Raw genomic sequence first — 72,089 nt, forward strand, 5'->3', positions numbered from 1 at the left:
TTATCAGAGTTAGGAGGGATCTTAGAACACAGGATGTGAGAGCTAGGAGATGCCTTAGAACGTAGACTACCAGTGCTGGAAGGGGCCTTAGAACTAGGGAAGTCAGAACTGGGAGGGGCCTTAGGGCACAAAATGTTAGAGCAAGGTGGGGCCTCAGAATAGGAATATGCGTGCATGGGGGAGCGGGTGAGGGGAGCAGGTTTGGAATTTAGAACGTAGAAAACCAGTCCTGGGAGGACTTCAGAATATAGATGATAAGAGGTGGACAAAATATCACATCTGGAAGGCTCTTTTGGAATCTCATTTTGAATGTGGGGGAAAATGAGGCCACAGAGAATTCTCGTCAAGGAAAGAGTAGATCTGAAGTCAAAGGTTTGGGCTTGAGGCCCAGCTCTGCCACTTAGTACTTGGATAAACTCGGTCAAATTCACTTCTCCTGGGGTCTCAGTTTCCTCATCTGTAAAGTGATCTCAGCTCCCCGGGAGCGCTCTTGATACAGTCAGAACAGACTGCCGCTGAAATTCTACGGCCCGAGGTTTGTCCAGAGTAGACGGGTCATCGCCTCTTAACTCATCCCGTCTAGTGGAACATGCCACTTCACCCATCCCTATTTGGCTTTCGGCCCAAATCTAACAGGGACACCTAAACTTCGCAGGTATTACCTGCGTTCTCCAAACGGGGGACAAGGACTGGCTTGTTATGGGAAAAGTGAAAAAGTGAAGCTCCCCGGTTGGGGGTTGGGGGGTGGGGGAAGCATTAACGAAATTCCTTCTGGAGCCTGAAACCTCCACTTGAAAGATGTTTGAAGAATTTTCTTCCCGGGAGGGAGCAATAGGAGCAGCCCGGAGCAGAGCTGTGCTAGCACAGTCCGGGCACGTCCTTTCCAGGGGACTGCTCCACGCTTCCACCGTTTTCAACAGTCACATTTCCTAAACCTGAGCCTCACCTTTGGCGTCTCCCTCCGCCTTCCCCTCTCCGTGGAATTTTCCCCAGCGGCCCTTTCTTCTGGTTCCTGTCCCTCCCCCTTTCAAGGGAGGAAGGGCACCTGGAGAATTAAAATCCAGTTACCCAGTTAATTCGGGGTCACGTGAAACTTCGACCCGAAATACCCAAGAACTGAGGACAAAATTATATATTTTTTAAAATTTTAAATGGCAGGAGAAGAAATGAATAATTCAGATAATTACCTCAATTTCCTGCCTGGCATAGGTGGAGGGTCCTTAAAGGAGTGTAGCTGGAGGGGCTGGGGCCTTGACAGAGCTCCCCAGGAAGCAGGGCAGATGAACTCCTGGGCCAGGCCCTGCCCGCAGCTAGAGAAGAAGGCAGATGCATCAATTTAGGCATGTTTCCTTCGAAAGCCCTTAAGGGAATGATGATACAGGGAACCCAAGGGTTTCATCCTAGGTTGGCTAGAGTGACCATAGCCCACCCAAACCTTTCACCTTCCCTGTGCCTCAGTTTCTTCATCTGTAAAATGATGGGAGTAGTTTAGTCTCTCTTTAAAATTTTAATTTTTTTTTGTATCATCATCTCCCTTTCCCAGTCTATCCCTCCCCACTTTGATCTTCTCCATTCTATGAAATTCCTAGCGATCTGAGGGAGGTTTTTGTAAGGTTGGGGAGTAGAGTCATAAGGTGGATATGTCCTCACGTCACTCACTGTCATCTTTTCTGAGAGTTAGAGCGGGCCATCTTCACACACTTGTTTCTACTGCAAACAGTCACCAATGAAAGCTTTTAAATTCAGACTTTCAGAAAACAATCACAAACGGGTTTTTCCCCCCAACACTTTAGGTCCTCTCCAGAAGGAAAATGCACACGGGAACCAATGACTCTCTGTTTGGTGCGTGGCTAAAGGCCCTCAGACAGGCAGATTTGGGAAGGGGTAGAAAGAAAGCAAGGAAAGTGGGGGGGGTGGGGTAGGAAGAAATCCAGAAAGAGAGGAGAAAGGAGGAAATTGGGGAGCAGGGAGAGATAAGAGGAAGATAGGTACAGAGAAAATAGGGAGATTCAAGGCAAGGAGAAAAGGGATGTTGTCTGGATAGAGGAGAGATGAGAGCTGGGAAGTGAGGATGGGCAGGCTGAGAGAGAGCGGAGAGAGAAGCAGAGAGAGGGAAGAAAGAGATTGGGAGAGGCAGATAGGGAGGGAGAGAATGTAGGGAGGCCAGAGAAAGTAGGAGACAAGTAGGGAGCAAAGAGAGAAGGGAGATCGGTAGAAAATGACAGGAAAGATGGGGTGGCAGAGCAAGGGCAGGCAGAAAGGTAGAGAGATCCTTAGGGACAGAGGCAGACAGAGATATGGGGGGAGATGGGGAGAGAGGAAGGAGAAAGAGGCAGCAGTGAGGGGTGGGGGGTGGGGGAGGGATCTAGAGGGGGGAGAGGCCTAGAGAGAGGGGAAGGGAAAAGGGGGAGATGGGGGAAGAGGCCTGGAAAGGGGGGAGGAGGCGCGTCTGTCTCTATGAAGTGTTGGGAAGGCAAAACCAGGATCCATAACTTGGAAATTATAAAAGGAAAGTAAATCCATCAAAGTGAATTCATTTGGGAATACAATTAGGAGAGGGGGCTGAGCAAACAAAAGGAGCCCACATTGGACCGGGCTTTGCCGCTGAGTGACAATGTGCAGGCTAGGAAGGGACGGAGGCCAGGGAAGGAGGGGGGAAGAGGGGGGAGAGACGGGGAAGGAAGGGGGAGATTAAAAAAAAAAAGCCAGCAAATGGGATTTGTTGGAGATTCTGGACAGGAAACCAAATGGATGTACATTCATTCTGGCTCCCGGGAATTTGGAAGGTTTTTCATTTTATTTTCAGCAAAGGAGCTTTTGTCATTAAACATGTGAGCCTCAGGAGCAAATATTTGTGCTCCCGTGCCTGAGAGGGTGTGTGTACATGGGTATATATTTTTGTGAATCTCTGTGTATATTCTACGAGAGTAGGTTGTTAGAGGTGGAACTTTAGAGGCCTTTTGGTTTACTGCCTACATTTTACAGAGAAGGAAACTGAGGTGCTGAGGTCTTCAGACTCTCTCCTAATTGCATTTCCACATGGATTCACTTTGGTGATTTTACTTCCTTTTATAATTTCTAAGTTATGGCTCTTGGTTTTATCTTCCCTACATTTCATGGGGACAGATGCAGCTTCCCTCCCTGCCCCCTTTCCATAGAACTGGGAAGGGGTCATCTGGTCTATCACCTTCATTTTACAGAAAAGGAGACTGAGGTCCTTAGAGGTGAAGTGACTTCTGCAAAGGCACATAATTAGGCCACTACATTCAGGTATGGAATCCATGTTCTCTGGCCCCTGATCCAGGAAAGTATCCAGGAAAAAAAAATGTCTTCTTCCTTTCTTCCCCCACATTCATTTCATTTCGATTTAGCCAAGGGGAAATGAGTCCTCATTCAAGGCATAGTGCTAGACCCCTTGGGTTACAATAATATAAACAAAAATGTCCCTGACCTCAAGGAGGATGCATTCTATAAAGATTACATATACAGATATGCATGTGAGCATACCTGTGATTGCATTGACATAGAGGGAATTCCCAGTGAGCAAATTCCTTCTACCAATGCAGATCAGCACTCAAATTTCTACTTTTAGAGAGTTATCTGGGTCAGTAAGAGATGAAATGACTTTCCCAAGGACACGAAGCCAGTATGTCTCCAAGGCAGGACTTGAACCCAGGTTTTCTTGAGTCCCAAGTCACCTTGATATTTATTGTGCCTGTACCATCTAAGTAGACCCAGCTCCAGAAGTTAGCACAGTGCTTGGCACTCAGTAGGGATGAAAATGCTTATTGGCTAATTCATGCATTGATAAGTATGTCTGAAAGGTATGCCAATTGATTTGGAAGAGGAAAAACACACTAACAGCCACTGGGGAAGGGTAGAAAGAGCAAGAAAGGTCTAGTGTATCGGGTCTCTCCCAAGAGGGCTTTGAAGGAAGCAATTTCATTCTTTAAAGGGGAAAGAAAGGCTGAAGTCTACCTCCTGGATCCCTAGGGAGGCTGCAGGCCCCCAGTACCAAATCCTGAAGAATCATCTCCATTGGTGGGTTCTGTGTGGGAAAGCTGAGGCCTCAGCAGCTGGGATCTCATCTTTTGTCTGAAGTGTCCCAGCCTGTGATCCTGGTCGGGTCACTGAAGCCCTGACTGCCCCAGATGACACTTTAAAGCCTCCAAGTCACAGAGCTGATGCCTGTCAATCTTTGCTGTCAGAGTTTGCTCTGAGGCTCATCCCTACACTTATGAACTCAGGTCCAGATGAAAAACAAACAAAAAAGTTGAAGACTCAGGGTTTGTAGGGGAATGTAGGCAACCTGAAGGCAGGACCAAGTGCATTCTTGTCTCCCCCCTTCCATATTAGGCCCTTAATAAATGATTGTTGAATTGATTTGAATACCACACCCAAATCCCAATGCACAGAAATACATACGCAGACATTTACATACATATGCAGATGCATGTGCACACAGTCTAAACACACAGAAACCTAGAGGGCCCCCCCCACACACTGGTTGACACACTGAGGCTCTGCCCAACTCCAAGCCCTTGGGGTACCAGTTGTACTGAGTCTCCCAGTGTGAGTCTGTTATGGGCCAACCCCATAGGCTGATTGACTGTCACTAGGAGCTCAGGGGAGGGACCATCTTTCAGGTTTTGATTGGGGCTGAAATGGTAATCTGAGTGCCAGCCTCACCCCAGCTCCAGATTCCCCGACCCTCTCCACCGAGAACAATCGTGCTTCTGCTTCTGCTTCTGCTTCTGCCTGTGACCACCCCCTATTCCACAGGACATGGCTAAGGGCTCTTTGGGGTGATTGGAACATCTGTCCAATGAGTGTGCCAGCCCACTCAATATCACCCCACCTGGCAGCTTCGACAGTGGGTGGCTAGCCCATCAAAATTCAGGTTCTAGTTCCTGCTGGACACGAAGCAACAGGTTGGGAGGGAAATGGAGAACTCCAAGGGGGGAGGGGGCTGGTTTTCTCAGCTCTCCTAGAGACCAGAGAGAAGTGGCAGGTGACCCCCAGGCTTCTTCCCAGAGCAGATGGTTTGGCTTAGTGAAAATCAGCTCCAACATCAGCACCCCCATCAGGGCCCCCATCAGCACTAACATCACTATCACCTTCACAAGGAAAGAGACAGAGACAGTCAAACTGGCAGAGACACACACAGAGACAGAGATAATATGCCATCTGTGAACCTGTTTCTTTGAAAAGAGTTTGATGACTATATTTCAATATTATTGATTTCCTTTGTAATCCTATGCATTTAAAAACACTGTTCTGGGAAGGGATCTCCAGGCCTCACCAGCCCACCCAAGGTATCCAGGGCACACCAAATTCTCTGCGAAAGAGGAATAATGTCAAGGAGAAGGAAAGTGAGAAAGAGGAGGAGGAGAAGGAAGAGGAGGAGAAGGAAGAGGAGGAGGAAAACAGAGAGAGATGTAGACAGACAAAAAGACAGAGAAACCAAGAGTAACACAGAAAAAGACAGAGACACACACAGAGGCAGAGACAGAGAGCTGAAAGGGAAGGGAATAAGCATTTATTAAGTGCCTTTGGTTTTGCTCAGTCATTTTCAGTCGTGTCCAGCTCTTTGTAACTCTATTTGGGGTTTCCTTGGCAGAGATGCTAGAGTGGTTGGCCATTTCCTTCTCCAGCTCTTTTTTACAGATGGAGAAACTGAGGCAAACAGGATGAAATGACTTGCCCAGGGTCACACAGCTGGTATGTGTTTGAGATTTGACCTTTGGAATTGGTCTTCTGGACTCCAGTCCTGACACTCATCCACTTCACCGTTGTGCTGCTCTTATTAAGTAAGTACTATACTCATATATTGTCTTCCCAATAGCCCTTTGGTGATTATTATCCCAACTTTACAGTTGATGAAAGTGAGACAAACAGAGGTGAAGTGAGTTGGCCAAGGGCACACTACTAACTATCTGAGGTCGGATATGAAGCACCAATCTGCCTGCCCCCTAGTCCTGCCCTGGATGCACTGGGCCATCTGGCTGCCTCAAAGAGACAGAGACAGTCGAGAGACTTGTAGGAAGGGGAAGCCACCCAGAACCAGAGACTGAAAGGTGAAAGAAAGGCGAAGGTACTAAGCAGTGTTTTGGAGCCCACTGTCTCCCCAGGGTTTCCAAAGCAGGCAGAGCTAGTTAGATTCCAAGGAGATGGAAGGTGAGGGGCAGATGTTATGAAGCCCTGCAAAGTGAGACTTTTGCTGAGGTGTGGGTGTTCAAGGCTTCAGGTACCTTTGTTCTCCCAAAGTTTTGCAAGGCTGCCAGGGCAACCTGAAATCTGCTGTGTGTAGTACAACAGTATAGTTTATATTAGACTGAGGGGTAGAAATAAAACTCCTGAAGGAAGCATTAGAACCAGATGCGGAGTGAAGTCAGAGGGGAGATGGTGGAGACCAGATGGCTTCCCCAGCCAAACCTTGAGCTGGTGGGCAGAAGTGTCTCTGGGCTTGGGGCAGACCATACTTAGGGGGGTGGAGTGAGGGGGACTTGGCTTTTCCCAGGGACACTTCTTGGCAATGTGGAAATGCCATCCCTTGGTCAGAGATGAGGGGAAAGGAAGAGACATGGACATAGTGTATAGGTGGGTGGAGGGCTAAGTGGCACAGTGGATAAAGAGCCAGGCCTGGAGTCAGAAAGACTCATCTTCATGAGTCAAATCTGGCCTCAGACACTTACTAGCTGCGTGACTCTGGGCAAGTCATTACACCCAGTCTGTCTCAGTTTCCTCATCTCTAAAATGAGCTAGAGAAGGAAATGGCAAACCACTACAGCATCTCTGTCAAGAAAACTCCGAATGGGGTCGCAAAGAGTTGGACATGACTGAAAAAAGACTTAAAAAAAAGAAGTGGAAGACACTTTCCCTTTCCCAAGCCCATCTGACACTGGTTGAGACAGTACAGGACAGGGGGCGTGGATAGGCTCTTCTGTTACTGAGGGATTGGGGAGGAGAGGGCAGGAAGAGGAATGGGAGAAGTGGGGAGTGTTATGAATATGTGGTGGAGAGAGAGGAGGCATATTGGAGGAAGAGAGGAAAAGAGAGAGAAGGGAAATTAGAGGGAAGTGAGAAAGAAAAAGGGAGAAGGAAAAGAGTCAGAAGGTGAGAGAAAGGGGAAGGAGGAGGAAAGGAAGAATGCCTTTGAAGGGTGCAGCATTTTACATTCTTCTAATTAGATCTTCAGAACAACCCTGTGAAGCAAAGGCTACAGTTATCCCCATTTTACAGATAAACAAACTGAGGCTGAGAAAGTTAAAGTCACTAGCTCAGGGTTACAGTTACATCCTAGTAAGTGTCTGAGACAGGATTGGAAGCAAGGTCTTCCTGATTTCAAGCCAAGCCTGCTGTTCCATACACCCCCTAGACAATGTAAAATTCACCTTTTCAATCATTCAATAAATTAATGTGCATTTTTTAAACACCTACTATAGGAATACAAGGCTGGACTCAGAGCTAGAAAGGCCCCGATTCAAGTTTCTCCTCTGACAAATAGTGGCTACATGAAGTCATTTAATTTCTTAGTGTTCATAGAGACAACCCTAAGATTCTAAGTTGCAGAGAAGGTGCTGACCTCATTAATTGGAGGAAGTTTCTTCTTCCAGGAGTTCCCCATGTGAATGAAATCTTAGATCCAGACTGCATCCCTATCCCTACTATGTGCCAGGAACTATGCTTCATGATGGGGATACAGATGCAAAGAATGAAACAATCCTTGTGCCCTGCAACTTAGCATTTGTCCTTTTCTAATTTCCATGGCCAGTGTTCTGTTTCTTCTTTTCCTTCCTTCCTTCCTTCCTTCCTTCCTTCCTTCCTTCCTTCCTTCCTTCCTTCCTTCCTTCCTTCCTTCCTTCCTTCCTTCCTTCCTTCCTTCCTTCCTTCCTTCCTTCTTTCTTTCTTTCATTCATTTTTCTTCTTTTCTTTCTATCTCTCTTGCAGTCTTTCTCTGGATGTCTCTGCATCTATCTATCAGTCTTCAGTTTTCTTCCATTTTTTCCTGTCAAGTTCCAGGAGAGACATGGCTGGCTGCAACTCTAAGAACTCTGGGATGGCCTGAGAGATTATTTTTACACCAAAAAAAAAAAAGCCACTGTGGGCTGGGAACGTGCTCAGGACCTAGCTAGTGTGCTTTAGGGCCTGGCCCAGCTATGCACAGGCCCCTCCTGGGGAGCATTCCTTACCTCCCCCCCTCCGCAGGCAGGCTTAATGGGCTGGTGGCCCCATGAGCACCTAAAGGTAGGGCCACGCCCTCCCAGCTGGCCCCTCAGGCTCCGTCCCCTCTGAAAGTGATCTGGGGATCAGAGATTTGATGTAATTCGTGTCTCTGTCCAACTAGCTTCTTTGGCCCGGGCTTGGAAATGTGGTGGTCACAGTTGACATCAATCATGTCTCCGTCTGGGGGGGTGGGGGATGAGGATAGGATATCAGAGAGGTGACCAAGCATACGCCACATGATTCAAATCATCTCAGCATTGATTAATTGGGTTCATTCTGAGTTTCTGAATCATCACAACTGTTGTTCCCCTCCACCTAACATCAACAGGCCTTTAAAGGGAAAGTATCCATTTACCCCCATGCATGTGATACATTAGAGACCATCAACTCCGATTAGACGTTAAATGCTGGATGAGTTTTAGGCAAACTCGATTTGCTCAAGATACTTTTCAAAGGTTCGGCAATGATTAGACAATTTCCCCCATCCCCTCCCTCCTCCACTTCTTTCCTTGTCCCCGGCAGCTTTTACCCAAACGTGTTTTGGCTCCAACCCCTGACATATGGGAAGAAGAAGTGTGTACCCTAATAGAGGGTGCCTCAAAGTGGAGAAGGGGCCCTATGGGCTACTTAAAAGAGAGTCAGTTTATTTTAAAAAAAAAAGCAAAAAGGCAGAAAATAACCCCAGATGCCAAACTTACCTTCCAGAAGTCAAATATCAGGGGCATCTTCTACCCCACATTGGAGAAAGTATCTGTCTTCTGCCCTAGAACAAACATACAAATCCTTTCCTGTCCTGTTCTCCTAAAGAAATAAAAAGTCCTATTCATGTTCTTGCCAGAGATTCCTAGGTTTAATGGAAAAATACACTTTCACAATTCTTGCCATGGATACATTGCTCAGGTCTTAATGCCTGGGACAAAGGGATGGAAGTATGGGAGGGGTTGAGGAGAAGAGAAGAAAGGAGAAAAGAACTATTTCCTGTATTTGGATTCTTGTGTAATAGAGAAGAATGTTAGAATGTGTTTGACTCTGATTTTCCATATTTCCTATATACAAATGTTAATGGGGATAGTGTGATGATGAGGGTTGTTCAACCACTTCTATTTTGTCCTTCACCCTTCTACTGACTTGTTACCCAGACATGTTTTTCCAACATAAATGCTCTTCCTCCACTTTGGGAAATACTTTCCAAAGACCTGTGAGTCTCTTTATCTTTTTGCTAACTTCAACTCCACATACAGAGAGAGGTCTTCTGGCAAAACACCTCAGGGTTGGGTCTATCTGTCCCTCTTCTCCAGGGATGTTGGCCCTTCACTTTCTTCCTCCCAACAATATTCCTCAGAAGCACAACTCAGTTGAGTAATTACAAGTGGCTACCACTGTTCAAAAAGGCAAAGGAAACATTTAAAACAAAGAATGGGAAACACTTTCTTCCCAACCCCAAGCAAAGAGAAAAAGGCTTGAGGTTCTTGGTGTGTGTGTATGTGTGTGTGTGTGTGTGTGTGTGTGTGTGTGTGTGTGTGTGTGTGTGTGAATTTCAACAACAGCTTCTATGCCATCATAGATTGACCCTGTTGACCCAAGTAGCCTCAATCCCAGAGTCTGAGCTTCATTCTTTTCTGGTGACTACCTCTGCCTTTGCTTTCTATATCCTGACTCCATTTGACTTTTTACAGCTTTCCATTTTCCAACTCCATGTGTCCCCTACTCCTTGTCAGCAGCTGGTTTCTCTTCCAACCTCTATGCTGGATTCAGTTAACCAGTAGGAGATATTTCACCCAGCAGAAAACAGAGAAAAACTCTAAAGACAGACCCAGAGATGATAACTTTGATGGAGAGCACAGCTCCAAGGAATGGGACCTTTAGCAGCAAAGAAGACAGTTGGTCAAGGGACTGGTTGAACCCTCAACCTACCCACCAGAGATGCTACACCCAGTGTAAATTGTGAGGGGTTGCTGTGAAGATAGAAGGGTATTCCATTCCTTGCCATACCTGGAATTGTGAGTTGCTTTTTGGCCATACTAATATCCTACATGAGTACCCCATTATCATTTTACTTTTAGTTTGATGCAAATCTTCTCGGATTTATTGGGAGAATCTTGTTTTGTTTTGTTTTTGGTGGGCAATCAGGGTTAAGTGACTTGCCCAAGGTCACATAGCTAGTAAGTGTCAAGTGTCTAAGGCTGAATTTGAACTCAGGTCCAAGGCTGGAGCTTTATCCACTGTGCTACCTAGCTGCCCTCTTGTTTTGTTTTTGTACCAATTATTTTCACAAAACAAAGCAACTCTGCTGAGAGCTAATAGAATCTGTTGGCTTATTGTTACTGGAAATGCACATACAGAAGTTCATAAGCTATAGGCATTATGAGCTTAGCCTCACAGGGCTATTACTCCTAGAACCCAAGGTAGCAGTCACTTCCTGGGGACCAAAACCTTAAGTGTCGGTGTGAGTTACAGAAGTAGCCCAGAAGGGGTGAAAGATAAAGTGAATAACCTCAATGCCTAGCACATAGTAGGCACTTTGTAAATACTTGTTAGGTTGTAACAGAGGTAGCTCTGATTTGGGTCCCGTGAGTCTGAGGTCCCCTGGGGCCCTGCTAAAGAGCTTGACAGAATAGATCAGACACTGAGAATTTCAAGGCAGTAACACATAGAGCCAGCCAGTCAGTCAGCCAGCTGGACAAAGAGACAAATGGCAACACCCACCCCCACACCCCTCCCCTCCATACACACAGAAGCAAACACCTAGGGACAGACAGATTGTGAGAAAGCTAACCCAAAGTGAGGAGAAAATGTAAGGCCTTGAAAACAATTTCCTGAATGGAAAGGGTCAGTTCTCAGGATATTGGCATTCTTTCCCTCCTCCCTACCCAGCTCTCCTCCATTGTCACGAGCCTCCAAGTCACCAGCCGGGGCCAGAGGCCGGGGCGCCTCAAAGACATTTCTGGGCTATCACAAATTAGGCATCATGACCGCTGTGCAGGATTAAATCAGAGAGGAGATGATGGACTGGGAAAGAGGATCAAAGGCAGCCAAGGCCCAGGATTAATTGGCAGAACTCCCAATGAAGCACACTCAGGCATGGATGCCTGGCAGGAGCAAAAAACAGTAAAGCATTCTGATCGGCAGATAGAGAAATATGGCCTGCAAGCTGCTTCCTCCTCCTCCTCCTCCTTCCTCTTTCTCCTCCTCCTTTTCTTCTCTTTCCCATCTCTGTCTCCCCATTCTTTCTCTCTCCCTTTTTGTTCACCAAAATACATGAATTTATTAATTACTTCTCACGACCTATTCATTCAGCATTTAAAAATACTAGGGTGGATGAAGGGTACAAACAAAAACAATCGTCATTAGGAAGGGGAATCAGTTGGTGATTTCATTGGCATAGGAAACTCCCAGGTGAGGAAACTCTCTCCACCAATGAAGGTTAGCCGTCTTTTTACAGCTTACCATCTCACAGAAATGCTCAGACCACTGCAAGCCTGGGTGACTTTCCCAGGGTTACACAGACACTGAAGCCACTGAAGGGGGATCTAAACCTGGTTCATTTTGGCTCAAAATAATAACAATCGTGAACAGCTGAGGTTTGCAGAGTGTTTCACATACCACTTAATTTCATCTTCTCCCAAGACCCCAAGTAGTAAGTTCTATTATTATCTCCATTTTACAGATGAGGAAACAGGATGAGAAAAGTTAGGAGACTTGCTCAGTGTGTCACGCAGCCACTCAGGGCCTGAGGTAGCTTTTGAACTCAGGTCTCTTGATTCCAAGTGTGGCTCCCTATCCATCCTTACCATCTTGTCTCTCAAAGAATAGCAGGAGTCCATATTTATCAGTCCATTGATAAGTATTTATTATATTATTATTATCATATGCTATCATGTTCAGTCATTTTTTTTCAGGTGTGTCTGACTCTTCCTGACCCCATTTGTTGTTTTCTTGGCAGCAATACTGGACTGGTTTGCCATTTCCTTCTCCAGATCATTTTACAGATGAAGAAACTGAGGCAAACAACTATTTTTACTATACCTTAAGTGTAACAAAGCAAAACAACTTGGCCAAGAGCTAATGGAATCTATTGGCTTGTTATTAATGGAAATACACATGCAGAGGTTCATAAGCTATAGTATCATGAATGTAGCCTCACAGGGTTACCTCTAGACCCCAAGGCGGCAGTCACCCTCTGGGTACTACAGTGATTTACACAGGGTCACCCAGGTAGTAAATGTCTGAGGTTGGATTTGAGGAATCTTCCTGACTCCAGACTAGGTGCTCTATCTGCTACGCCACCTAGCTGCTCATATATGTTATCATATACTATCGTATATCATATATTATGTCATATTTTATTATATTACATTATACTATATTACATCACCTTATTTAGATCTAATGCAGTTTTATTGTATTATATAATATTATAGCATACATATCAAACAATAGATTATATTACATTGTATCATATCATAATAATTACATTACATATTCTATCACTGCGTTGCAGGCATGTGTTAAGTACTAGGAAAACAAAGAAAAAAACAACAGTGAAGTATTTCTGTACCTTTTTTATGATCTGTATCTCTCCCCTTCTCCTCCACATTAGCTCCTTGACAGCAGGGATGGTTTTTATCTTTGTAACCCTGTACTTGGCATACATAGACATTCACATGTGTTAGGAGCTAAATAAATGCATGCTGGATTCCACTGAACTTTCAAAGCCCTTCAGCTACATTATCCAGTTTGATTCTCCCACGTATTATTATCCCCATTTTAAAAGTGAGAAAACTAAAGCTCAGAGAGGTCAAATTACTGTGCCAAGATCTCTTGAGGTAGCAAGAGTAAATGTGAGGGGCAGCTAGGTGGCACAGTAGTTAGGGCACTGGCCCTAGAGTCTGGAGGATGTGAGTTCAAATCCAGCCTTAGATACTCGACACTAGCTGTCTGACCCTAGGCAAGTCACTTAAACCCAATTACCTCATACACACACACACACACACACACACACACACACACACACAATTTCCTGTCACACAAAGTATGGCTTCCTATTCACACTACCATCTTATCTCTCAAAGAATAGCATCAGTCCACATTTATCAACCAATACATACTTATATTATTATTATACGATATCATATATAACTACATAATGAACACACTTCTGTTACGTTATATTTGTAGCCTCCATATTGCTGAGTCCAAAATAATTGCATTATGCAGTAGAGTGAAGCCTCCAGGATCATGAAGAAGGATTTGGAAGGAGACAAAGGAAGTCAGTGTATGAGAGGGAGAAAATGAAAAGAAAGTCTTCATATCCCACCAGAAGCCAGGGCTGCCTCCTCAGCCTCTGTCTGTGTCTGTCTGGCTCTTGGTTTCCTCATTTGTAAAAAGAAGGAGTTGGACCAGTGCAACACGGAGGACCCTCCCAGCTATTCATCTAAGATCCTGTGCCAGGGAGCCCTCAGGGAGCTTATGTTCTAAGAGAACTCGTTAGACTGGAAAGAACATGAGTCTAAGGCTTAGGAGACCTTAGTTCTGGCTTGGGTTACCCTCTTTACTACTTGTGTGACTGTGGGCATTTACCCTCCCTTGGCTTCATGTTTCCTCTACATAAAATTAGGGTATTTCCTTAGTCCACTTCCTCTCCAATGCTGTGATCTCATGACTGGATGGCCCTTTAAGCTTTAGGCCAAAGCAATTCGACAGACATTAAAAAAAAATCTCTCACTTGGCCCTGATGGATGATTGTTGACGCTGTAACACCTCCAGGAGGTATTTTTATGCAAGACAAAAAATGAATCAAACAGTCCCTGCCTTCAAAGAGTTTATTCTCTGTTGTTGGAGGGCTGTGGTACAACGCGTCCACACAGTTCCGACTTTTACTAAAGTAAATACAAGGCAACATGTAAAGAATACAAAGTAATTTCAAGAGGGAGAGTCAATGTCTGGAGGAAATCAGGAAAAGCTTTGTATGGGGGTTGGTTCCCAAGTTGTGCCTTGATGGAATGTAGAGATTCTGCTAAGTGGAGATTTAGGAAGGAGTGTTCCTAATCCTGGAGGACCTCGTAGGTAAAGGCCTGGAGGTGGGAGATGGACTGTTGTGTGTGGAGAACAGCTGAGCTGCATTGGTTTTCTCTTGGTTAAAAGTTTATTTTCTTCTGGCTTCCTCTCTCCCCATTCTCCTCCCTTAGCTCAGCAGGAACTTGGGAGTTTGGAGACATTCCTTCCCAGTCCCAAATGGCGGGGGGCTGAGCAGCCTTCGTGGGCTCTGTGCTCTCCAACATTCCTCCCTGTAATGACACCCATGGCTGGATGATCTGCTTAAATAGCGTTTGATCCCCTGAGCTTACCCTGCCACCTCTGACTTTCCAGCTCCCTGTTGGACTCCAAAAGCAGCTGAAGGCAGGGAGGAATGTGCTGAATTGGTCCTGGACTTGAACGATTAAGTCTCCACTTGGTAACTTCTCCCTCTGAATTGGACTGAGCCAGCCATCCTGGCCCAGAATCCGCTCCCATCGCCCCTCCCCACCTATCTCACCCACAGCCTTTCCCCTTTTCCTTTGTACAAACTGGAGGTAACTGGAGGCCAGTGAGGTGGGTGCTGGGGCCTCATATTCCTTTCCTATTCAGGGAGCTAACTATCCCAAGAATGTACAGAATCAGTTTGGAAATAGCTGAGGAGGCAGCCCTGGCTTCTGGGGGGATGTGAAGAGTTTCTTTTCATTTTCATCCTCTCATAGACTGACTTCCTTTGTCTCCTTCCAAATCCCTCTCCGTGATCCTGGAGGCTTCCTCATTAAAAAAAAAAAAAAAGAAAAGAAAAGAAAAGAAAAGAAAAGAAAAGAAAAGAAAAGAAAAGAAAAGAAAGAAAAGAAAAGAAAAAAAGGTTGTAACTTTGCCTAAGGTATGTGCAGTCCCTTAGAATGGATCAGGTGTAATTAATAACAGAAAATATTGTTTCCCCCCTCCTTCTCTCGACCTTTCACCCCCATATAAGTGTCTTAAGTTTTATGACAGCTAAACACAAATTTAGTGTGTGTGTGTGTGTGTGTGTGTGTGTGTGTGTGTATTCAGACTGTGAATCCATGTTCTGTGCGTCTGTCTGGTAAGTGCTCACCTAACCAAGACTGGAATTGGTTCAGGCTTTATTTATCTTCAGTTCTTTATATGTAGGCTGGCCTCCAGCTGAACTCAATCACTGCATGAAACTGATCTTACCCCTTGGAGTGAGGGGTCCCGTCTTTGAGATCTAAATGCACCTAGATCTATTTACACACACACAAACAGGCAGGCCAGAAGCAAGACAGACGGCAGTGAACAGCATTTCTCTCCGGCTCCCTAATGCATTTCAAAGGCCACTGGAGGCCTGGATGTATCAATATTTATTTGTTTCCCCAGTGGCGAACAGGAAACGAAGTGCATTTGAGCCCCCCGATACCGGGCGCCCATGAGGTTACGTTGCAGTAAATCCTTGGGCGTACAAGGGTCTCATTATGGAAAATGCTCTCTTAAGCAATTGCAGACCTTTTCGCTCCCCACCAGTGTGGCATTATCATTCCCATTCATCTAGGACAGAATGAAAGAAATGCATCAGGAAGGGGGGAGATTTAAGGGAAGGTGGAGGTGGGGAGGGGGAGACTCAGATTAGAAGCCTCATCAGAGTGCGTTGTCAGCAGCTTGAAATGAAGGGCCTTTAGCCAATACTGTTTATCTTAATGGTTCCACAAATATGTTCATTTTAAGTAATATTATCTTGCTGTAAAGGTCATTGGGTTGGACTGATGTATGGGACTTCACTCCTGATTCATTATGTTTGATCTACGGCCTTCTTGGAGTCAACAGCACCAACCTTTGGGTTAATGGAAGCCACACCATCCCCTAATCCAGTAGCTTTGAATTTTTCTGATTGTGTCGGATGGGGAGGTTGGGGCAGCGTAGACTTGTCTGTTCTCTTAGGGTCAGAGACGTTACTTTTGATCATCATCTGAGTGGGATATGAACCTCAGGTCACGTGTGTTCTCTGTCCACCCTCCAGACCCACCAGACAAGGAGCAACAGCACCCACAACTCTTCCCCACTCCTCAGGGGAAGCTTATAGTCTAATGGGGGAGACTACATACAAGGCTTTGTTAGCCACTTCCATCCCAACCTACCTCTTGATATAAAAATAGTCCAATGGCCACCCTTCCCTCCTCCATCTTATGGACGTGAGCATTCCTTCCAATGAGGCAGATTGCCTTTTCATGCCTAGCCGTCATGGGTACAAAAAGAATATTCCAAGGCACAACAGTCTGGCCCATTCTATTCTGAGTTTCCCTCAGGGATTGGGGAACCCTTGGGGAATATCACATACATCAAACCATTTGAGAATTAGATGTAAGAATTCCACCATGATGCAAGCTCCTTGAGAATGGGGGGACTCTCATTTTTGCCTCATTGCAGTTCCTGGGACATGGAAGGTCCTTGAACAAAATGCTTGTTGACTGACTGAAAAGAATCCCAAACTATAAGCCTCTTGAAGGCAGAGACTTTGTTAAATTTTCTTTGTGGAAGATTGTATTTTCCCAGGGAGTTAGGGGTAAAGATTAGGGGTGGGATTCACTCCTTTAATAAAAATTTATTTTGCTACTCATGTGTATTCCCCTTACCTTCCCTACACAAACACACACACACACACACACACACACACACACACACACACACACACACACATACACACACACTGTGGCAGCCAGGTGGTCCTGTGGCTAGAGCTCCAGCCTTGGAGTCAAGATGACTTGAGTTCAAATCCAGTCTCAGACACTTGACACTTACTAGCTGTGTGACCCTGGGCAAGTCACTTAACCCCAATTGCCTAAGCAAAAAAAAAAAAAAAGAGAGAGAGAGAGATAGAAATTAAGTTTTAAATTAAATTAAGACTACCTTGAGGTCACCCAAATAAGTGTGAGGGGTGGTATTTGAACTTAGATCAGTCAATCAGGTATCATTTATTAAGTTTCAACCATGTGCCAGGCACTGTGCAAAGTGCTGGGGATACAAAAAAAGGCAAAAAACCAAACCCAGTCCCTGCTCTCAAAAAGCTTACAGTCTAATGGGGGAGACAACATACAAACAATTGTGCAATAGAGAGGATGCATTTCAGACAATCACTGGGGGAAATAACTGTTATTGAGAGGGATTGGGAAAGGCTTCTTGCAGAAGATGAGACTTTAGCTGAGACCTGAAGGAAACCAGAGGGAGGGAGAACATTCCTGGCATGAGGTCGGTCAGTGATGCCCAAGCTGAGTGAGGGAGTGCCTGGTTTGAGACCAACGTCAGTGGATCACAGAGTATGTGGAAGGATGTAAGTAAGGTCTAAGAAGACTGGAAAGGTAGGAAGGGGTGAGGTTATGAAGCCCTTTAAAAGACAGAGAGAGGATTCTCATGTTTGATCCTGGAGGCAATAGGGAGTCACTGGAGTTGATGGAGTAGTGTGGTTACATGGTCAGCCTTGCATTTCAGAAAGATCAATTTGACAGCTGAATTTCAGAGGATAGATCAGAGTGGAGAGAGACTTGAAGCAGGGAGATTCACCAGAAGGTTACTGAGTCAGGAGGAATTCAGTTCAAATCTGGCTTCAGACACTAGGTGTGTGACCTTGGGCGAGTCACTTAACCTCTGCCTGCCTCAGTTTCCTCATCTATAAAATGAAGATAATAATAGTATCTACATCTTAAGGTTGTTGTGAGGATCAAATGAAATAATATTTGGAAAGCACTTTGTAAACCTTAATGTACTTTGTAATTAGCTAACTATAAATGCGAGTTCATTGTCCTGCTGGGGGCTAATGTGTGGACATTTCAGCTTTCTTGCTAGACAGATTTTAGATCTAAAGCAGGAAAGGTTGTTAAGGGTCTTTGAATCCAACCCCTTCATTTTACAAATGAGAAAACTAAGGTCCAGGTAGATGCAGTCATAACTTAGTCAAATTGTCACAGGCTTCTGTATCCTCCACCAGCTATTAGCACAAACAGGCAGATCCTCCATAAATAGCTGCTGATAGGTATTATCTGGTCTCTTCCCCATAGTTCCTCTGATGACACATAGAGAATTTTATTCCAGATAGGCTCCCTCCATCCACTTCCTCAGTAGAAATGGCTGTTGAGGTTTCAATATCGTGTTCTCTTTTGTTGCCCCCAAAGTCAGCATTCTACATAGGGACTTCCCAAGGATCTACCCAACTAACTACTTGGTTGGGAGTTAGCTTCCAGTCCCCACCCTTGTCCAGATTCTGAATGCCACATTGTAGGAAGGCTGTCAGTAACCTAGGGGAGGGCCATGAGGATGGGGAAGGGCCTCAAGAACATGCCACGTAAACAGTGCTTGAAGGAACTGAGGATTTTTATTTGGGAGAAAAGAAGATTCAGTGAGGATCTAACACCTGGTCACAAATATTCAAAGGACTGTCATGTATTGCTTATTAGAACCAGTGGGTGAAAGTCATAGATTCAGATTTGGGTTTGGTGAAAGGAAGAACTTACTAACAATGAAAGCTGTCCACAAGTACAGTGAGTTACCTTGGGAGGTTCCTTTTGTTGAAGGTCTTTAAGCAAATATTGGATGCCCACTTACACTGTAAAGAAGATTCTGAGTTCTGGGTGCACAACCTAAAACCAAGACATCTGGAGAGGGAGTGAGATGAGGTAGAAAGAATCCTTGTTTTGGACTCCTGAGTGTGAGTCCTGCCTCTGACACTTACTAGCTTGATGACTTTGGGCAAGCCACTGCCTTCTCTGGACCTCAGTTTCTCCATCTGTAAAATGGAAACTTATACCACCTAGTTCCCTAGTTTCCTTAAAGAAAGTGCTCTGTAAACCTTCAAGTGATCAATAATTGAGCACTGTCATTATTAATCACACTACCCCACTCTGGTCCACACTTAGAGAGACTGAATGTCACAAGTCACTCTGATCCAGGCTGTTAAAGCAATATTAGTAAATAGCTTCATGAATCCAACCCAGTCCTCAAAGACTCCTGAGGAGGTCAATGAAAGAGTCTTCTTCAGTGACAGATCCTCTCATAAGTACAGGCTTTCCCAGCTTGGAAGTGGCCTAGAGGAAGGCAGAGGGTTGAAGGAAAAGGGTGTGGGGAGTATCTGCTTATTTAGAAGGGTGATTGAATTACAATAATAATTTGGGTTCTTACTGAACATGGCATTCCCTGGGGCCTTTTCATGTAAAAGAAAGGCACATATTTGTTGCCATCCCCGTACTAGCCAAAGCATGCATTCATTTATTAGCTTCCAGCCCGTTGGCTAGTCAGTACCTTGAATTAAGATCTTGGAACACACTAATCCACTGGAGTTCAGGAGTTCTTCTTGGTTCCTGGCCAGGTCCTAGATGATATGGAACAGGGAAGCCAGGACTGAGATTCATGCTGGAGAAAACCAACCATTGAAATGACTTGAGAAATGTCACTAAACTTCCTAAGCTTTGATCCAGCTATTTCACTATAGGGAATACATAGTGTGGTGCGGTGGAGAGAAAAGAACAGGTTCTGGAGTCAGAGATCCTTATTCCAAATCCCAGCTCTGATGATTAATTCCTGTGTGACTTTGAATGAGTCATTTCACTTCTTTGGGCCTCAGTTTCCTCAAGTGTAAGATGAGGGGGGTTAGAATAGATGGCTTCTGAAGTCCTTTCCAGCTCTGGGTAGATGATACTTTGGTCCCAAAGAGGATAATGACAAAGAAAAAGGTTATATGCACATGTATTATGTACATACACACATAAGACATAATATATCTGTATCTACATATCTCTTTTGATTGCTTAGAAACCTTCCTGCCCTACTCCCCACTCCCACACTTCAAAGTAAATTCAAAAAGAATATTTATTTATGTCTTCTTGTGTTCTTTTTAAAAACATCATAGTCATCACGGGCACAAAATAAATATTCTCTGCTTGAGCTGGAAATCTCTGGTTATACTAAAAGAACAATTACTGATCCAGAGGCCTTTCTTCCTGCTGGCCTCAAAGTGTGAGCCTTTTCCCCTAACTCCAATGCCTGCCCCTACACCAGGTCATAGGTCTTAAGCGAATGGCCATGTAGACAAATCTATGTTTGGAATTATGTCATCTCCTGTTTGTCTTCTTTGCTTTGCTATAGAGCCTTATGAGATCTCAAAAGTCACCATAGTAGCAGGGTCTCAGCTACTAGAACAGTGGTGTCAGAAGCAGTGGCTGAGCCAGACCATTTGGAAGAGAAAAGGTTGCCTACACAGAGAGAAAAACCATTGAAAGAAGAGACCACTCGGTATTGTGGGGATGAGCTCAGGGGAGAAAAGATAAAATAGCAAAATGAGCAGCAAACATCCCAATGAAGACTAACTAGAAACCTCTCAACTGAGCGTAATCATTTTATCATTCTTTCTTGGCATTCCCTGTCCTGGGTGAGAATAAAACTGCCTCTTCCATACGTGATTCATGTTTGTACTCTGGGTGTCTTTTTACTTCTTCTATCCTGCTGGAGAGGACTCCATAGACAAGAGTTCAAAATGGAATTGTTCCTCAGGAATCTGAGGTGGGGGGACAATTGAAGTACTGGGAGCTTAATTCTGCTGTTAAAGAGACAGGCAATCTCAGGGCAAAAGGGGCAAGGTTAGCCACAGTGGCAGGTAAATGACAAGGATTGGTGAGGGCTGCCAGCTCTTCATCTGGTAGTGCTTGGTTCACCCTTTTTGCTCTCTAGAAAACAAAATATTCATATCAACAGTGTGTGTGTGTGTGTGTGTGTGTGTGTGTGTGTGTGTGTGTGTGTGTGAGAGAGAGAGAGAGAGAGAGAGAGAGAGAGAGAGAGAGAGAGAGAGAGAGAGAGAGAGAGAGAGAGATGTGAAAACAAAGAAAGTACATGAAAAATAAACCTCTTTTTGGATTGAATCAGGATATTTACCACTGGTGTGACCTTGGGTAAGTCAACCTCCCTATTCTTCAGTTTTTTTGTTTAAAGTAAGAGGGCATGGCCTCTAAAGTTCCTCCCTTCTCTAGATATATAGTCTTATGATTGAGGAATGACTAAATAAATTATGGCATCTGAAAGCAATGTAATATTATTGCACTGTAAGAAACAATTCAAATGAGGAATTCAGAAACACAGGAAGATGTGTATGAACTGATAGAGGGAAGGAAAGTAGAGATACATAGTAACATGGAAACACATGGAGATACATACATATACATAGAGATACATAGATGTATAGTTACATAGTTAAATAAATGAGAAAAAAACATTAAAAGTCAGTGAACTCAGAATATTTGCAACACACAGTTTTGGTTCAGGTGGCACATGTATGCCTCCTCTCTAAGGGAGGCAGGTATGGAATATTGTGTCTACTGTCAGGTGTTATTGCTTTATTGTTTACTTTTGTTTTACTACTTTTCTTTGTCATAGTGAAGGAGGACACATATGGAAATGACAATTTTTAAACTTCTAAAAAATTTTTTGGGTTAAGTGACATGCCCAGGGTCACACAGCTAGTAAGTATCTGAGGCTGGATTTGAACTTAGGTCCTTTTGACTCCAGGGCCACTGCTCAATCCACTGTGCCACCTAGCTGCCCCTAATGCTTAAAACACACACACACACACACACACACACACACACACACAAGCATGAAAAACCATAAGACATATGAAATTAAATTTGAGATAAAAAAGGAAGGAAGGAAGGAAGAGAAAAGAAGAGCAAAAAAGATTGAATTTAAGAAAAGATGGATAGCAAGTTGCATGAGGTTTTCTAACCTCATTTATAGGTCACCCCTCAGCCTGCTTCTCTAATTGTTCCCATATTCAATTATATTGTACTGAGCTCTAGAGTAGCCCATGGGTATATTTGTATATTCATTAATTAATATAATCTCAACAGATCTCTCAATCAAGCTCAGAGCCTGTAATAGTTCATCAAATATTATTTACTTAACAAATTGTATATATTTCCCTTCCTAATAGTAAAAACTCATCTCTCTCTCTACATATCAAATACCTTCATCTCCTAAGATTAAATAAATATTAAAAATTATATTGAATATCACATTTATTAATAATAAGCTAACTCAATAAGAAAACAAAGATAATTGCAATATTTTATCTATGAGAATAGTTACAGTTACCTCAAACCTTCACTGTACTGGAAGATGATGTTTCTTCACTTCTGAGACCAGAGTCGCATATCATTTAATTCATTCATAATAACAAATAAAATCTCTTCACAAGAATTATTTTTGTCTTCTTCTCAAGGTAAAGGTTAAAAAAGTTTTATCAACAAAGAAAGCCCCTCCATCCTCTTTCTGTCTTTTCCAACTTCTCTCCATCCATAAAATAAGGGAAATAGAATCTCAGCTTTAATCAAGCCATCACTCTTATCTCTCTCCAATCCGACAGTTAAAACTGACGTCTCAGCAGCATTCCATTTTGAATTCTAAAGATACAGCAATAGTATCTGCAGTCTCTTGGGAGATTCAAGGGAAATAGGTGTTACACAGACTAAGAAATATAGAAAAGAAAGAGGGAAGGAAGAAAGGAAGGAAAGAAGGACAAAAAAAAAAGAAAAATCAAGGACCCAAATGACTGAGAGCAGATAAGATGGCAGCAGTAAAAATCTACCACTCTGTCACCAGAGGCTGTCTGCTTTTAGACAGACAGAACCCTGTGCTAGAGATGCTCCAGGGGAAGTTACATCCAGGGGTGGGGAACCTGCGGACTGGAGGCCACATGTGGCCTTCTAGATCCTCGGGTTTGGCCTTTTGATTGAATCCAAGTTTTACAGAACAATTTTTTTTTAAGGCAGTTTGGGGTTAAGTGACTTGCCCAGGGTCACACAGCTAGTAAGTGTTATGTGTCTGAGGCTGGATTTGAACTCAGGTAGTCCTGACTTCAGGGCCGGTGCTCTATCCACTGCACCACTTAGCTGCCCCAAGAACAAATCCTATTAAGTTTCTATAGGCTCAGATCTCAGTTGCTTCTTCCTCACCTTGATAGAATAGAAGCTCTTTGAGGGCAGGAATGGTTTTGTTACACTATTTCTAGCTCTAGAATCTAGAAGGTGTCTGGAACAGAGTAAGTGCTTAATAAACGCTTCTTTATTGATTTATTGGTTACTTATTGATTGAATCTTCATCTAATTGATTGCTCCTCATCTGTAAAATGGGTGGAGTGGGTTAAATGACCTCTAAGGTTTCTTCCAGCTCTAATTTTAAGAATCTGTGATCCCAGGGTTCGAAGGCTATGATAGTGGAATAGAAGTCTTGGAAAATACTGCAGACCTAGGAAAGCTTTGAGAAAGGGACTAGTTGAATACTCTATATCTATCATTCAAGGATGGCTTTGGTGTCATGGCAAGAGCCTTGAACTTTGAAACAGGAAATATCTGGCTTTAAACCACCTCTTCTACATCTCTGAATGACCAATAGAAAGCAAGTCTGATAGAAGCAAATTCTTTCACCTCTGCTTTTGTAGAATTCCTGGCTTTCTTGAAAACTTAGTGGAAATACAACCGTTAGCAGGAGACGTTTCCCAGCTCCCCCAGCTTCTAATGCCTTTCCGTCTAAGCTCACTTTCCATGTATGGGTGATGTCATCGGAGGTACTGTGCTCTATGAGCAAAGCACAATTAAAATAGCTCAAAAGAAACCCAAGATGAGCAAATTTAGAGAATCCACCCCAAATGTTCACATGGACTATTTGTGCCCAATCTGTAGTAGAACATTCTGTGCTCCTATTGGTCTGATCAGCCACAGTCAGACATATAGTAACGTGACCCTAACACATAGTGATGTCATTTTAGTCCCCTTTGAAAATGAAGGACAATAGGGGCAGCTAGGTGGCGTAGTGGATAGAGCACTGGCCCTGAAGTCAGGAGGACCTGAGTTCAAATTTGAACTCAGACCAAATACTTGACACTTACTAGCTGTGTGACCCTGGGCAAGCCACTTAATCCCAACTGCCTTAAAAAAAATAAAAAACAAAAAACAAAATGAAGGATCATAACCAACAGGCAACCTTCCATCTACTATGTATCTGTCTGGTAAATGCCTATTACACATTCATGTCTCCTATTAGAAGGTGAACTCCTTGAAGACAAGGATTAGTTTTCCATTTTTTCTTTTTTTAAAAAAATTTCCCATTGTTAGCATAGTGTCTGGTGCACAGTAGGACCTTAATAAATGAACTGTGATTGATTGGTTGGTTGATTGATCCAAGGAGGAGGCTAGCTGAATTGAGAGAAGCTTGTTATCAGACAGGTCACAGAATTCTTGTCCACAGCAGCTCTTACATGCCCCTCCATTAATGAAGAGATATGTTGGTATTTGGGTCACGTAGAGTGGTGGTGTCACATTCAGATACAAAGGGGAGACATACACAAGGATTCCTGAGGGCTGCATATTGACTAAGTTTAAAAATATGTTATTATCTATATTTTTATTCATTTTGCTAAAATATATCCTAATTATATTTTGGCTTTGCTTAGGAGTATTATGAGCCAAATATTGCCCTTTTCATGTTTAATACCTCTGATGTAAGGGATATCCACTCTGGTGAAATCATAGATCCTCGAGTGATCAATATGCATTCCTCAAATGGTCCACTCTGCCCATAGGGACAGGCCAAATAAAAGACTCTCGTAATAATAATGATAATGATAATAGCTAACAATTTTATAGTGTGTTAAGGTTTACAAAGTTCAATCCTCGGAGACAGGTACTATTATTAATCCCATTTTTTTTAAGATGAGGAAACTTAGGCTGACAGACTTACGTGACTTGTACAAGGTCATGCAGTTAATACATGGCACAGATAGAATCTGAATTCAGATCTTCTTGACTCCAAGCCCAGAGCTCCTCACATTGATAAGTTGCTTCCCAATTCAGCTTCAAGTGAATTATTGGACTGGTATAGACCTAATCATAGTCAGACTCTCCCAGGGACACCTGTCTGTCCTCCCCATGACCTAGAGTATAGTCTGGATTTAAGATTTGCCCAAGAGGAAAAGGCACACTGATGACCTATGCCCTTGGGAGTACTACTGCCCAATGGGCACATGGACATCATGGGAAATCTGTCCAGTAGGTTGTCAGACATCAGTGAGTATAGCAGGATGGTCTTAAAGAAGTCACTCCATTGTGATTTAGGTTTTCATTCCATCCTGTAAAGGCTTCTCCTCTCTTTATCCAGTCATCCAGTGGGTATGTAGTTAGGTAATCGAGAGAATCTCTCTCTCTCTCTCTCTCTCTCTCTCTCTCTCTCTCTCTCTCTCTCTGTGTGTGTGTTTGTACACACACATGCATATGGGGTAAGGAATGAGTGGCAGGGAGAGTGTGTTATGCTTACTCCAGAACCCACAATCCCAAAATAGTGAAGATACCTTTCATAGATTAGTAAAGAGTTGGCTTCTATCCCATGGACTTCAACGTGCCCCACAACAGAGTTGTGACTCAAAGTGTCCCCATCCCACATTTTGTCCAAGAAAAGATAAAAAGTTAAACTTTTGTAGGATTGGGGGTTCTTAGGTCTTGAACCGGAATGAACCTCAGAAGCCATCTATTCCAGTCCAACCTCATTCAAAAAACTATTGGCATATTTTGTTTTTTATATCACAAATGTGTACAGATTACTCCTACTCTGTGAGAGATCACTTGTAATAAATTAAAACAGTCAAGTAAACTAACAAAACAATGACCTTCTCTGAGAGTGCCTGCAACATTCCACATCTATACCACTTCTCTTACTTCTCTATTTTAAAAATTAACACAATTCTCCTTTTTCTCTCCTCCCCACCCTAACCCCTACGGTATTGGAAAAGAAAAGAAGAACATATTCCTTGTAACAAATACACAGTCAAGCAAAACAAATAACCTGATTGGCTGTATAAAAATTCATATAGCTCATTTGACACCATCTTCCATTACCTCTCTGTCATGGATGGCAAGCATGTTTCACCATCATGGTTAGCGGGAGAAGAGAACACTGAGAGGGGATGTGATAGCTGTGTTCACGTGTTGGAAGGGCTGCCATGTGGAATGGTTAGATTTGATCTGTTTGGCCTCAGAAGCCAGAACCAAGAACAACAGATGGGAATTATGGGAGATCGATTGACTTGGTTATGAGAAAAATTCTCAATTTTCCTCCCCAGTCCTACCAACTTCCCTTCTTCCTGGGCATGAAATGGCTATTCCAGACTGTCAGAGTACCCTTCCTTCCCAACATCTGCAGTTACAAATTCTGCTAATATATTTCAATCCCCAAAGTTGTTCAAGGCCAAAGGAGTTTAGGAAATGTCTTGGGGTAGGGGGGAAGCACTGTATTTGGAGTTCCAAATTCTAGCTCTGCCCAATTACTAGCTGTTTGACTTTGGAAAATCAGTAAATCTCTCAGCTTATTTGCTTCATGTATAAAATGGTGAGGTTGTGTTGAGTGATTTCTCCAGTTGCTTCCAACCCTAAATTCAATGTCTCTCAGAGTCCCACTTTCCAACTCAGGTATATGGTCAATTTAGCCCTGCTGAGTTCTGGAAATTAACCAGGGAGGTCCTCCCCCCCCCCACCAATCTATTCCATACCTGTCCTGTCTCATTGTAAAGGATAATTATGGCAAAAGAGATCTAATAGCATCAATCCATCCACAGGATAATCCATTTGTCAATTTGGGTGCCAACCCCTGATATAATGAACCTGGGTAAAAATTTTTTGGCTGGGTTAGTGAGTGGGGTGGGTTTCACACAAGGTTTTTCCAGCTTGTATGCCTACTCAGTAAAAGCCCAAGAATGTCAATATCTCACTGATCTGTTTCATGAAGATCTCTGGCTAATTAGGTAGAGCAGTAGATATATCACCAGTCCTAGTATCAAGAAGACCTGAGTTCAAATTTGATCGCAGACACTAGCTGTGTGATGTTGGGGAACTCACTTAACCTTTGTTTGCCTCAGTTTCCTCCTGTATAAAATGGGGTAAAAAAATAGGCAGTACCTACCTCCCAGGGTTGCTCTGAGCATCAAATAAGATTATAATTGTAAAGCTCTTTGTGCAGAGCTTGGAACATGGTGAGCACTATATAAATGCTTATCATCACCATCACCACCACCATCATCACCACCATCATCATCACCACCATAACCACTATCCACCACCACCACCACACACTACTACCACTACTACCATCATCACCATCATCATCACCATCATCACCACCACCACTATCATTACCATCATTATCACCATCACCACCATCATCATCACCACCACCACTACCACCACCACCACCCACCACCACCACTACTATCACTACTACCACCATCACCATCATCATCACCACCACCACCACCACCACCACCACTACCACTACCACTATCATTACCTTCATTATCACCATCACCACCACCATCATCACCATCATCATTATCACCACCACAACCATCACCCACCAGCACCACCAATACCACTACTACCACTACTACCATCATCACCACCATAACCACTACCACCACCACCACCACTACCACTATCATTACCATCATTATCACCATCACCACCACCATCATTACCACCATCATCACCACCATCATCATCACCACCATCATCATTGCCACCACCACCATCACCACCCACCACCACCACCAACCACTACCACCACCACCAGCACCATCATCACCGTCATCATCATCATCATCATCATCAGTGTTCTCTTGAGAGAAACTCTGTAACCATCAGCATGTGGCTTATTTTGTTCTCTCTTAAAGAGTCTCAGGTCCCCTGCAAGCACTCAGGCTAACAATACATTAAATGTTAGGCAAAATCAATCGACAAACATTTCTTAGACACCAATTATTGTTAACATGAGTCCCAGGTTGGGATTGGGGGGATGATAAAAAAAAAAAACATAAACAAAACAATCCCTGCCCTCAATTACAGGAAATTATACATGCAAATAAAAGTAAACACAAGACATAGAGAAAATATTAAACAAATGACAAACATTTTATAATACAGCAAGAACACAGAAAACCATCATACATTAATTAGCTTATGTCAGAGATTCTTAATCTGGAGTCTGCTAAAAAAAAGAAAAAAGAAAAATTTGATAACTGTATTTCAATATAATTGGGTTTCTCTGTATTTTATTTTATGCATTGAAAAGCATTTTTTTTTTCTGGAAAAGTTTCCATAGACTTCATCAGACTGCCCCCAGGGGCCATGACATGCCTATAAAAAAGTTACAAAACCCTGCCTTAGAAAATTAAGAAAAATCTCCTGCCTTAAATCCAATTCATATGCAAGTCAAGACATCGCCCATCACATTGTCCCCTCTGAAAATGAAGGATGAGAAACAACAGCAACAGCCTTCTGCAATGAGGCAAAAGTGACCTGGGAAGAACCAGAGAGTATCTGCCTCTCAAAACCTCTCCAGCCTTTGGGGTGTTAAAATGTGGAGAAAGGTCAGGGCCTGGTTTGCATCTTGTTAACATGTGAAATCCTTGTCCAGCCTCTCGAACACACACCCTTTCTAGGGGGGAAACTGCCTGAAGAGAAATCAAAGAAGAGCCAAAAGATGGGAAAGGAGAAATTGCACAAACTGATAAATGAGTGAGTTCTGGCCATCTTCTGGGAGCCTTTGCTTGGGTCAGGAGATGATTAAAATGGAATCAGGCTCCAGAAAAATACAAGAAAGAAATGCAGGGAAGTAGTGGGTCATATAGCAAGCTGGCCTCTCCGCCCAAGGCTCCCTTCCAGCCAGGTCTGTCAGCGGAGAAGGCTGCCCCTGAACAAATGCCAGCAGCCTCCTGGATGGGTGCACCGTTCACTGCCTGGCCAGGAGATGGAATCTCTGCTAGAAACATCAGGTTAGTGGCTGAGCCCAGACTCCCTCTCTGGTTTTCATATGTGCAGCTCTCAGTTTAAAGAGTGTCAGAAATAACAGATCTGCTGGAACTAAAACAGAGAGTTCAAAAGTTCACTTGGGGGTGCTGAGGGGCCAGAAGCTGGTGCTTCTGGGGGAGACCAGACCATTTTGTATGTGGACATGGCCCATTTATTTTCAGGAAAGAATCCGGATACAGACTGAGTTAGTTATCTTGGTCTATTCACAGAATTCCATCTCTCTTAGCTTGCTTTGTATTTTAGATCCTTAAACATAGTGAATTCTGTCATTCCCCCCCCTTCCCAAGAAATATATTTGGGCCTGTAAGCGCCTTCAAAGATTTAATTCTTTCTTCTGTTTTTTCCTGACATGAAGATGCAGAAATTACTGGAGAATGGACTGAATTTTCCTGATCCCCTTGTAAAAAGTCAACAAGTGTGGTTTAGATGTGAAGCATCTGACTCCATTGAGTGTCGGCAGGCAAGTCATGAGATCCACCAACTGATCAGTCAGCGATCATCTAATCTCCATCGAAGAAAAAGCTTTCCCTCGGGGAGCTTACCTGCTAACGCAAAACACAGTATGTGTGAAAGTAGGTACATACAAGATACATACAGAGTAGATGGAAGAGAACCTTAAAAAGGAAGGGTCATAGATTCAAAGTTGAAAGAAACCTTAGAAGTGCTAGAATCAAACTCCTTCACTTTACAGAAAAGGAAACTGAGGCATAGAGATGTGCACTGTTTCATAAACTACAACTTATTCAGGCATCCTTCAACTGATGCTCATCCTCTTTGTTGTTCAGTTGTGTCTGACTCTTCATGACCCCATTTGGGGTTTTCTTGGCAAAGATACTGAAGTGGTTTGCCATTTCCTTCTCCAGTTCATTTTACAGATGAGGAAACTGAGGCCAACTGGATTAAGTGACTTGCCCAGGGTCACACAGCTAGTAAGTATCTGAGGCCAGATTTGAACTCAGGTCTTTGTGATTCCTGGCACTCTATCCAATGCCCCACCAGGCCCCCCATCCTCTTAGTTTCCAGTTAATCAATCCTTGATTGACACCACCCTCAGTCTCCTCTCCTCTCTGACTGGAGGGCTGGAGGTCAGAGTATCAAACTTCCCCCAATGCCTTCCTTTTTAGAGGGCAGAAACAAGACTCAATTCTTGCCCCTCTGCATCTGCTCCCTGCCTGGTTTTTTTCCTCCCTCCTTTTGTGTGTTGTCTACCCCTTTAGAGAACAAGCTCCTTAAGGGCAGGGACTGTTTATCTTTTTAGTAACTGTATCCCCAGTGCTCCAAACAGTACCTAACCCATAGTAGACATCTAATAAATGCAATGACTTGTCCAAGGTCATGCCCGGAATGTGCAGATCCTCCCCCCCCGCCCTTCCCCCCACTTAGGCTCTTGAAGCTGGAAGGGATCTTAGAGCCCCTTTAGACTTCCTGAAAATTTAAAGTAAACAACTAAATCTAAGAATGTAGTAGTGCTTGATAAATCTGAGATCTTTCTTTGAGTCAGTGTATCCAGTGCTGGCCTTGAAGTCAGGAAGACCTGAGTTTGAATTTGACATCAGTCATTTGCTAGCTTTGTGACCCTGGGCAAGTCACTTAACCTCTATGTGCCTCAGTTTCCTCAATTATAAAATGAGGCTAATGGCAGTCCTAACTTGAAGGTTTGCTATAAGGGTCAGAGGAGATAAAACTTGTTTAAAAAAAAAAGCTTAGTGCTTGACGATATGGTAGATTTTACATAAATGCTTATCCTCTTCCTTCTTTTTTAAAAAAGGAGGAAATAGGCCCAGAGAAGGGCAATGACTTGTCAAAGTGTCAATCAATCAGTCAAAAAATATCTACCCCCTCTTTGCCTGTATGTTTTAGAGTGCCTGTCTTCCTTGAAGACAGAGGTGAAGGATCACCTTCCAAATGCCTCCAACTTCTGATGCCCTCCCTCTCAAACTACCTTGTATTTCACTGCTTTGTGTGTGTATACATACGAATGTGTTAAATGGATATAGATATATTAGTATATATACTTGTCTACAACATTAGAAAGTAAGCTCTTTGTGGGTAGGCATGTTAGAATGTCAGAACTAGACTTTGAACCTAGATCTCCTGATTGCAGATATGATCCTGGGTAAACTTCTAACAAATAAATAGAAATAAACAAATATTTTAATTTATAGAAAATAAATTTATAATTATATAAACAATTATATAAATTATACAAGTATAAATACATAAATGAACACTCATAAATAAAGCTCATAAATAAATTTTAAAAAGCCCCCTTTGAGAGTCAGTTTTCTTCTCCTTAAAATGGTGATAAACAGCACCTTCCAAGGATATTGTGAGGATTAACTGTTAAAGTATGACGCAACTATCAGGTATTATGATGAGGATGATGGTGAATGTTATCATTCTTATATTCCATGGAAATAGAAATAGTTCTGGGCTAAGTCCCTATCCTACCACTGCTCTTTTCTGTTTAATATTTGGCAGACTGTTTCACAGGTGGATAAGATAATTGCTTTTTTGCAATTGAATTAAAGTTTCAGGATGCAAGCTTATCTTCTTTGGGCTCGCTGAAAGTGTCTTCGGGACTATTATTATTACTATTTCAAGTCTGTCCCTCTTTCCATTACACCACTTTGAGGATATTAAAAAAGCAAAACTAAGCCCCACCAGTTGACCCAGGTGTCCGATCCTCCCCAAGGGACAGAACTGAAAGGTTACTAAGCAGCCTGATTTTAAATCTCCCTATTGTATCAATGGAGCAATTTCCCCAGACTCTCGAGTTCAGCAAACCTTCTAAGCAATGATGGATATTTAAAGAGCCCATTGTCTGTCTGTACACACACACACACACACACACACACACACACCCACACACACCCAAAAAAGATGTTTTTCAGAATTGAATTTCCTGTCTATGTCTTCCCTCCTGGTCCTCTGGAATGGAACACCCTACATACACTGTTGTGAAATTGACCAGTAACTTGGGCTATGGGGTCTGAAAATGAATCTTCTTGAACATCTTTAATGAGAAAGGTGGCGGAGTAGAGGGAAGAGGGAAGGAAGAATCCACCAGGAATCTTTTTCAATTATTCACCCACTAGAATAAAGTTAGTTGGTTATAGTTCCCTACTTTATTGTTTAAAAAGAAAACATGTTCTATTTCTTCTCTCCTTCCCTCTCCCCTCCATCTCTCTTCCTTGGGGTATTATAATCAGATCACTGGAGGGGCTCTGCTCTGATTTCTCCTTTAATTTTTGGGTCATCATGACTCAACGGATTCAATACCATATGTCTGAGACAGTTTCCTTTTTTTCTGCGGCTGATGGCTAAAGGTAATGTTGTTGAGGGTAAACGGCGATGCTTTTAAGAATGGATCTCGGTTTGTCTTTTAACATGGGTAGGCAATACAGAAGGAAACTTTGCTGGGGAAAAATCTTGAGGGGAATGAAGTTGAGGAAGGAGAGGCCAGTCTGAGGGCTTCTTTCTTTATCCCAAAGTGCTATTCTCCTGAGGCAGAACTGGGGAAGGCATTAGAGAAACCGGCTGCTCATTCTTGAGGCAATGTTCTCAGCTGGTCAGCATTTATAAAGTGGGACACATCTGGTCTTAACGCTTGAGGATGGGGAAGAGGGAAAAAAGCAACATTCTCCCCAGCTCTGGGAAATGGTCTCACCTCATGCCAAGATAAAACCACCCCTCTGCATCTCAAGAATTAGGGGAAGGTGCTTCATTAGACAGAGAGCGACGGATCATCAGAGTCTCCCTGGCCCTTCCTCCAGCACCACTTCCTCGGCTGTCTCCTGCCCTCCCCAGCTTTCCTTCTTAAAACTTTCCAGGTTCAGGCCAGACTGGAAGATTTATGATGTGTTTCAGGTTTTGGATGGCCTGGGATCACACTTGGGTGATGGAGGGCTGATGGGTTTACAGATAGCCTCTGGTGTGGAGGGAGAGGTGAATAGATGAGCAATTCAATTTTCTTGTCTCTCTCTTTCTCAAATGCTTTTAAGCTTACACAGACACACTCCAAGACACACACCAGGGCACATGCAGACATGCACACCTAGATACACATGTGGAAACCTATCTACAAACACAGACACAGAGAGAGAGAGGAGGAGTCAGGGGTCTATCTGGTCAGCATTCAGGTTATAAGGCACTCAAGTGTGTTATCTCATCTGATAATGAACAACTGAATGAAAAAGTATTTTTAAAGTGCTTACTGTATACCAATCACTGACATTAATATGGCATGTCTCAAAACTTAGTGCAGTTTTTAAGTGATTGAAACTTCAAGCTTTTTCATTGGATACTCACAACAGTGCTGTGAGATTTGTGCCTTAGGTATTATTAATTACTATTCCCATTTCATAGAGGAGGAAGATAGAGGCTAAGCAACCATAGCCATGGGGCAGCTAGATGGCACAGCAGATAGAGTGTTGGGTCTGAAGTCAGAAAGACTCATCCCCCTGAGTTCAAATCTGGCCTCAGACACTTACTAGCAATGTGACCTTCAGCAAGTCACTTCACTCTGTTTGCCTGAGTTTCCTCATTTGTAAAATAAGCTGGAGAGGGAAATACAAATCACTTCAGTACCTTTGCCAAGAAAACTCCCAAAAGAGTCATGAAGAGTCAGATGTGGCTAAAATTACTCAACAACAATGACCACAGTCACATAGCTAATAAACGTGGGAGGTTGGATTGGAACTCCAGTCCTTTAGACTCCAAGTTATCACAACAGCCTCATGAAGTAGTAGTATAATGATACCCTTCCCTCCCATTTTTACAGATAGGCTAATAAATTGTCTCAACCCAGACTTGAACTCATGTCTTCTGGTTACTTTCACATTTCTGTTCCAATTTCATTCTGCCTTTGTATCATACTCTTGTTTCCATGTATTCTCACAGGCTGTTCCTCACACCTGGAATACATTCTCTACTCTCCTTTACCTTTTGAATCCTTATACTCCTTTGCTGTTCACCTCAGGTACCACCTCCTCCTTGAAGCCTTCCTTGATCATTCCCCAGCTGTTATTAGTGTCTTCTCCTTCCTTAAATATTCCTGGAGCTCTTTGCCTGATGTCTACGGTATTATTTGTGGATATAAAATCATAGATTCAGAGTTGGAAAAAGAATGCAGAGGCCATCATGTCCAGTCCCTTCATTTTGCATACGAAGCCACCGAGGCAGAGTGGTGCCCAAGGTTCCAGGAGTAGTAGCAGCTGAGACAGGATTCAAACTCAGGTTCTCTGACTCCAAATACAGAACTCTTTCCACTGTATCAGGCTCCCTCTACTACACCTTTTGTGTACCTTAGACCTCATTGGTGAAACCTATGGACTTCTTTCTCAGAACAATGGTTTTTAGAAAGACATTAATAATTAAAGAAAATGCTAAATTTCAGTTAGAGATGAGTGGGAATGAAAGATATATTTTTCCCATCCATATTCACAGACCCTTGGAAATCTATCCATGGACCCCCCTTGTCTGTGGACCTCAGGTTAAGAAACCCTGTTATAACTGGTTGTCGTGGCTTATGTCCTTAAGCTGGGCTCCTGTTGAGGCTGAAACTGGAGGATATCTTGAGAGCTTTGATCTTTTGGAAGTTTGGAGCTGCAGTGTGCTGTCAATTGAGTAACTGCGCTGAGATTGGTCCAGTGAGCTTCTGGGCTGAAGGAGGGTGGGGGAGTCATCAGGTTGCTTAAAGAGGGGCAGAAATGGAAGAGGTCAATACTCCCATGATGATCAGTGGTGGAATCAGCCATAGCGGCCCCTGCACTTCCAGCCTCTCTCTGGACAAGATGGGGAGACCCAGTCTCTGAAAGAAAATTAAATGAAACAAATGAAATATTAACAAAGACAACTCTGCTCCAGGAAATGCTTGTTGAATTGAACTGAACTGAATACTAGGACTACAGTTATCCCTTTCACATCTTGGGAGTTAGGGGCTTGGTGGCCCTGTTATCAGGAAAATCCGAATAAAATTTTTTGGCCCTCCCTTCATACCAGAGAAAAAGACTTAATTATTATGGTATTAAAAGATAAAATAGTTTGATATTATATAACACTATAATATATTTTATACATTTCTGAGTCTCTAGACTTTTTCTGTGTCATCTGCTGGCCTTTGTGTGTCATCTGCAGCTTCCACAAAACTTCCCCCAAATTGCCATTTAATTTCTTATGCCAATCTGTGAGATATCAAAACAGTGATGGGAAAATTCTCAATGTGGAAGGGCTAACTGTATTTGGTTTTTGTCTTTATACTCTCAGGCCTCTGCAGAGTTCCTTGCACATAGTAGGTGCTTAATGAAGCCTTGTTCTTAGGATGATAGGCTGTGGAGATGGAAGTGATCTCAGTCCAACACTTTCTTTTTGCTGATGAGGAAACTGAGGCATGGAGAAGTTAGGAGAGTTGCCCAAGGCCACATGGGCATTAAGAGGGAGGCAGACCCAGAATTGAAATATAATTCCTCAAATTGCATAGCCAGCACTCTGTCCTCCACCACCATTATTCCCGTTGTTAGATTGGTTTGGATTGAATGAAGTGAATACACATGCACTCAGAGACACTTAGGCAAGCTGTGCCTTCTGGAACAGGGTAGGAACCTTACCCTTCAGCCACATCCAAGCAGCCGCTCCATTCCCTCCCCCCCCCCATGCATTCCTGCCCTGGCTTTACTTAGAATAGCCTGGCTTCAGAAAGTCAGGGCCGGGGCCCATAACTGCATTGTAGTACACGTCCTTAATAGGGCCTCCAGGACGGGGAAAAGCAGCCGAGTAAGCCATCCACAGTAACCGAATCTTCTGCAGTTGGACGTGAGCTAAATGCTTGTTTCGGCACTAGCTGAACGGCCCGGTTTTGTCTTAACAGCTGCTGTAATAAACTTCCCAGAAAGTCCTGTAGTCACAGAAGTATTACTAGAAATCCTACCAGAAGGCTAATGGAAAAAGACAGATCATTCAACAAATTGATAGATAAGGCTTCTGACAATAAAGAGGGAATTAGCAGTGGCCCATTTGCCAGACAAAATAAAAACCCGGTCTTGGCAATCTTTTCTTCTTCTTCATTTTCTTCTCTAACCTCCCCCCCCCCAAGATCTGATTACATGTGTCTTGAAATTCTTTCTGCGTAAAGTTTCCTTAAAGGTTTGCCAAAAAAGAGAACATTTGAAAACTGTGTTTTAGGTAAAATCCAGCCCTGCGCCCAGCGTGCTTTCTCCTTAGATGACAAAACCTTTAATTGCTGTGATCCCAATGTATTCCACATTTAGAAACTAGATGGTTGACCCACGTAATGCACCCCATACTGACAATGATCAGGCCAGCAAAAGCTGGGCCTCTGATCTCCCATTAATTGCTACGCAAATACACTTTTTGTGGGCACTGGCTTGGTGGGACTAAAGTCCCCTTCACACATGTTCACAATAAAAACATCCCTCTCCTCCTTCCCACTTCACCCTCACCACCCCCATCTTCCCCCCCGAGAAAAAAAAAAGATTCACATTTTTCAAGATGCCATTTTAATAGCATGAGAACTCTGACATGAAAGGCTTTTGTTCTTCCAGTCTTTTCTCATTTTATTAAAATAAAACCCATCCCTTTTAAAACTAAGCAGTCCTAGTTTGTACTGCCTTCATTTACTTATGCTTTTATGCAGGGAGAGAAAGAGAGAGATTTAGACAGAGAGAGAGAGAGACAGAGAGAGACAAGAGACAGAGAGGAAGAGGGAGAGAGAGGGAGAGAAGGAGAGAGAGAGAGAGAGAGAGAGAGAGAGAGAGGAGAGAGAGGGAGAGAGAGGGAGAGGAGAGAGAGAGAGAGAGATCAAAGTCTAACTGACACCTCATAAGTTTCATTTCATTGAGAACCTATAGGATGGATAGCACTTATTATTGTTATTGTTGTTATTATTATTATTATTACTGGTTCCTCTTTGCTTCTCACTGGTCATCTTCATATGAAGACAGGTCTCAGGAATTCATTTGTTCCTATGGTATCTTCCTTTCAAAAGTCTGGTGCTTTTGAGCATAACCAGATTTTTTTTTTTGAAGGGGAGGGTGGTGATAGGTCTGGGGTCATTTGTACCAGGAGAGTTAAGGGGAAAGATCATTGACTCTGAAATCAAAGGACATGGCTTCAAGTCTCACCTCTGATACCAGGTGACTTTGTACCTCCTCTTTGTTCCTTATGGTAAAGTAAGAGAGGTGAATTGGAAGGCCTTTGAGGAGCCTTCTGGCTCTAAATCTCCCACCTTATGATCTCTTCTGTTTGCTTTAGTTTCTTTTGTGCTACAGTGGAAAGAGCCCTCCTTACATTGTTGTTCTTATGACTTTGGGCATGTCCTTTCCCTTCTTTGGGTTTGTTTTCTCTCATCTATAAAACAAGGGGAATAGTTGAAAACAAGGGTTGGCAGATTATGGCTCATGGGTCAATACAGCTTGCTGTCTGTTTTTGTACAGTCCATAAGCTAAGAATGTTTTAATTTTTATTTTTTTTGTGTTTAAAAACACAAAATTTGATTTTTTTCAAATTTTTATGTGCTAAGAATGTTTTTTTACATATTTGCATTTAAAAACACAAAATGTGTTTATTTTAAAATTTTATGTGCTAAGAAGAGTTTTTACATTTTTGCATTTAAAAAGAAAAATGTATTTATTTTAAAACTTGATGAAAAAATTCAAAATGTATTTTATATTGAAAAATATAAATGGTTTTTAATGACCATTCTTAGCATTTGGACTGTATAACAACAGACAGTTGGCCAGATTTGGCCTGTGGACTGTAGTTTGAATACATCTGGCCTAAACCAACTCTAAGGACCTTTCTCGGTCATTGAGCCTCAGTATTTTCATTTGTAGAATGGCAGTCATACTTTATGGGTTGTTGTGAGGAAAGCCTTGACAGTATTGCTTGTGTTAAGGTTACTCATCATTTTTCCTTGCTTCACAGAAGAGAGAAGAAAATAAAGTAAAATAGAAGTAAGAGGCTCTGGACACTTACTATGTGACCTTGGGCAAGTCAAATAGCCTTCTTAGGACTCTGTTTCCTCCTCTGTAAAATGAAGGGATTGGCTGAAGTGGCCTTTGAACTCCCTTCCAGATCTCGTTCTATGATCCCATGAAACCCTAAATGTGAGCTATTATTACTAATAGTAACATATGCCTGGGAGAGTCTATGACAGTGGAGGTTGGTTAGAACCTCCATGCCACTGTGTTCTGTGATGTCACATCTGTAACTATGGCAACAGCAATGTGACATCACAAGCAGAAGGATACTGACCTTGGCTGAGAATTCAAAGCAATTGCAGCCCATAAACTTCGAAAGCAGGCAGAGATAAATATCTTTTAGTCATAAAAGAACAAACGAAGAGGGGGATAAAGAGAGAGCTAGAGAGAAAAAAATGGTTGGAACTTTTTTTAGAAATACAGTAAAATGTACTGCCAAGTTTTCCAGGAAGCACCCAGTGGACATTTAGAACATGTGAATTAGTCTTTAAAACAGAGAGAGAGAGAGAGAGAGAGAGAGAGAGAGAGAGAGAGACAGACAGACAGACAGACAGACAGACAGACAGACACACACACACAGACAGAGAGACAGAGAGACAGAGGTAGACAGAGGGAGAGAGAGAGACAGAGATAAACAGAGAGAGATAGAGAGAGAGAAAGGCAACATAGAAAAATGTTTAGTACAGTGCTTGGCACGTGGTAGGTACTTAAAAAATTCATGTTCACTTTACCCCTCACCCTCTTGTCTTGGAAAAAGAAGGCTAGAATAATAGACACACCAAACAATAAAGCTGGAGGGGCCTTAGAACAGGAAATGTCAGGACTGGGAGGGACCTTAGAACAGAGAATGAGGGGGCTAGAAGGGGCCTTAGAGATCTTTTAATCTGACTCCCTCATTTTACAGATATTCAGGTAAGGGGTTTTCCCCAAACCAGATCCTGCAAAATAGAAGTGAAACCATTTCCCAAGTGGCAGAGAAAATTAGCAATGAAAACTGAGAGAGGGAAAACAATCAGCTGATACTTTCCCCAAATGGAATCTGTAGCCTTGGCCTTGAACATGTGTTTCCAAAATGTTTCCACTTCTCTGCTCTCCTCTTACACATTTGCAGTACCATTGGGGATCCTTTACAAACAGGTGATTATACGCAGAGCCTAGGGGATGGGAGGCCGTAGTTGGCCCAGGTCAAAACAAGGCTTCCAGGATGTTCCAGGGGAGTTGTGTTCTTCATCACCCACTCTTCTGCCTGTGTGACATTGGGCAGGATATTTTCCCTTTCTGGGCCTCAGTTTCCTCTTCTGTTAAACAAGCACATTGAGCTAGATGGCCTATGACCCTTTCCAGAAGGCCTGCATGTATGGATGGAATGTATTTTCTTGATAAACCACGAAAACTGATTTTACCCAGTCTTTCATAGGGTGGGGGCCCCCCCTACCCCCACCCCAAGGGGTGCATAGGATGCAGGAGCTCAGGGAACAAGATTTTAAAAACATTTTTTAAGATTGAATGATTATAACTGATGCTTATAAAGCACTTTCAGGTTTGCACAGCATGCTATGGATATGGTTTCTTTTGTGCTTCCTAACAACCTTCAGAGCATGGAATAGTGAATAGAATCAGGAAGATCTGGATTCAAATGTTGCCTCAGACCTGTTGGCTGTATGACCCTGGATAAGTAACTTAATCTCTCTGGGTGTCATCTGCAAAAAGAAAGAGATGGCTTCTAAAATTCCTTCTAGCTTGAAACTATCTTTTGGTATTATTCCTACCATTTCATATATGAGAAAACTGAGTCTCACAGAAATGAAATGACTTCCTGTCATCATACAGTGGGCAACCATTAGAAAGAGGATTTGAATCTGGTTCTTTTGTACTCAAAGACCCTGATGCCTGTAGAACCGTGTTACACAGCTTGCTTCTAATTTGTGACCTGACTGTTCACATCTTGTCTACCCAGCTATGCTGTGAATTCCTGGAGTCAGGGTCCAAATCTTCCCCTCTTAGATCTTCCATAGGCCTGAGCCCACAGCAAGCTCCAGAGATCCTTGGTGTCTGGTTTATTGATATTTGAGAACAATACAAGGAAGAGGAGTGGTTTCTTCAGTGTTCTTTGGAGTTGGAGGAGTTTCAGAGCAGCCCTGGGCTCCCTCCTTGGAGCAATACAAGCTGTGAATTTGGAGGTTTTCCTCTGTGAGGATGGGGAGCAAAAAGTTTGCTTCCTTGGCAGTCAGCCAGCCTTCTCCTCCTTTCTTTACTATTTCCCTTCCCTTCCCTTCCCTTCCCTTCCCTTCCCTTCCCTTCCCTTCCCTTCCCTTCCCTTCCCTTCCCTTCCCTTCCCTTCCTTTGCTTTGATTTCTAGCCCTTTCCTTCTTTCTTTTTTTAATATCATTGATGCATTTTGTTCTTACACCACAGTAATTTCCATACATACAAACCCTGTCTTCTGCCGTTGCCCAGTTTTCTTCCCCATATGACTTCTGCATCTGTTCATATAAGTCTTCCCAGGTTTCTTTGAATCCCTCATATTTATCATTTTTTACTTAAGTGCTCAAATGGCTCTATAAGCTCATTAGAGAAGTTTCCTCACAATGATACCTTTAAGCTCTCCCTGGTACTAAAGAAAATCAGCCGAAGAAAACCATTTGAGGAAGTGACCCCATCTCATGACCTATTCCTCAATGGAAGTTGCAGTAGGCAAATTTAGAGTCTATTTACCCACCCCCACCCCATTAGAGCTAGAATTCCAGACATGGAATGGGCTGCCTTGGGAGGTACTTTTTCCCATTCCATTGAGAGGACTCATGTTGGAGATTTCTTTATGGGTTCAGATTGGGACTAAATATCACTGATCTATCTTTCAACTCTAAAATTCTGTGATTCTGTGACTCATCCTTCTCTAGAGGAAGGAGGGAGAAGCATTTGGTTCTCTGGCACCAAGACTGATCAATATGGTTACTCATAGATTATCTTACTTTTAGTGATGTAAAAAATATTATTGATGTCACTGGGCATATTATTCTCTTGTTTCTGCTTCATATTAAGCACTTGCAAAGAATTGGAAGCAAAACTGATATCCACCAAATGGAGAAAGATTAATCAAATCATGCTACGTGAATATGCAGTATAAGAAATCATGAATATGAGAAATGCAGAGAAACATGTGAAGATATATGAACTGATGCAAATGAAGAAAGCAGGACTGGGAAAATAATACACAAGGACTCCAGCAATTTACATGGAAAGTAGGGGTGCGCTGGAGCTGCCAGAGGCAGCTGTTAAATTTTCAGTGTGAGCATTTTACACCTTGGACACATCAAATGCTGCAAAACAGGACTTGATTGAATGCTTTGCTGATTGTGAAGACTTACAAAAGTGATGGAGAAAGTGTGAATAATGCAAATTAAACTTAAAAATGTATCTTATGGGTAATCCCCCCCCAGTTGTTTTTTTGTTTTTAGGCAATTAGGGTTAAGTGACTTGCCCAGGGTCACACAGCTAATAAGTGTCAAGTGTTTGGTCTGAGGCTGGATTTGAAGTCCTCCTGACTTCAGGGCTGGTCCTCTATCCACTGCACCACCTAGCTGCCTCCTAAGAGCTGTTTGTTAAACAATTACCTGTGCACCCCTGATGGAAAGTATGATAGACACAAAACAATCTGAACTGAATGCTAAGAAATTTTAATGACCAAACCTGGCCCCCCAAAGAAGATAGATTAGAAAGCACCTCTCCCTGTTTCTTTGAAGAGGTAAGAGACCACTGTGTGAGGCACTGAATATATGCAATTTTTCTGTGTGCTGGTTAGTTTTTTGGAACTACTTTGGTCCCTCTGTGTTCATTCTTTGTTATAAGGGGTGCACTATGGGAAAGGGAAGAGGGGAGAGGCACAGTGGGATATGTGGATGATGTAAAAGCAAAAGAATACCAGCAAAATCTATTTTAAAATAAGTTGGCTTCATATCATATTTAAATGCTTGCAAAGTACCTTAAAAACATTCTATAATCCTGTGAAGAAGAGTCTACAGGTATTATTTCATAGACAAGAAAACTGTAATTCAGAAGTAAAGTTACTGGCCCAAGGTCACAAAACTGGAACTTCCCATGTGATAAACCTTGCTGTTATAGGACCCCAAGGTCCTAGATTAAGAATTGCAAGGGACCTCAAAGGCCATCTGGTTCAACCCTCTTTTGGCAGATGAAGAAACTGGGGCCCAAAGGGGTCATGGCTTTCCAAAATCCAGTCAAATAAGTATTTATGAAGCATTTACCACTAGAAATACAAATACAGTAAAAAAGACAGTCTCTGCCCTTGAGAAACATACATTCTAATGCTGTTGTTGTTCAGTCATAGACATGATTTACAGTCTTTGTAAGCCCATTTTTGAAGGGTTTGTTCAGCAAAGATAGTGGAGTGGTTTGCCATTCCCTTCTCCAGCTCATTTTACAGATGAGGAACTGAGGCAAACAGGGTTAAGTGACTTGCCTAGGGTCACATAGCTAGTAAATGTCTGAGGTCAGATTTTAACTCATGAAGATGAGTCTTCCTGATTCCAAGCCTGGAGCTCTATCTGCTGTACCACCTAGCTGCCCTATGTGCATTCTAATGAGGGAAGACAATATATGAAAAGTGACATGGCATGGGAAGGGATGGTGATCTAGAGAGTCCACAGAGGAATGAAGGAGTGACCATGTCTGTGTGGCTTGGGCACTCTTCTTTTTCTTTCTTTCTTTCTTTCTTTCTTTCTTTCTTTCTTTCTTTCTTTCTTTCTTTCTTTCTTTCTTTCTTTCTTTCTTTCTTTCTTTCTTTCTCTCTTTCTCTTTCTCTCTTTCTCTTTCTTTCTTTCTCTCTCTCTCTTTCTTTCTCTCTTTCTTTCTCTCTCTCTTTCTCTCTTTCTCTCTCTCTTTCTCTTTCTCTCTTTCGCTCTTCTCTCTCTTTCGCTCTCTCTCTCTCTTTCTCTCTTTCTCTCTCTTTCTCTCTCTTCCTTCCTTCCTTCTTCCTTCTTCCTTCCTTCTTCCTTCCTTCCTTCCTTCCTCCTTCCTTCCTTCCTTCCTTCCTTCCTTCCTTCCTCCTTCCTTCCTTCTTTCTTTCTTTCTTTCTTTCTTTCTTTCTTTCTTTCTTTCTTTCTTTCTTTCTTTCTTTCTTTCTTTCTTTCTTTCTTTCCAATTGGGATTAAGTGACTTCCCCAGAGTCACACAGCTAGTGAATGTTATGTGTCTGAGGCCAGAGTTCAACTCAGGTTCTCCTAACTCCAGGGCTGGTCCTCTATGCACTGCACCACTTAGCTGCCCCCCCTTTTTTGGGGGAGACATTTTTCTTAAAATGGAAGTTCCAGGGGAAACTGACCAATCAGAGGAAAGGGCCACAGGGTGGAGTGATCTTTCAGGGTGAGAAGCTGCTAAGTCATGGTGTTGGAAGACGTCCAGAGAGTAAAGAGCAAGGCCTAGAGAGGAACTCAGGTAGTGAGCAATAGAATTGGAATTTGAATCCGGGTCCTTTGACTCCATACCCAGAAATGCCTATGTGCTCTTTCTATTACACTGGGTTGCTGTTACATGAGTCTCTCCCTCTCCCTTTCTTTCATAGTCAATCATTTACTGAATCTACTTCTTCTGCATCTCCCATACACATCCTATCTTTGCTCCTCTTTCCCAGTACAAGCTCTTGTTACTACCTTCCTTCCTTCCTTCCTTTCTTTCTTTCTTTCTTTCTTTCTTTCTTTCTTTCTTTCTTTCTTTCTTTCTTTCTTTCTTTCTTTCTTCTCTTTCTCTCTCTCTCTCTCTCTCTCTCTCTCTCTCTCTTTCTTTCTTTCTTTCTTTCTTTCTTTCTTTCTTTTCTTTCTTTCTTTCTTTCTTTCTTTCTTTCTTTCCAAAGTGATTGGGGTCACGTTACTTCTCCAAGATCACACAGCTAGTAAGTATCAAGTATCTAAGCTGAATTTGAACTCAGGTCCTCCTGACTCCAGAGCCAGTGCTCTATCCACTGCTCCACCTAACTGCCCCTTCCCACTTATTTCTAACACCTTCTAATGGACCTTCCCACCTCTGTCCTCTTTCTGTCCTCTAATTCATTCTGTGTTTGTCACTGCCAGACTGATCTTTCCCCCCCCCAGATATGCGGTCCTGTTACTCCACTGCTCAAGACCCTCCAATGGCTTTCTAGTACTTGTAAAGTATAATTCAGACTCTTTAGCCTGGCATTCTGTACTGTAGAGTAAGAAGATGTAGGTTCAAATTCTACCTTTGCAACTCACCACCTATGTGACATTAGACAAGTCACTTCCCCTCTGTTTGCCTCACTTTCACCATCTGTAAAATGAAGGCATTGGACTAGATGGTCTGAGGCCCCTCCTAGCTCTGAATCTATGACCCCTCCCCCCAACATTTGCTACTTGTGTGACCTTGAAATGTCCCTTCTCCTTCCTCAGCCTTAGTTTTTTTGTTTGTAACCAATAGCGTTGTACCAGATGGCCTCTGAAGTCTATCCCCATGATTGGTGATTAATAATCAGTTGGATGGCTCAGTGGATAGAGCAGTGGGCCTGGAGTCAGGAAGACCTTAGTTAAAATTCAGCTTCGGACACTAACTAGCTGTGTGGCCCTGGGCAAGTCACTTAACCCTGTTTACCACAGTTTCCTTAACTATAAAATGAGCTGGAGAAGGAAATGGAAAGCCATTCCAGTATCTTTGCCAAGAAAACCCCAAATGGGGCCATGAAGAGCCAGACATGACTGAAAAATGACCAAACAACAATAACATATATCAATCAACAAGCATTTATTAAGTACCAACTGTGTGCCGGGAACCGTGCTTAGGGAGTGGAAACACAAAGTCAAAAAATAAAAGTTCCAGTTCTATTCTATTGGAAGAGACAACACATACATACAAAGACATACATCTTGTCTGCCCTTGCCTGGAAAACTAGAGAGATTTTTTTTTTGGCTTGCCTATCTCCCTTGTCTGAACTCCCAGGTAAGTGACCTGTGAAGTGGACAATGAGCCCCTCCTAGTCCAAAGATCACCAGCATCAAGTCTGCTGGCCAGAGCAAGGTTCCATCTCTAGCCTCATGCAGGGAGGTAAACAGAGGTGGTGGCCCAAAAGGAGTGTCTGGGAACATTTGCAATTCGTCTTGTCCTGGACTCTCCAGATCCCAGGAAGAGGTGAAAACTGGAGCTCCCAAGCCTGAGAGGATACAGTATGGGATCTGGCTCTGTTTACCCTTCAGCTTTGAAGCTGGCCTGGGAAAGAGTAACAACTCAGAAAGTCACAAACACTTTGTCTTTTTGTCTCTTGCCAAAAGCAATCTTTAATCAACCTACCGAGTAATGCCCTTAAAATAGCATAATAGAAACAAAACGGTTAAAATATTTTCTTTGGTGAATAAACACAGCAGGGGGAAGAAAGAAACTTCAACAGTCCCATCCTTTTTTTTTTTTTTACTGTACACACAACAAATGATAGAGGCTGGAGGATAAGAGGCAGATGTGACAAAAATGAGCATCGTGGATGATGGAAAGAGGGCTGGACTGGGGAGTCTAGGGACCTGGGTTCAGATTGCACCTTGTTCACTTGCTACTTGTGAATTAGTTAACCTCTCCAGTCCTCAGTTTCTTCTTTTGTAAAATGAAGGAATTGGAGTAGCCTAAGGTCCTATGAAACCAAAAGATGCAAAGAGCAATCCCTACCTAGACACATTTGATGTGCCCATTGAGGGCTGCAATTCTCTGTTTGGTTGATAACCGTGTGGATGACTGTGGGGCAGGGGAACCCAGAATTTGATCTGGAGGGCAGAAGAGTAGGGCTCAAATTCATGCTTTGCCACTTATGACTTGTAGGACTGTTTCTCTCTAGACCTCAGTTTTCTCCTTTCTAAAATGAAAAGGTTGCCATACTATGATAGAATGTACCTAAGGGCTCTTCTAGCTCTTTAAGTCTACAAGCTTGTTGGGAAGGGGGTAGGGTTAATCTTCTCTCCACCCCCACCCCCATCCCAGTTGATGCAGTAACAGAAAACCCATAATACAACGGCAAGATATAAACCAAGTATTAAATTAAGTACCCAGATTTCTTTGGGAAGTGGGAATATCTGTGACAAAATTAAAAGGAGAACTCTGTGAACAAGCAGGACTTAAAATAGCCAAGTCGCAACAGTAGTTTAGTTTTGATGGGATCAGTTTTGAGGGTGTTCCTAGTGGAAGAGATTCTTACAAGGGTGGAAAAGGAGATTTCTTTTTCCTAATCCCACTCCGTTCCCATTGGCCATAGTATCTCATAGCAGAGGCGACATTCTACCCAGTAGTTGAAGTGCTCATTGAGGTGTAATTGAGGGAGTGCGCGCGCACGCGCGTGCGCGCACACACACACACACACACACACACACACACACATCAGACAGTTATGAATACACCGAAACAATCACCTGTGGAAAGAGGCAGCTTTGAGGAACAGGACCCTTGGTTGCAGAGAAGAGAGCCACGGAGAGGAGCTGATCCTTGGAGCCTGGCTGAGCATTTTGCCCAGTGGAACTGCTGTCCCCAAGGATTGGTGGGTGAGGACTCTAGGAAGGATTTTCAGATCCTTCAGTTCTAGGAGTTGTGAGCTGCTTTTTGCCCACATGTGTCCTACACATATAACTCACTGTTATTGCACTCCAAGTTTGAACCCACTCTTCCCATGGACACTGTGTATCCATTGGAGATTATATCTCAAGTTTAATTGGGGATGGGATATTTTGTTGTTCTTTTTGTTTTGGTATCTGAACAAACATCTTTGCTAGGAGCTAACTGTATCTACTGCCTGTTAACAGGAAACATACCAGTGGAGGCTTGTGAACTATATTAGGGATATAGGCTACTATATATGCTACTATACTATACCTATTATATATACCTGCTATACTACACCTACTATAGGGCTATACCCTACACCCTGTGAGACCCAAGCCATTAGTGGGAGAAGGAATTGGAGGAGCATCCAAGGCAGAGCATTACCCTTTGAAACCAGAGGATTGAAAGAGCAAGAAAATGCGGTGACATGCGACGTACCCAACGTCAGTGTGTTCAGGAGGGTTCCTTCCCCTTAACTTTTGAGCTTGCTGCATTTTCCTTCTTTCATGGTTCATGTCAGCCCAGGGCTTTGGTGTTCTCAGTTTGTATCTTCTCTAGGGAACTTCAGAGTGGTGTCTCCCACCCCTTTCCTGCCCTCTCCATGTCCATAGCCACAGGCCCAGTTCAGGACTCTTTTACCTCTTGTCTGAGCTATTGCAACAGTCTTCTGAAGGATTTCCCTGCCTCCCAGTCTCTTCCTTTCTCCAATCCATCCTATGAACTCTGACCTAATTTTCTTTATGTTTTTATTTTTCTTAATTTTCTTGAAGCTCAATTCTGACTCTCCAGCTCAGAAATCTCTCTGGACTCCCCATTGTCTGCAAATACCATCCAAATACCTTAGTCTAGTGATGATTTGTTGACTAACTGACCTGAGAACCAGAAGACCTGAGTTCGAATCTTGGTCCTGCCATGGCTTTGCTGTGTACCTCTTTCTGTGCCTCTTGACATTTCTCCTTTGTTTTGCCCAGGTGGAGCACAATCTGGGTATGTCCCCAGTGGGGTGTGGCTGGAGGCAGGGCAGAGATGCTAGTCTACTTCCTCATGTTCACCTTGCATCCCTTCATGCACTTTCTGTTCTGGTCCACCTGGGACCTGCTAGCTGCTCCTGGTGCCTGATATTCTATGGCCTGTCACCATCTTTTTACAAAAGTGGTTCCCCCAGCCTGGAATACTTTCTCTTCTATCTTGTTGGATTCCTAGTACAGCTCACAGGCTGCCTCTTCCCTGAAGCCCTGGTTCCAAACATTCACACCCTCTTAAAATTACTTTGTAGGGACTCCTCCTTTTCTCCTCTGGCTATATACTAAGAAAATATGCTTCTCCCCCACCTCAGTAGGATATAAGCCCCTTGAGGCTGAGGACCCTTCTTTTTTTGTCTTTGTATGCCTGAGCAGTTACTGAATAGGTTCCTGTTTCTACTCTCCTATAGATGGTAGCTGAACATACCCTTAAAAACTTGTATTGAGTAACCCCTCTACTGTTCTTTTTCCTAATCAGGGGTGGGGAAGCTGCAGCCTCAAGCCTATATGTAGCCCCTCTAGGTCCTCAAATGTGGCCCTTTGGCTGAATCTAAATTTGACAGAACAAACTGCCCTAATAAAAAGATTTGTTCTGTAAAATTTGGACTCAGTCAAAAGGCCTCACCCAAGGACCTAGAAAGGCCACATGTGGACTCAAGGCCATAGGTTCCTACCCCTACAAGTAGTTTCAGTTCCTTGGCCTCACAATTTCCATTTTATAACATTTTGTCCATTTTTTATCAAGCCTTTGGATCTCAATATGTGATAAGATATAGGACTGAATGGGTAGAGGACTTCACTTTGAATCATGAAGGCCTAGGTTCAAGTCCTACGTGAGATGCTCGGTAGTTGTGTGATCCTGGTCAATTCATTTACCCTCTATCCACTTCAATTTCTCCATCTATAAAATGAGGGGACAGGACTCATCAACCTGTAAAATGCCTTTTAAGTCTAAATCTATGATCTCGTGACTTTAGAGCACTCTCTTCTCCTTCCTCCCACTCCTCTCTCCTTTCCTTTCCTCTTCTTCTACTCTCCTTTCTTCCCTTCTTCTCTAGGTAGGCTAGAATAGTCTTGACAGAAAGGTATGAGAGGAAGGCAAAGGGAATTGGGACAGTTAGTGTACGTCCTCACGCTGAAGGCTAATGTTCAATGACAGAATCACAGTACTCCAGGTTGGAGAGACCCTCGGAGTTGACATGGCAGCATTGTGCCCCAAACCCAGGAGGTCATCCAGCCTCCATTTCAGCACCTCCAGTGACTGCGAACTCTCGCTCTCCAAAGGGAGAGACAATTTCTAGGGTTTTTCCTTACTTGGAAGTTAACTCCGCCTCTTCACAGTTTTCCTAGTGCTCTTGGTTTTATTCTCTGGTGCTAAACAGAACAAATCCAATTCTTCCATGTGACAGCACATTAAGTATAAATCAAAACAAATCAAAACAAAAAAACTATCATCTTCCATCTCCCTCCCTTTTCTCCATGTCTTCCTTACTCTAGGCTAAATGGCCCTAGGTCCTTCTTGTGATCCTACTACAACATGCTCTCCAGGCCTCTCACCATCCTAGCTCCTCTTCTCTGGACACCTTCAATTCATCAATGTCCTTATTAAACCATGGTACCCAGGGGTCACACAACCTAGGATCCTGGATCTCATGCCAGAAACACCCTCAAAGGCAATCTTGTCCAACCCCCTCATTTTATAGATGGGGAAATTAAGGCCAAAAAAATGAAGAGACCTGCTCAGGGTGTCTGAATTTGGATTTGAACTCAGGGCCTCTTAGTTCCAAGTCTAGTGCTTTCTGCACTAACACTGTCCCGACCAGGGTAGTATGCAATGGGTCTATCATCTTTCAAGTCTTAGGCATTCTTCTTCCTTTAATGAAGTTGCAAATCACAGCAAAGCTCATCTCCTTCCATCTCCTATGGAAGGACTATCTTGATCCCTCAATTATTAGTGTCCTCCTGGAGTTGTTGTTCAGTCATTTTTCAGTCATGTCTGACTCTCTGTGATCTTTTTTGGGGTTTTCTTGGCAAAGATCCTGGAGTGGTTTGCCATTTCTTTTTCCAACTCATTTTACAAATGAGGAAACTGAGGCAAACAGGGTGAAGTGACTTACCCAGGGTCACACAGCTAGTAAGTGCCTGAGGACAGATTTGAACTCATGAAAGATGAGTCTTCCCAACTTCAAACTGGTTGCTCTATCTGCTGCATCACCCAGACCTCTCTTTAGGACATTGTATATCTTTTGTACTTACCATTCTTTATTGAGGTTGTTTTCTCCAAATGCAATGTAAGTTCCTTGACAGCAGTGACTATTTTGTCATCATATCCCCAGAACTTAGAACAGTGCCTGGCATCCAGTAGGAGCTTAATAAATGCCTGTTGAAGGAAAGAAGGAAGGAATCAGATGCCACATCCCATTGCTATCCTTATGGACCCATGGCCTTTTCAACATGAACTTTTCTTCTAGGTCGTGCTAAAATATTCATCCTCCTAGCCCCCATCTTAAGCCCTGTCAAAACGAAAGAACATTCTTCCATGGCCAATGACAGAGTGAGAGAACAATAGAAATTGTCCTCAGTGTTTAGAGAGGAAGATTTGGCCCTGATTCTTCTGACGTAGTTGCTGGTCCTGGGTTGCTAATTGTTTCATATTCCCTAAATATCCCTCCTGGGAATGCAATTGATGACATCATTCCTTTCTGAACATTTTGGTATGGCCTCAGTAATCCCACTGCTTCTGATGCTTACAAAAACTAGGATTTGCTGCCAATGCGGATGCGTGGTTTTGAATGTTTTTATTTACGGTTTTTTTTTTTGGTGGGGGGGCAGAGGTTGTATGTCTTGCATTTTTATTGCAAGGCAAATGAGTGGTACTAATAGAGTAGGGAGAGTCAGTGGATTATTTTGCTGATGCTGGCCAACAGTCAGAGCTTTAGCTAAGAATTTTGGTGCCTCGGTTGAGCACAGTTAGGAAGAAGACTTCAGACATGGGGGTGGAAAGAGAAAGAGAGATTTTAGATCATGGCACACATGTTTCCATTGAGGAAGAAGTCCTAGGTATGATCCCAGGAGATGTCTCTTCTGCTCTTCCCACACCCAAACTGCTATAAGCCAGAGAAATAGTACTGGCTTTGGATTCAGAGAACTTGGGTTCAAATCCTGCCTCTGACATTTATTACTAATGTGACCTTGGCCAAGTCACTTAACTGTTTCAGATCGTAGTTTTCTCATCTCTAAAATGAGGGTGAGTCGACATGACCTCTGAGGTCGCTTCCAACTCTGAATCTATGGTCCAATGAAGCCTCCATCCAGAGAAGAAAGAGTCCAGGGCTAGTCTGGAGGCCACCAAGGAAGGAATTCACTGTTTGGGAGTTTTCTATTTAATGAATTGTTCTTCTATCTAGATGAATAGAGATGCTATGGTGGCAGTTTGGTTTACTTGTCTAGACTGAGACTGGAAGACCTAGGTTTGATTCCTGCCCCAGACACATCCGAATTGTGTGATCTTGGGCAAATTGCTTGATTTCACAATGTCCTAGGCAACTGTCTAGGATTAGAAGTTGCAGACTTGTGTTATTAAAGGGAATTTAGGCATCAGTAAAGTTCCTTATATCAGTGAAATCATAGGTACAGAACTAAATAAAAACTAGGTGTTAAGCTCAGCTAGTTCTATGTACCAAAGGAATGTTAGTGTTTTCAGCATCCTCTAAATTTCAGCACCCACAGACAAAGTTCCCATGGCCTCATCCTAGTTACAGCTTTTCCAACAGCATGTCCAATACACTCAAATTCCACTAAGGACACTAACCCATAACAATCTTTTTTCCTCCTCTCTTGCCCTAAGGGGCCAACCTTTCCCCCTTGATTCCACCCATTTGAAAACAAAGCAAATGGACTGGAGGGAGTTTGGAATTTCCAGTGGGTCCATTTGGAATTTTAGGGATTGCTATTCCGAGAGATTCTGAGGGCTGGGATGCAGCTTCAGAATGGCAAAAAGCACGGAGCATAGATTTTTAGCGATCTCTTCTGGCCGACAGAGGCAGAGGTGGTGATGAGGTCCAGATGAGACCCTAGCCAGACTGCTTTGGCAGGAGCCACAGATGAGGCTCATGCAAGCCGAGGATGAACCCTTGAGGAGAGAGGGAGAAGAAAGGGGGGGAAAATCAGGGCCGGTTCCCAAAGACCTCCCTCAGAAATTCAACTGCACTGGCCAAAAGAAAATTAAAAAAAACCTAACCCAGCTAGATTGAGATGGAATGGAACCGACAGGGCACTCAGCACACGCAGGGCAGAGCTGTCACTGAGCAGAAACTCAATTATTTGCTTTCTCTCCAAAATGCAGCAAAAGTTTTTTTGACATGCCTGCTATGCATCTTGTCATTAAAGCTGAAAGAGACATCTTGGTAATAATGGAGAAATTGCACTTTTAGCTCTCCTCTCCTCCTCCAAGCACTTTGCATATTTTCCAGTCTTTTCAACGGTTCCTTAAATGTTAATGAGCATCACAGATTGTTTTTTTCTTTCTTCCTCCTTTCCATGTGTGTGTGTGTGTGTGTGTGTGTGCGTGTGCTGCTCAGGCAGACCAGCATATGCATATTTTTAACCTTTGCAAGGAAAAAGAAGACTGTTTGAGAAGACAACTGGAGGGGGTAGGAAAGTAGGAGGAGAGGGAAAGAAAAGACAGAGAAAAAGAAACTGAGAAAGAAAGGGCAAGAAGCAAGAGGCCCGGGATTGTTCTGTTCAAGTGAGTAACTGGACAGAGCAGGCAATATTGGACAGGAAGGATAGTGGGAGGCCCTGGGCCTCATCACATTTGACTGGGTCAGTTGCTAGAGCAAAGCTTACCTGAGTCTTGACTAAGGTCAACTTTATTGGCTTGAAGGTTTTACTGTCTTCACTGAGCAAAGCTGCCAAGAGTGATGAGTTTTTGTAAGGGGCTGGGAGAGCCTGAGGTCAGCAGCATCAGCATGGGCCAGGCTGCCCTGCCGTCTATTCAGACATCTGAGTGTGCCTGGTATCTATTGGAGGAACATGAGGATGCAAGATGGAAGGAACTGTGTAGGCTCTCTAGTCCAGACCCTTCATTTTACGGAAGAAGTCACACAGCCAGTAAGTGTCTGAGGGGGAATTCAAACTCAGGTCTTCCTGGTTCCAAGTCCCTTACTCTATCCTTATAACGTACTGCCTCTTATCACTCTGCTTTGCTGGTCCCTGGAGAACCTGTTCTTACTGATATTATATAGAATTAACAATAAGAATAATATTTGAGAAACAGAAGGATTTTGGGTGTCTATTTACTACTTGTATGTCCTTGAGCAGTCACTACACTTTCCTGGGGCTCAGTTTGCCCATGTATAAAATAAGAGGGTTGGATTAGGTAGCCTCTGAGGTGCCTTCTGGTTTGAAATCTATGATTCTTTGTCTGGGGGATTCCCAGTGTGAGAACTCCTACCACCAAAACAGATTACAAACCTTCAAATAATTGACTTCAAGTAATCATTTTTAAGAAGTACATTTACTAAGAGAGGAAATAAGCATTTATTAGCACCTACCCTATGCTAGATACTGTGTACCTTACAAATATTATCTCATTTGATTTTCACAACAATTATGGGAGGTAGCATCTACCCCTATTTTACCATTGAGGAAACTGAGGCAGGCAGAGATTAAGTTATTTGTCTAAGGTTACATAGCTAGTAGAGGTCAGAGAGGGAATCTGAACCCAGATCTCCCTCATTTCAAGTCCCATATTCTATTATGCTGTTCTGGTAGGAGAGAGAAAAAGGGATCTTAGCTCAAGAAAATAAGACTTCAGCCTGTAAAATTTCACATGAGAAAGGAAAGTGTCATGGCCTAAAAGACAGGGATGAGCCAGTGCAGTCCTGGAATTGTTCTGTTCAAGTAAGGAACTGGACCAGGTGTTGGCATCAAATCAGGGGATCCAAGAGTGGAGAGAGAAGACTGCATGAGCCTTATACACAGGGAATGAGTGTGTGTGTGTGTGTGTGTGTATTTATTGATTTTGTTCAGTTGTGTCTGACCCTTTGTGGTCCTATTTGGGGTTTTCTTGGCAAAGATACTGGAAGGGTTTGCCATTTCCTTTTCCAGCTCATTTTAGAGATGAGGAAACTGAGTCAAACAGGGTTAAATGACTTGCCTAGGGCCACCCAGCTAGTAAGTGTCTGAGGCTGGATTTGAACTCAGGAAGAAGAGTCTTTCTGAATCAAGGCCTGGCACTCTGTGCACTTCACCACCTAGCTACCCACATGTGTGTATATGTATATGGACATGTGTATAGGCATGTATATGATCATACACATGTATGCAGCGGTGTGTAGGCATGCATGTTATGTATATGCAGGTGTGTACATGCACATGAATGCATTTATCCACACACATATGTATTTGCATATAACACAGCATGCACATATACAGTTGCATGTGGATACACACTATAATAAAACAATACACATGACACACATACATATATACACACATGAACACATATACCCCACACATGTGTACATGCATATATGTGTATGCATATATATATACACACATTCATACACACATATATATATATATATATGCACATGTATACATACATAGAAGGAAATTTTAAACAATAACTTAACAGACATTTACTACATGTACCCATTGCATATAGGGTACTCAGCTGGCCACAAGGGGATATACAATGTTTACAGAAGTCATGATCCCCACCCTCAGGGAGCTCACAGTCCAGTATGGAGCTAAGACAGTCACAGAGATATCTATACTAGAAAGCAACATTAAGTGCTCATTGCATTAGAGAGATGAACACTGATGGGGGCTTCAAGGATATGAAACTGTGCCCTCCTGGGGCAGAGAAGAAATGACTGTTTGTGGACCCAAGTGAAGGGTGTCATCAAATAATAGAATGTCTGAATAGGAAAGGACTTTCAAATCATAGATCTGGAGCTGAAGGGAGAGAGACTGAGAAGCAATCTAGTACCACCTTCATCATTTTAGAGATGAGGGAGCTGCAGCCCAGGGAAAGAAATGACTTGTCTAAGGTCAGGCTGGAAGTGATCATCGAGAGTGAGATTTGAACCTGGCTCCTTCGAGTTGGGGATTACTGCTCTTGCCACTGTCTCCTGCTGCTACCTTATACTTGAAGAAGAATCCCTCCCCCTCTCCCATCCACAGCCAGTGGTCATCCTGCTTTTGCCTGAAGACCACCAATGAAGGTCTTCAATGAGCTCATTCCCTTCTAGGGAACTCGTGCAACTGCTGGAGAGTTTGAATCCTTAGGAAGTTTTTTCTTGAGATCAAGCCTAAACTGGGCTCTGTGGTTTCTGCCCAAAACTTCCAGTTCTGCTCTTTGGAGCCAAGAAGACCAAGGCTAATTCTTCTCCCACCTAACAGTACTTCAGATACTTGAATTCTACTCTCATGTCATAATCCCCCTTACTTTCCTTCCTCCAGGTTTTATTTTTTTTTAAGTTCTAGGATAAACAGTCATGACTGTAGCCAGAAAGATCCCCCCAAGGCTTCTCTTCTCCAGACTGACACATCCCAAGTTCTTTCAATGGATCCATCCAGATTTACTTCCCGTGAATGCTCTTTGGCTTATCAATTTCTATGCACAGCCTCTTGTTCTGTTCTCTGGGGCCCAACCAAATAGATCTGATCCCTCTTCTGTGGCCCAAAGCTTCTGGGATTTAGAAGCCAGCTCTCATGTTCTGCATAAGTCTTCTCTTCTTCAGTGTATGCATCCCTAATTCCTTTGGCTATGTCTCACATGCTGTGGATTCAAGTCCATTCGTTCCCCAATCTGCTTGCCCTCCTCTGGATGTTCAACTTGGCAAAGAATTTGGGAGACTCATCCTTAGTTTCCTTCAAATTACAGCGTGGGTGCCATTGTCTGCATGACACCATTCCTTCTACCCTCTTGGAGTGACTTTGTACTTATTCTCTGTGTACATGGTTCCCCATAGCAAATAAGCACAAAAGAGGAAGGTTTGTTTCCTCCTCTTCCTCCTCCTTCTCATTCTCCTTCTTCTTGGTTGAATACTCATTGACTTCTAAGGTCCCTTTCAGCTCTAAATCTATGGTTCTATGATAAGATCCTGTTCTGCCTTCTCCCAAGATGGAGAAAGAGATGAATAGAAACTATGTAAGACTTTTGCCTACTGCATCATGAAGTCTCATTTGCTTCTCTCCTTTCCTTGGCTTCTCCACCCCCAGCAGAAGGTCAGGGGCCAGCTGCTTGGTTTCCTGAACTGATTTTCTTTACTCCTACCCATTCCTCTAAGGAACAATCTCCCTGCCTCAGTTAAGGCTGTTGGTTTGTGTTGGGGCAGGAGGTGGGGTGTATATGTGTGTTGGTTTGGGGGGAAAGGGACTACTCTCTTTTCCAGTAGCCAGAGTTTACTAGAACATGGCACAAGGCTGGAAGAGTGGATGAGAACTTGCATCTGGAAGGAGAGACTTTGGGTTTGGGTATGGGGTGAGGAACGTCTCTGGGATCTGTCAAGAAACAGATTAGGAGAGTGGGTTTGCTGTTCCCTCTGCTCTCCCTCCCCCATCTTCCCTTTTTAGTGCTCCCTTTATTAGATGAAATAACGGGGCCATAATCAACGTGTTTGAGACTGGCCAGCTGTGTGCTGCCCAGCTGACAGGAGGCCACAGCTGGAAAGAGAGTAGCTGGGACATTCCAGCTGCAGAAAGAGAGGTCAACACCTTGCAAAAAAAAAAGAGAGGGAGAGAGAGAGAGAGAAAGAAGGAGGCTTTGGCTCATGGAAATGGCCAGGCAGTTAATAATAATTTAAAAGGAAGGCAAGGATCTTTATTGTTTTAATTGGCAGCCCCCTCTGGATTCTTTTATCAGACAGCTTGGAGCCCACGACAGGGAGAGAAAAAAAAAGGCTCCGTGTTTGTGTCTGTATATATGTGTGTGTGTTCATATGCATGTGGGGGTTGGGACGTGTGCAAGTGTGATGTTGGTGAATGTAAGGATGGGGAGACTTGGGGGAGGAAGTGAGGAGAGCTGGTCTGTGTGGGGAAGCATGGTGGGAGGCAGTGAAGGGACAGTGTAAGTGAAAACAACAAATCAACAAGCAGAAGAATGACAGGGTCCTCAAGTCCATGTGTGTCCTAGCCAAAGGACCCACCAGAATGTGTTGAGTTCAGAAATAGTTTCCTGAAACTGAGCTCCCCCTCCCTCCCCCCCCCCCGGCCTGCCTCCCTTCTTTGTCCTGAGGGGAGATAAAGTTGTTGGCTGTTTGTTTTGGCTTCTGATAAAGCCCAGCAAGACTGAGAAGGCCTTTGATCATCAGGCTATCTGGGGCTGGACCTCTGACAACCAATCCACTTGGCAGCTCCTCCAACTATGCCAGTCCCCCTTTCCCCCATCCTGGCTCCATGCACCTCTTCAGACAGTACCATTCCTAAGAGGTAGATGGGGAAAAGCTCCCCAGCCTTCAGGATCTGTGCTCTAAAGCATCCAGAAGGAATTTCCCAGCAGTCCACTTTAGCCTGACAGGGGCCTGGGGGAAGAAGTCAAAATGAACCAAGGAGACATTCTCTTGGGGAAAAGGAAAGTGATGGATGTGACCTGGCCTTCAGACTGAATCAGAGTAGGCAACTGAGCTAGACAAGAAACTGGTGTCTTAGGACAATATGCTACATCAGGGAAGATTCAACAAAATAGCAGCCTTTTCCATAGGAAGGGAATCCCCGCGAGGACTTGATGCCCAACATTATGTAGGTGTCATTATCATAGAGGTGTCAAGAGGCAGGCTCTGTTCCTGGTTTTTCCACTAATTCATTGTGTGACCTTGTTCAAAACCACCTCCCCCCCCCATGACTCAGTTTCATTCACTGTAAAATGAGAGCATCAACTTTTAAGATCTGCTTCAGCTCTGACATTCCCTGTTCTAAGGCCCTTCCCAGTTCTGACATCCCCTATTCTAAGGCCCCTCTAGCTGACATTCCCTGTTCTAAATTCTCTCTCATCTCCGACAGTCTATATCCCAAGGCCCTTCCCAGATCTGTCATTTTCAATTCTTAGGGCCCTTCTAACTCATATATTCTAAGTTCTAGGGTTGCCTCTAATTCTGACATTCTCTGTTCTAAGGACCCTCCTAGGGTTGTAAGTCTATGTCTTAAGGGCCCTTTCAGCTCTGATATTTTGTTTTCTAAGGTTTCTTCAGTCTTGTATTTTCTATGATGGTCAATCTTATTGGGTTCTGGACAATTCAGGAGAAAAAAAAGTGTATATAAAATGAAAAAAGTTATGTTGTATTGGGGTGTGTGTGTGTGATTTCAGGGGAAAAAATCAGAGAAGTTTCTCCAGTCACTGAGTCCTACTATTTCATTCTTTGCTATTTCTGGTTTGGAAGGGCACTTTGCTTCTACCTCTTAAAATAAAAGCAAATAGAGAGTTGTTTTCTAATCCTTGTGGGCAGTAGGGAGTTACTAATTTGAGCTCCAGTTCCATTGCAGAGGTATGAATATTTTCCTTAATTCCTAACCTCAGAGTTTCTCATGGGAAATGGCCTGGCTGCATATCAGCTGATGAGAAACAAGGCCATTGATTAATCTGTATTGATGGATCCTACCATGTGACCAGTCCTGGCTTGGACGCTGTTTGGGGATTCCAAGGAATATAAGACACAGTCAATGTCATGTCCATATCCTCAAGGTATTTGCTGTTCTGCTGAGAAGATGAGAAATCACAACAAAGAACAATTAATGGAAAACTGCCTGACTGCTACAGAATTTACAGCTAGAAAGGACCTGAGGGGTCAACTAATCCAGGGAAGCGATTGTCTTTGGCCTTTTCCTGAAATTCCAAGTCCAGCCCTCCCTTTGTATACTACTTTCACACACCCTACAATGCCTTCCTGCTATCCTTCCATCATCTCCACTCCACCATCTCTTATCATTCCAGTGTGGGATTACCATCCTACAGATAGAGCCAAACCTTTCTTCTTTAACTAGGATCTAATTCCTTTCAACCTAATAATACTACTGGTATACTCCCACAGCCCCCCTTACCTTCATTCTTTGAAAAGGAAAAAAAACCCACTTTTTAAAAAAATAATCCCTACCCTTAGTAAGTTAGAAGTTATCCTTTGTAACAGAGAAGTACAGAGAGCTCTAGGCCGGGAGTCAGGAAGACACTTGTTCAAATCTGGCCTCAGACACTTACTAGCTGTGTGACCCTGGGCAAGTTACTTCACCCTGTTTTCCTCGGTTTCCTCAGCTGTCAAATGAGCTGGAGAAGGAAATGGCAAACCACTCCAGTATGTGCCAAGAAATCCCCAAATAGAGTCATGAAGAGTGGGATCCTACTGAACAACAACAGTAACAGCTAAACAAAACAAAAGGAAATATTGACTGTATCTGCCAATGTATACCTCATTCCACACCCATTGTCCACCACTCTCTGTTTGATCATCAGTCTTCTGTATTTCCACCTTTATGTCTTCATGGGCCCTTTTTCCCTAGGTGTCCAAGTTAATTGTACTGTTAACACCTCTGTTGATTCCATCAGTGTTTTTGACTTCCAACTCCTTGGTCGTAATGGAAAATGCAGTGTATTTAGAGGGAGAGGGTCTGAGTTCAAATCTGTACCCTATTGCCAATGTGACCTTGGGGAAAGTCTCTTCCCTTCTTAGGGTTTCAGGTTCTCTCTCTGTGTGTAAGGGATTGATTAATCAACGGAGTTCACTAGATGAGTTCATGGGCAAGTAAACCTTTGTTTGTGGTTTGATTAGCATCTCCCCTATAGAAGGTGGACAGGGCCATAGTCTCCTTGTTAACAGGACAAAAACAATTAAAATGAGATTAAATTTGAGGGATTTAGGGCTGCTTTAAGAAGACTCAGTTGACTGGGAGCCATTGTGTGGTATCTTTTAGAGAGTTAACTTCAGTTACTGAAGTTGCCTCCAAGGTGAGTGGGTTGGGCTGGGAGGATGGATCTTGGTGGAGAAGCTATCCTCTTTTTAATCATTTATAAAAAGGAACTTGAAGACCATTTAGGCATTGTTTATCTCTAGCACTTACTAGATGTGTGTTCCTTGTCAAGTTGCTTAGCCTTCCTGTGCCTCAGTTTTTTTACCTATAAAATGAGGACAATAATAATACTTACTTTCCAGGCTTGTTGTGAAGATTAAATGAGATAATAGCTATAAAACATTGCTGAAGGGAACTGAAATTAGGCTTACTAGCAAGGCAGTATTTTGACATCTCAGTGAATCTCCCTCCCAGACAGGGCCCTACATAGTCCCTATATAAGCATTATCTAAATTCTTATATATAAAGGCATATGCACTCATATATGTGTATGTATATGTGCATATATAAACGTGCACAAACACACACATGCATATATGTGTATATATACACACATACACAATATATGTACACATACATACAAACATAATACACATTTGTGTATATATATATAACTATATACAGATATAGATACACATTTACATACATATATAGACATACCTATACATATACATATACATATACATACACACATATATAAACTTAATAGATGCATCTGTTACCTTGAGTACTTGTACAGGAACTGGAGATCTTGTTAGACAATTGACATAAACCTAGACTTGCAGATGAGCTAGATTCAGAGATTTTCCCAGAGCAGGCTCTTGGAGGGGGCACAGTCATCCACACTGATACTGATTTTTGGAGTGTAGCCTGCAGTATCAGACCTGGTCTGTGTGTGCCCATAATTTGGGAGTGTTGAATCCAATGAAACAAATAAAAGGGAAAGATTGAAGAAGATGACCTCTAAAATCCCTTCCAGTTCAAAACCCTTTATGTCCAAATTCCTGGAATAACATATACACCCACTGTCTATATCTTTATGTCAGCTAGACCTCTCTCAAGCCTTCTTCTTCTCTTGAACTGCAGCTGAAGTTACAGGAGGTCCCTGACAATCTTCTCGCTCTGGAATCCATAGTCTATGTTCACCAAGTGGCATGGGTCTGTTGAAATAAATAGGCTATACTTGGGTGTGTTTGGAGGCTGAGGAAGAGCCTCCTTTGATTTCCTATGGAAATCACATCCATTTTGGGAAACCGATTTCTATTTCATGCCCACTTGGAGAGAGGAATTTGTTCCTTTGGCAAATCTGTACTCTTGCCAGCATGGCGTGCTCTGTGTTTGGACCCCATTCCCCTCATGGCCTTTCAAGATCATTTAGTCTCCAGTAACCCTGGTTTCTTATTTCTACAGAGAAAGAGGGCTTACACTCCTGTCTCTGAAGCCTTCTTGGCCATGAAACAGCCCTTTCTAAAGAGCATTTGAAGAGCTAAGTGTAAATAAATCAGAAACATACCAATTGCTTTTCCCTTGAAGTACACATGCATAATTTCATTAAAGTGAGAAGCGCTTTAGGCAAACTGGATTTGGGGTTTGGCTGAACCCACAATGCTCTCACAAAATAGTTGGAGCTGTTTGGCCAGCTTATGAGGGGGCCTGATTGGTCTACCCCCTTAGGTATTTCACAGGCATGAGGTCATCGGAAGGAAAACTGCCTTAAAAAAACTCAGGAAATCACCAGGATTCATGTGATAACATCTCCAGTACCATCACTTCAAGGAGGAGGAGAAGGCACTGATGACATCTCCCAGCATCCTTTGCACTGCAAGAAGTAGTGCACTAATGTGGAAAGCTTTCTTGCCAACCTCTTGCTTCCGGGTGGTTTTATCTATGAGAGCCTCACAATACTACTCATCAGCAGTCCCTCATCCTCCTCCCCTTTCCAACTCCTGCCCCTCTGTAGTTTGGAAATCCAAGTTGGAGACAGCGGAAAACAAATGCCAACCCCACTGGGACCATTTCCTAGTTGTTTTCTCAAGTTTCTTCCTGGAAACAGGGAGCTTACCACAAAATAAACTTTCAGGAAAACACATGGCTCAGAGACATGTTGTACACCATTTAGAGAACCATCTCTTCTGACTGAACGTGTGGTGATACCTGACAAGTCTGGGAAATCGTACAGGCAAACCATAAATCAGCCCAGGATCACTCGGCTTGGGGGTGGGGTTGGGGTGGCAATGATCTCAGTTTCCTTCTCCTGTTTACAGTTTTATCCTCCAAAGCTGCTTTTGTTGTAGGATATTCTTCAGCTGTGTCTCATAGCAAACTTTCATCTATTCTAGCTGTCTCTTCTCTCGCTGTATGTGTGTTCAGTTGTTTTAGTTGTGCCTGACTCTCCATGACCCCATTTGGGGTTTTCTTGGCAAAGATACTGCAGTCGTTTTGCCATTTCCTTCTCCAGCTCATTTTACAGGTGAGGAAACTGATGCAAACAGAGTAAAGTGACTTGCCTAGGGTTACATAGCTAGCAAGTGTCAGGTCTTCCTGACTCCATGCCCAGCACTGTACCCACTATGCCACCAAGCTGCTCTTGCACCATCCAACTCAAGCCATATATATCAGAGATGGGACTTGACCCCAGATCTTCCTGGTTGTAAGGCCAGCCCTATATGCGCTATACTACACTACCTCTTAGCTGTTTATTCAGTGATAAAAAATGTAGAAAAGAACCTCTTGACAAATGGAAGTTGGCAGTCTGGCTCTCATGTCATTCCATCAGTGAGTGTCACTGGGCTACCTGCTGAGAACACAAGGAGAAAAACAAGAAATGTCGCTGCCTTCAAATAGCTTGCATTTTACTGAAGGGAAAACAATGAGCACACAGGTACGTAAGTAGAAAATGTATAAAAATAAATACAATAGTTGGGTAGGGAGTGAAAGTCCTAACAAGAGCCATTTCATTGAGGACAACATGTGTCTAGAGCTAGAAGGCATCTTAGAGACCATCTAATCCAACCCTCCCATTTTACAGATGAGGAAATTGAGGCACAGGAAGATTAGGGGACTTGCCCAGGGTCACAAAACTAGAAGGTGTCAGATATGGGATTTGAACTCAGGTCCTTTGATTCCAGAGGCAGTGACCTGTATTGTACCATGTTATCTCTTATGTCATGTGAGTTAAGCCTTGAAGGAAACAAATGATATAACCTTTGTAAAATCTTTTGCATACTTTGAAGTACCATACAAATGGTACTTATTATTATCATCATCACCATCATCATCATCATCATCATCATCACCATCATTGTTGTCATCATCATTATGATGCAGAGGCAAGATGGATGAGCATCTAGGTAGAGGGCATGGCCAGCCCAAAGACGCTTCCTAGATTGGGTGCCAGGGCCATGGCTCTGGTTACAAAGAGGACTGGCCAAAAGGGCTTTTATTTTAAGATTGCACAGAGCAGGAGGAAGAAAACTGTGTTTAGAATGAGGAGAACAGAGGTCTAGGCTCATCTCTTCTCTGCATCAGTTGTGTGACCTTGGGTGAGTCCCTTCTCTCTGAAGTAGGCCCCCTGGAAGATTGACTGGATTGAACTCTCCATAATCTCTAAGCCCCCTTCCAGCCCTAACGTTGAATGATTCTCATTTCTCACATGGTTTAATTCTAGGGTTTTCTCTCCACTCTGAAGAATATAGCTAAAAAAAAAGAAAAAGAAAAAAAGCTACCATGGTTGGATCAGTGCCATCCTCTTTGTCTATGAAGGCTGGTTCATTGTCTTATTCAAATTGATATTTCAAAGTATCTTTACAACCCTGGCCCTGAAAAGTCTGTTCTATCTCATGCATTTCTATTGGACTGGACCATGCGCCATGAACTGTGAAGCTGTCTTTGTCTGAACCCAGCCTTCTTTACTTTGACAGTGCTGGGGTTTTTCTAAGCAAATGTTATGATTCCCTTTTCTTAAAAAGCACCATGTAAGTATCTACTTTATAGGAGGCTCATATGGTAGGCTTAGCAGCAGCTGGAGTTGGGATCTTTTTATTATAGGCTGGAAGTAAACACACATGTGCCAAAAAACAAAAACAAAAATGAAAAACAGCTAACAAACAAACAACTAAAAAAAGAAAACAAAAGCAGGTCAAATCAATGAGCATGGATCAAAACACGTAATTCAGGGAAGAGAGCGCCACTCTAGGAGCCAGAGAACTTGGGTTCAAATCCAGGCTCTACCACTAGCTATGTGGGTGACCTTGGGTAAGTCACATCCTCTCTACCTCTTGTTTTTATTTTTCTCAACTGTAAAATGAAGGAGCTGGAGCCTTAAGACCATACTTGGCCCTTAGGAGGAGCTTAAATGCTTGCTGGCTGATTCATGAGAAAAGATGGCCCCATGGCTCCTTTTTCTTCACAATCAGCCATCCTACAATCCTGGGCTCTATAAAAGAAGTAATCATTTCTCCTTCCAGTTGCTGCCCCTGGTTTTTTCACAGGCCCAGGTGCTGAAGGTGACTGCATGCAAACTCTCTCAAGGTGAAAAGAGAAAGAAAATTAAGGAGAGTGTGAGATTTGCCTTCTGGTGGTTGAAGGACCATCATGGAAAGAGAGATTAGAGTTGTTCTGGTCAGTCCTAGACATGAGATCTAGGAGCAAAGGAGAAAGTTAGTCCCCATGTCAGGAAACAACAATAACAAACTTTCTAATGATCAGAACTGTCCATCGATAGAATGGGACCCTTAGCAAAAGCAACCAATCGACAAGTGTTCATTAAACACACAAAGGCCCATCTTCCTGAGTTCAAAACTAGCTTCAGATTTTTACGAGTTGTGTGACCTTGAGCAAGTCATTTCACACTATTTGCCTCAGTTTCCTCATCTATCAAATGAGCTAGAGAAGGAAATGGCAAACCACTCTGGTATCTCTGCCAAGAAAACCCTGAATGGGGTCACAAAGAGTTGGACACAATTGAAAATTACTGAATAAGAAGAACAACACATATATGGGGCATATGGGGTATTCAGAGAGGATTAACATCTTTGGTGTGAAGGCTTGTCATGCCCTTTTCAGGGCTACTCATCCACCTTTGATGTCCCTCTGCTTCACTCTCACTTGTGATTCCAAGAAGCTATAGCACTTTGGCTACACCTTGGTAAAATTGTCTTGGTGGATGAGCTAACCCAGACTGAGGGTAACTGATAGGCCCCAAACCCTGTCAGTGAGTTAGAAGGATGTCTACTCCAAGCATGTGAAGACTTTCCCTGGAGGAATGGGTGGATGAGAATATTTTATTCCAATGGTCGTGAAGGGGACAGAAGCAGGGCATTGTGGAACACTTTGAGCTTGGTCAGACATCAAAGTTGCCAAGATTATCCACTGCATCCAAAATCATCTTGACTTTTGTCTTGCCACTGGACTTCAATGATTCTGGGAGAGAGAGTGAGGCTGACGACTTTGCCTGTCTTACTCAAATCCAATTCATGCACGTGTCAAGACTTCACCCATGAGAAAGGGGGTAATCAGAAGTAAATACTTCCAAGGAGGGACAGGGTCAAAAGAAAGAATAGAATAAATGGGAGGGCAGGATAGGATTAAGGGAAATAGAATTAGTTTTTCACAACACGTCTACTATGGATGTGTTTTGCATAACTGCACATGTACAACTTATATTGAGTTGCTTGCCTTTTCAATGAGGGTGGGTGGGGAGGGAGGAAGAGAGCAAATCTGAAACCTAAAGTTTTAAAAACCTGTGTTTAAAAAAATGTTTTCAAATGCTACTGGGAAATAAGAAACACAGGAAATGGGGTACAGAAGTCTATCCTGCCCTACAGGAAAATAGAAGGGGAAGAACAGATAAGAGAAGGGAAGAGAGATAGAAGAGAGGACAGGCTAGGGGAAGGGATAGTCAGAATGCATGCCATCTTGGTTGGGGTGGGGGGAGGGGGGAGACGGGGTGAAAATTTGGAACTCAAAAACTTGTGGAAGTGAATGTTGAAAACTAAAAATAAATAAATTTATATTAAAAAAAAGACTTCACCCATGATATGAGTCTTCCTGAAAAAATGAAGGACAAACAAGATCTATATATCTATATCTATCTGTCTATCTATCTGTCTATCTATCTATCTATCTATTTATCTATCTATCTATACACAGCAACTATATGTATATACACACACACACACACACACACGAAGAGTATAAATACGAAGTTAATAAATCCATACACATATACATTAATTAATTACAAGGTAGTTTAGGGAAAAAGTACCAGAAATTCTAGGGGATCAGGAGAGGCTTCAGGCAGAAGATAGTGCCTTAAAGGAAGATAGGGACTTTTTGAGATGGAAGTGAAGGAGCGCATTCCAGATATGGGGAATGGGTAGAACATAAGCACGGAAATGGGAGATAGAGTAGTGGGTGCAAGAGGTAGCTAAGTGATGTAGTGGATAGATTGCTAGGCCTAGAGTGAAGAGGACGTGAGTTCAAATCTGGCATTAGACTTATGGTTGTGAGACCTTGGGTAAATCACTTAACTTTTGTCTTGCCTTAGCTTTCTCAAGTATTAAATGGAGGAAATGATAGCATCAGAGTTGTGAGGATAAAATGAAGTATTTGTAAAGCATTTTGTAGAATTTAAAGAGCTATAAAAAATACTGCTATTTTTAGGAATGGAAAGAAGGTGAGTTGGCTGGTGTATAGAGTATAGGAGATGATGTAATTACCAATGAGGCTAGAGAGATAGGTTGGGGCCAGGTTACAAGGGGTTTTAAAAACTAAACAAGAAAGTTTCTTTTTTATCTGAAAGACAGCCTCCTAGAAGGAGCTGGGCATGGTGGTAAATGCGTATGATCCCAGCCAGTGAGGAGGCTGAGGTTGATGGATCACTTGAGCTCAGGAGCCCTGAACTGGGCTAAATTGGTTGGGTGTGGACACTAAGTACGTATTAATATACTGAAGGGTGTGTGTGTGTGTGTGTGCGTGTGTGTGTGTGTGCGTGTGTGTGTGTGTGTGTGCGCGTGTGTGTGTGTGTGTGTGTGCGTGTGTGTGTGCGCGCGTGTGTGTGCGTGTGTGTGTGCGTGTGTGTGCGTGTGTGCGTGTGTGTGTGTGTGTGTGTGTGTGTGTGTGTAGGGAGTGGAGAGGGGAGGTCACCAGATCGCTTTTAGAGGGAATGAACTGGTTTAGATGGGAAACAGAGCAGGCAAAACTCCTGTTTTGATCAGTAATGAGATCAGGTTTGTGTTAAACCCTTATGCTTCCAACCTGGACAAGATAGGAAGGCCTAATCTTTAAAAAAAAAAAAAAGGAAGCCCTGAAGTTGGTTGAGTTGGGCGGGGTGAGGAGGAACATAATCATCTTGTCATCTGTGCTTAGGATGGACTGGAGTGGAGAGAGATGAGACAAGGAAGCTCAGTCAAGAGGCTGTTGCAATGACCTAGGTGAGCGGTGATGATGGGGCATGAACTAAGGTGGCAGCTGCATGAGTGAAGAGAAGAGGCCTCATGTGAGGGATTGGACAACTGACTGGATATGTCGGGTGAGGGAGAGGGAAGAGCTGAAGATAATGCCAAGATTGCAAGCCTGGGAATCCAGAAGAATGATGGTGCCTTTGACAGAATTAGCCAAGTCTGAAACAGGAGAGGGTTCTGGGAGAAAAATAGAGTTCAGTTTTAGACAAGTTGAATGTGAAGTATTTCTGAGACATCCAGTTTGCAGTCTCCAATAGGCAATTGGTGATGTGGTACTAAAACTTAGGGGCCAGACTAGAGCTACATCTATAGATATCTGAGAGTCACTTGCTTGGAGATGATAAAGCCCTGGCAGCTGATGAAGTTACCAAAAGGAAATATGTAGGAAGAGAAGAGAAGAAAATCTAGGGTAGAATGTGGGGGGATACCCATAGTTACGGAGCTTGATATGGATGATGAGTCAGCAAAGTTGATGAGAAAGATCAGTTAGACAGGTGAAGCAGGAGAGACTAGCGTTATAAAAACCCAGAGAGAAGAGAGTATTCAGGAGGAAAGAGTGGTCATCAGTGTCAAATGAAGCAGAGAAATTGAAAAGGAGAAGGATGATGTATAGATGATTAGATTTGGCAATTAAGATATCATTAGTAACTCTGGAGAGAGTAGTTTTAGTTGAGTGATGAGGCAGGGAGACAGATTGCCAGGGGCTAGGTGGAGTGTGAAGAAGGGAAATGGAGACAGCAAATGTAGACTTTTTTTTTCAAGGAGTTTGGCTGAAAAAAAAAAGAGGATTATAAAAAAATAGTTTGATGCATTTTGGGTAGAGTATAATGAAGGTTTTTTTTTTTAAGGATGGGAGAGATGGGTGTTTTTGGAGGCAGTAGGGAAGGAAATATTAGGAGAAGCTGAAGATTTGAGAGGGAGAGGAAATGAAAGAGGAGGACATCTGTGATAAGTCGTGGCAAAGAGAAGGGCCATCTCTTTGCCAGAAGCAGGGCAAAGGAAGAGAGAGTGGGAGGTGATGACAAAATATTTTGAGAAGAGAATGGGAGAAAAGAAAGTTCATGCCTTAACTTTTTCAATACAGTAAGAGGCAACATCCTTAGCTGGGAGAGAAAGGGAAAGGAAGTGTTTGTGTATGGGGGGGGGCTTGTGGAAGGAGAGAAAGGTTTGTATCAACTTCTGTGGGAAGTGAGATAGGAATTTAATTAGGGAAGAATAAAATGACTGCCTTGCTGCAGTGAGATCCCAGCTCAGATTGGGTAACATGAATTTGTAATGAAACTAATCAGTACAGCAGAGAGACTCCTCAAAGCTTCAATTAGCCTCTGGCAAGTAGGAGCGGAGGAGTTAGATGGTGCAATAATCCACATTTGAGATTTGGGAAGACATAAAAAGTAATAGGACAAGGGTATGAGGGACTCAAGGCCATAGTCTATGCAGAATTGGAATAGTTAACTATGGGGTAGAAGTTGGAGAGGGAGGAGAGTAAAGTTAGAGCAGGGAAAATGTCATAGGAAATTACTCTTGGATGGAGGGGATGGAGGCCATCTGAGAGCAAAGACCATGTCTAAGAGGGGTAAAATATATTTCTCCTCTCTGGAAGTCTTTAAGCCAAGGCTGATGATTACTTGTTAGGGATGTAGTAGAGAAGATTCTTTTGGGAATATGAGCTAGATGATGGGTTCTTGCTTTCTATTCTGAAATTTCGTGATTTTGAGTAAGAGTGATCAGTACCAACTTTTAAGTCCTTCCTGGGGTCCTGCTCTTGAAGGTGATAAGATGGGGACTGTACCTGGTCTGCATGCCTCTCAAAATCAATCAGTCTATGTGCTATGGACATATTTAATTGAGTAGATCCCACCTCACAATGCTCATGTCTTGAAGACAACGTTCTGGCCATATGTCCTTGGGCTGAACCAGCCATGAAGCTTCACAGCACACCAGTAGGCACAAACTGCTCCTGTGAAAGATTTTTCTTTACAAATGGAACTAATTCCTCTTTTTGTAGTGGCAAAAGACTGGAGACTAAAAGGTGTTCATCAAATGGGAAATGGGTGATCACCTTTTGGTGTATGAATGTAATCAAATACTATTGTACCATGAAGAATGATGAAAGAGATGGCTTCAAAGAAACCTGGGAAGACCTATATGAACTGATGCTGGGTGAAGTGGGCAGAAAACTTATGCAATAATATCAACATTGCAAATATAAACAACTTTGAAGGCCTTAACTCTGATCATTTTTAGGGAGGGGAGAGGGAAGTAGGGAAGGAGAAAATTTGGAACCCAAAAATGTTTAAAATGAATATCAAAATTTGTATTTGTGCATAATTACAAAAGAAAATATTATTTAGAAAAGAACTCTGATAAACATAAGGACCAACCAAGATTCCAAAGGACCCATGATGAAGCAGGATCCCCATCTCCTGATAGAGAGAGGAATGGGTTAATTTAGGTGCAGAATGAGATTTTGTATGTTTCTGGACATGGCCAATGTGGGAATGTGTTTTTCCCTTTATTTATGTATCTATTTGTTTGTTTATTTATTCATTCATTCATTTGTTCATTTGTTCATTTATTTATTTTTAGTTTTCAACATCACGTTTATGAGATTTTTTTCAAGCCAAATTAATTAGTAAAGTGATCATAAATAATTCCACATAAAAGATTTAACAGAATTACAAAGATTATTTCTTATGTGGACTCCATTCTTAATATGTATTAGCAAACCTCATTCTCTAGCTGGGACAAAAATATCTATCATCAAATAGTCAACAATGTAGCACATTTTAAGCAATCATATCCTGTAGTTACATTTTAAAAATATTAGTTTGTTTTTACTTTTCACCATTCACTTCTATAAGATTTTGAGTTCTAAATTTTCTCCCCCTTCTTCTGCTTCCCCCTCCACAAGATGGTATGCAATCTGATATAGGCTATACATGTACAGTCATATTAAATGTATTTCCATGTTAGTCATGTTGTGAAAGAAGAATCAGAACAAAAGGAGAAAACCGTGAGAAAGAGAAAAAAAACAAAAAAAGAGAAAATAGTATGCTTCTATTTGTATTCAGACTCCATAGATCTTTCTCTGAATGTGGATAGCATTTCCCATCATGAGTCTTCTGGAATTGTCTTAGATCCTTCTATTGTTGAGAAGAAATTAGTCTGTCAAAGTCAGTCATCCCGTAATGTGGCTGTTACTGTGTACAATGTTCTCCTGGTTCACTCAGCATCACTCCACAAAAGTCTTTCCAGGTTTTTCTGAAATTTGCCTGCTCATCATTTCTTATAGCACAATAGTATTCATGCATATACCACAACTTGTTCAGTCATTCCCCAATTAATGGGCATCCCCTTAATTTCCAATTCTTTGCCACTACAAAAAAAGAGCTGCTATAAATATTTTTGCACATGTGGGTGCTTTTTCATTTTTTATGATCTCTTTGGGATACAGATCTAGTAGTGGTATTGCTGGATCAAAGAGTATGCACAGTTTTATTGCCCTTTGGACACAGTTCCAAATTGCTCTCCAGATCAGTTCATAACTCCACCAACAATGCATTAGTGTTCCAACTTTCTGTGGGAGCTCATTTTTCATGACTATGCCTATTTTTGCAAGTTCCCCCTTGCCTCCGCCTTTTGAACAGTGGTGGAAGGGGATAATTGGAAAGAAGATGCTACTTAATTAAAAAAAAATGAAGAAAAGAAAAAAAGAAAAAATATGGATAAGAAAAAGAAAAAATGAATCCAGTGAAAGAGTTGCTTTGCAAACTAATGGTTCATAGGTTTCTTTAATCAAGTGTCATTTTTAAGGAAGAACATGTAAGGATGAAAATAAAAAGCTGAGCCATTGTCTTCCTTATCTCTAAGGTGGGAGGCCATTTAATGATAGAAAATGACATGCCAGGCTACATAGTGGATAGAGAGCTGGGATTGTGACACAGTGTCCTGGGCACCTCTCTAAGGCTGTTAGTTCCTGTGGAAGACCCTCACTAGTGGGGTCTTCTTACACAGTAGTAGTAGGCTCCTTACACAGTAGTAGTAGTAGGCTCCTTACACAGATAAAATCACATATCTGGTAAAGAAAAAAAAGTAAATAGAAAAAAAAAATTTAACTATAGTCCTTGCTGTCAAAGAGTTTACGGTTGAACTGTAAGACACAAACTGGTTCTCAGCTTTTCTCAAATTTCTCAAAAGACCAGGGAGGTTAAAAATCAGAAGTTAGAAATCATCTAGTCCAATCTTCCCACTTTACAGACAGAGAAATAAGGCTCAAAGGAGTGAAATGATTTCTCTCTGATTATACAGCTACTATGTGGCAGGGCTGGTCCAAGGTTTTGCTTTTTTAAGGTCTTAAATCCATTCTGCACCCCTCCCCACCCCCTGCCACCTTCCCACCCTACTTCCTCTTAAATGGATGAATTGAAAATGTTGCAAGCTCTGGAGATTTCTCAAACCTCCTCAAGCCAAATGTCTACCCCAGTTTCAGAGTTCCAGGGGACACGTGTCACATGGTTAGCTCCATGGTCAATGATTGAAATGCCTCAAAGCCTGAAGCTCCCAAAACATTGATTGGAAATGAACCATGAATGTTGGGCCAGAAACAGACAAACAGGGACAGGGACAGAGACAGAGACTCAGCAGATGTCTGGATAATTGAAGTCTCCCTTCATTGTTTTATCTCATTTTTCTTCTAGGCTTTAATGTGTTTCAACCAACTCCCAATCCATTCTTTCCAAGTGGTCTATACCACATGCCAGTGCCCAAATCCCTTCTCTTTGTTCTTCTGTTGATCTTCACCCAGATTCTCTCCACCATGCTTCCCATCTCTGGTTCCTGGATATCCTCATCTGGTTAGGTACAAAGCCATCACTCCAGGGGTCCATTTCCATAGAGTGCATCCAGAGCCCTGATTCATCCATGGTTCTGAGACTCACCGATATGTAGGAGGTCAAATTCACCTCCTGGTTTCATACTTCCTTGTTCATGTTACTTATGCAAGATATTCTGGGCAAGCAATCCACTAGG

The sequence above is a fragment of the Phascolarctos cinereus genome, unplaced genomic scaffold (genome assembly GCF_003287225.1).
Source record: "Phascolarctos cinereus isolate Bilbo 61053 unplaced genomic scaffold, phaCin_HiC Scaffold_4;HRSCAF=312, whole genome shotgun sequence".
In the NCBI taxonomy this organism is placed as follows: Eukaryota; Metazoa; Chordata; class Mammalia; order Diprotodontia; family Phascolarctidae; genus Phascolarctos; species Phascolarctos cinereus.